Here is a 71,808-nt window from a genome sequence, read left to right on the forward strand (position 1 = left end):
GGGGTTGGGGGACTACTATGGCTACAAAAATCCAAAATCACCCCAAGGCCCGGTTCGCGAGGGGCGAGCGGAGCCCGGGCCTCAGGGAAGGGGGGAGGGCGGCGGCGCTGAGGGGAGGGAGGCGGCGGCCGCCTGGGCCGGGCCCTGGCGCGCGGGCGTGCCGGCTTCCCATCCTGATTGGCTAAACGTGGGGTGTAGCCGCCAATCGGAAGCGGCCCGGCCAATGGCCGGTGCCGCCGGGCGGGGGAGGGGGGCTGCCAATCTTCGGCGGTAGCCAATGGGCGGCGGCGGCGGCGGCGGGACGTCAGGCGGCAGGGGCGGGGCGTGCCGCGGGGCGAGGAGCGCTGACAGCTGCCGCGGGCCGCCCCCGCCTCTTCGCCGCGGGCTCCGGGCCGAGAAGCAGCAGCAGCGGCGGCGGGCGGCAGGTACAGCGCGGCGGGGGCGGCCCGGCCCGCGGGGGCGGCTCGGCCCGCGGGGGCGGCTCCTGCCTTCCGCGGCCTCGCCTCGCCCCGGGTTCCGGCCCGCGGCGGGGCAGCGGCTGCGCGGGTGACCGCGGCAGGCCCCGTCGCCAAGGCAACGGGAGGGGTCGGGGGCCAGAGCCGCTGCGGCCCGGGCCGCGCCTGCCCGCCCCAGCCGCTCTCGCTCTGCGGGGAGCCGGGGATGTGACAGCCTCTCCCCGAGGGCTGGGCAGGCCCGGCCGCCTTTGCCCGCTGTGCCCAGCCCCGCTCCCCTCCGAGGTGGTGCCCCCACCTTTGCCTGGGCCCAGGGGTGGAGATTGGGGGCTGGCGTTTCACCGCTGCCTTTCTTGCTCTTTCTTCTCTGCCAGTCTAGGTCCTGAGCTGTTTGTGATGGTGGTGCTAGTCCCAAAAGGTGGTTCGGCGTGTGCAGACTGATATCCCTCCTGCTATAGCTTGTCCTCTTGAGCGTTCACCCCCTTTGTATTCAGCTGGTAAAGGCCGCAGCGTGGCACGGATTCTTCTGTGCTGTGTCACCATGCATCTGGCTGATTTTCATGTATTTGATAGTACGTGCTATTTGCCTTGGGGTGTATTTCAGTGTATGTCAGGGATTGGGTGCATACAGCCATTGGATTTACCTGTGACGTCCGCAGGTGCTGTGCATTTGTCTGAATATCCTTGCTCAACAGTGGAGCAAAGTTTTTCAAGTATGTTTTACAGCTGTGCTTTGAGTAGCTTTTCTGTGCTGATGCAAGACCTTTTCCACTTGGTGAAATGCTTTGGCTTCTGATCCTGGTACTGCGTGCTGCAGGGCATAATCATATTTCTCACTTCCTCACAGCTGGTAATCAGTTTAGAGTTTTTTCAGGGGTTTTCTTCCCCCTTACTGTGCCCCTCCTCTTCCCTGAAATTTCTGTTTATCTTGTCTTGCTGATCACCAGAACCAAATTTTTCTTTGCGTTTTAACTCCAGATGCATCCATAATTCTCAGCTTCACTCAGCCCTACTCCATGTAACCTCACGCACCTTGGCTAAAATGATGTGGCCTCAATAGCATAATTTGCAGGGCATTTCTCCTCGTGGAGGACAAAGCCATTTTAAAAATTTCTGACTAAGATTTTCCAACCTGAAGTGAAAGAAGAATCTCAAATTGGTGGTCTGTAATTCTTCATGCAGAAAGGTAGCTCTCTGATACAGGGCAGATGAAAGTTTCATTTCTTTACAGCTTTCATTTCAGGAATGGCTGCAAAATCTCCAAAAATGTAGAAGCTTGTTATAGAATTAGCTGCTCTGCCATGGAGGTGTGCCAGGGGCCAGGATGTCACTGACCAATTAAATTTTAGGAGTTAAGCAAGTTGTAATTTTAAGTGGCGCAGCTGAGCTGAGTTTCTGTCAAAGATTTTTCTTGCGCAGAGTAGTATTTTGTCTTTCTTTGCAAAATCTTTGAATAATGGTCTTGGAAAGTATTAACACAAATGGCTAATATTTAATGGCATTGATGATAGCTGGTAAAATGCCCAGAGCTGTGAAGCTGCCATCCATCTCTTGCTGGAATGGAGACTACTGACTCTTCCTAAAGGCTTGGATTTTAGTAGCTGATTTTGGTAGATGCAGAAAATAGTCTTCTGGCTTTGCTTACAAGTGAGGAGCAGCAATGTAATACCTGAGGAGTCTGCTGAAAGAAATGCCTCTCTGTTTAAGGTGACGCATCCAGTGCGCAGACGTTTTCAAAAATAAATTTAGAATAAATCCGTGACTTAATATTTCTGTCTCTGCAAGCAGCCTGAAATAACAACACCTGTGTGTAAACCATCCCTGCGTTCTCCTGTTGATACCTAATAAGTATATTTTGGTTAAGTTTTACAGTATGCTCCTTGTTGTTAGGTAGTGCAGCAGTGTCGAGGTTACTCAGCTCTTCAGTTTGCTGTGGAGTACGTTACGAAGGAGGCTGCGTTTGATACTCAGAGTACTTGTCACTGTAATCTGCGACCTTCCTTTTGGGCTAGTACCTTTTGCCAGTTTATAAGTGAGATGTTCTGCAAGACTAGAAACCTGAGCTTTGAGAACTCTTGGTCTTGCTAAAGTGATCCTTGTTTCCTTGATGGCTCACTGCCATTCCCAGTACTTGGTGCTGTGAGCGGAGCTTGCTTGAACAGCTTTTAAAATGCCAACTCAGTTTCCCTTCTCCGGGACATATCTTTACATTGACTGAGGTGAAAGCACAGGGAGGAAATGCAGGTGCGTTTGCCTCATGAAATTCTAACCTCAGATTATCCTTGGATGTTAACAGTACGAGGTTATGTATTCAGGGGAGATCACTTGAGTTTTACTAAGGAAATAGCAGGTGCTATAATGATTGTTAATGTCTGACATACTATTACTTTCCATCTGGTTTTTGATCGTCTTAAAATGCTAAGTAACTTAACTAACAGTGAGTGCTTTGTGTGTAGGTGGCAGCATTTTAAAATCACGAATGCTATTTTATATAAAAAGTCAAAAATTTTGCTTCTTAAAGGTGACCTTAGTTAAAATTAATCAATTGTTTATCAAATTTGATAATATTATCAGCTAAACATTATTTGGGTCAGGTGCTTCTTTCCAGTATTTCATTATTCACTTTTTGATTTCATGACAAGTTTTGTCTCATGGAAATCTTTGTTAGATGAAAGGCATTTCAATAGCACAAGAAGTTTGATAAACTTAGCTTTCTTATTGTAGTTTATATTAATAAATTTAGTCACAATTTAAGGCACAATGAAAAAGGAACACTGTTACAGGAAAAATCATGTGACTAGTTCATAGACTTGGTGAGTCACAAATTGTAGTTTTCTTTCCGTAGCTGTGAGTGTACGTTAAAATAGAAAACAATACTTATTTGAAGTTAGTACCGCATTCATTTATAATTCATATAAGCTTTCTTGACTGAATTGCAGAAGAGTGGAGAAACCTGTAATCCTGGCAGTAAAAACACTTCAATTGCATCATACATTTCTTCTGAAGTATTCTTAGTGCTAAGTATTCGCTTTTTTTTTTCACCCCCAGATCTGTGACAGCATACCTGAAGTGAATGATGTTTTCCAAGCTAACCCGCTCTCAGAGCGTTGCTGTTCTCTGTCGAGGTGTTCACGCTTCACTGAGTTCTGCTACCTCTGTTGCTACCAAAAAAACCATTCAAGGACCTCCATCCTCTGACTTCATATTTGAACGTGAGGCTAAATATGGTGCCCACAATTATCACCCACTACCTGTTGCTCTGGAAAAAGGAAAAGGTATTTTATTTAGGTTTCCCTGGGTGGCGTAGATGGGATGGGATCGTGGCATCGTGATTTTGACCTAATTGATTTCTGAACCTCTGGGGCTTTTTTGGGGGGTGGGATGGGTGGGATTGAGATAATTGATGAAATAAAGACAGCTAATTGTTGGTTAGAGAACTGGATCATTATGAACAAGGCCGCCTGATAAAATTGTAGTCTCTCTGATTTCAGAGAGATTTCAGAGAGAGATTTATCTCAACAGAGGTCTAAATTCTGATAATCTTCATAATTCAGAATAACTCCGCAAGCAAGTTTCAAGCAACTTTGTTTCTTCTGTTACCTCGTGTAGAGAGGTTGAATGTTAATGTGAACATGAAGAAGTGCATTGGAGCCCTGTTGAGTCCTTGGGTACTGTTCCTGTATTATTGCTTAATTTAAATTTTCTCTGGTCTTGAATTATGTTTAAGGGGCTTTTGTGCTCTGTGGGTTAAATTCTGTGAGTTTATATTGAAATGCTATCAGCACAGTGACCCAGTAGTTTTTATTTGTCAGTAAAAGTTTTGACAGCTCAGAGCTGTCAGTCTCTTAGGTTTTGAGATTATTTGGGTTCTGTTGGTTTTGTTCTTTCTTTTATGACCTCCAATTCTTAGTAATTCTCTTACAAAAATATCTTCTCTATCTACTTTTTAGGACCCAAAACAGGGACTTGGAGGGGAGTAATATTCTAATACTCCTTACTTAGTGAAATGGCAGCTTTACATTGGAAATGCTTCTTTTCTTGATTCCTCACTGGGCATTTATTTGCACTGTCCTAGTTTGTTGCTCATGCTCTCCTTGTCAACTGATTTCTGTCTAGTTAGAGGGCCTTTCAGGTATGCCCTAAAGGAATAGCAAGAATGCCATTTATACTGGACCAGGTTGTGTTGTACCTCTTAGCTTATATCATTTAGTATTCTCTCATGTTTTCTTTTATTTTGTGTATTGACCATACCTTTGTTTTCCTAGGTGTTTACGTGTGGGATGTTGAAGGTAGAAAGTATTTTGACTTTCTGAGTGCTTACAGTGCTGTTAATCAAGGCCATTGTCACCCAAAGATTGTGAATGCTCTGAAAGCTCAGTCTGAAAAACTGACCCTTACATCCAGAGCATTCTACAATGATGTACTTGGTGAATATGAGGAGTTTATTACCAAAATGTTCAATTATAACAAGGTTCTTCCAATGAACACAGGTAAAAACATAATCTTATTTCCATTTTATTTCTTGTCTGTGAGATTCAACGGTTTTGTAACATTAGGTACTACATCGATAGCCCCTCTCAGGTACAAGCGTGACAATGGTATTGCTTTTATGTTTTAGGGGTGGAAGCTGGAGAAACTGCCTGTAAATTGGCTCGGAAGTGGGCATACGCTGTGAAAGGAATTCCAAAATACAAAGCAAAAATTATTTTTGCGGGTATGTAAAGTGTGTGTTACGAGTTGAGGTACCGAGGAGGAAGAGAGCTCTAGGCTCTGGATGTAGCGCTCTCTTTTTTCCTATAGCTTTAGCAATTACTTTGCAGTGTTATTAATGTTTCATTTTTTTCACTGAAGCAAGTCTGTTGAAGGTCTCTGTAACCTCTGACATTTTAACAATGTAAGCTAGATCTCAGCCTATTAACAGGTTATGTTGTCCTCGCATATCTGCAGTTGGTGATTCTGATAAAAAACTACTGTTGTGGCTACAACAGTCTTTGCGGGACCTTAAGGTTCTCTAAGTGCCTCCTTCTAAATTGTCAAGTTCAGTCTTAACTCTATTCTGTTGACAAAATATTGTGTGTATGCTTCTGGCTATTTGATTTTTAACCTTAAATAGTTACAATGAATGATAAACATTTCTTTAAATGTAATGTCCTTTAAGAAATGGATGTGATCTTAACAGAAGTGACTGTAAAAGCAAGAGGTATGAATATAATTCCTATGAGAAATCAATTTCAGATCCTCTGCCTTGTGGAGGTGTGTGTGTGCATCAAGAGGCAATGAGGGGAGTTGTGCTTTGTCAGGAGCTGCTGGTAATGTCTGGTTTTGCAACAGTGAACTTAAATCCAGGAAGGAAACCATAGTTAATCAGGCGGTTTATAAAGCTTTATAAACAGCAATTGAATATATAAAGTGGACCTTATTTGTACTACTTAACCTTTTTAGTTGTCAAAAATTGATGAGTGACTGCCTGTCATTCAGTCCTCCGTGCTCTTTTAACTGCTGCTTGGGGGTTAAAGTGCAGTATCTTTTTACTCCTAATTGGTTGATTTTTATATACCTTTCTCTTGAATTCATTCCTCAAATTGCTGCCACCCTTCTCATAGATTCCACATTTGGGTTAAGCCTGCTTCCCTCTTAGGCTTTCCCTACCAGTAGTTTTCTTCTGCATTCTTAAGGTCTTCCAGAAGTTGGCATTAACACGGTAAAGCTATATTGTAGTCTTGATCATAAAATGAAAGTAAAACAATATCGCTAAAGTAAACACGGGGCCCTGGAAACTCCTGATTCTGTACGTGTTATACTTCCTCCCTTTGCCTGCCTGCTCTGCTTGGCTCTATAACAGGGAGAAGTTACCTGCCCCTCAAGAGCCTATTGTGCTTTGCTAAAAAAAAAAAAAAAAAAAAGAGAGAAAAAATATGTCTAATTCAAATAACTTATATTTGGTGTTCTTTGGTTATAGGTGAAGTATTTTTGTCAATTCTAATGTTGTGTAATGGTTCTGTATTTTATAAAACCTTCCAGATTAAAGCTTACTACTTAAATATTGACCTTTTTTTTTTTTTAATTGCTACAGCTGCAAATACTATTTTTGACTTTTGGTACATATAGTAGCTGAACCATAAACTGTCATTAGACAGCATTTATAAATTGAAATTCATAGTTGAATATTGCATTATGGTTTCTAGGACCATCTTTCTTCTTCTGGGAATTCTTTGAACAAATATATTTCTCCCTCCTTCTCTTCCATATATATTTATTTATATTTTCAGTCAATTAAGTTTTAGTAAGTGCTTTTTCATCTTGATAAACTGGATATGCTCTCCATTATTATGATCCCATCTCCTTAACCACAATATTTAATTCCATGCCAATTAGTCGGAACAAAATAATAATCCTTCTCTTTTTAGAAGCCAGCATTTTGGGAGAAAAAAAGTTCTCTTGGGTAGCTAGGGTCAGAACAAAGAATGGCTTTAAACATCAGCGCAGAGAACTTGACGTCGATTTTGTGCTTGATAGCGAGGCGATGCGGAGACGGGGGTGCTAAGGTGGAGATAGCCTGCCATCAGCCATCGGCAGACGGGCTGCTCTGCTTCGCGTGCTTCAGTCTTCAGGGCTTTTGGCTCAGGATACAGTGGCTTGCACTGATCTGACCTTGAGGTGATAAGCATGTGACTTGGCAAAGCGTGGCAGGGATTGTTCTGCTAGGAGACATTGCTATTTACACTGGCCATTAGAAGGAAGGGGTGCCTGGAGCTGGCTCCGTCAGGAATAATTGACTTCAGGATTTTTTGCAGACTGAGAATGTCCTCTGCCCCTAGGATCGCAGTTACACAGCGAAACTGGTGGGGGAAAGAAAAGGCTTGTAACTTGGAAATGCACAGAAATACATTTTTTGATTTAGGCTTACTGGCAGCTTTATTTTTAGGACCTAAATTCTGGATGGTGTTTAGGCTTATTTTTTCCCCTACATTTAATGAGTAATATTTATGTAAAAGCTGTACATCTTCTTTAAAAAGATGTTACCTTCCTGAGTTATTTTCAATTTTTCAGACTACTAACAAAGCTTATGGAAATTATTTGGTATACTTGCCAGGTCTTATAGTATAATTTTCTTTCATTTTTGATATGCGCTTTTGATACAGCAACACAATGTATTTATAGCATCAATGTAAAATGCTAACAATTAGTGGAACGATGCTGATATGCTAATGTTAGACAACTCTTAAAAGGCATTACCAAATGGAAAGTGTGAAGTCCTGTGAACTGTTCTGGCTTTTAGTTTTGTAATCCCCCTCTTGTCTTTTTTTTGTTTTGTTTTGTTTTGTTTTTTTGTTTTTAGCTGGCAACTTCTGGGGCAGAACCATGTCTGCTATCTCTAGTTCTACCGACCCGTCCAGCTATGATGGATTTGGACCCTTTATGCCAGGTTTCGAAGTTATCCCATACAATGACCTACCAGCTCTTGAGGTATTTGACAACTTTTGCTCTCTTGTACGAAATAACTTTGCAGTGTCTCTTTGGTAAATAGCAAGGCAGGAAAATCAGAAGTTTATCCTTTGAAACATGTGCTTTGACATGAAGATATATGTATTGAGACATATATAAGCAATATGTATGTTATAATTTTGTATAGGAAATGTGTGTAACTTCTGCTTTGTTTTTGATTTTCAGTTTTGCTTTAGGATGTAAAAGGAAAACAACATGATCCATTTCATTTCCCATGTCACTAAGATGTTCAAGATACGAAAGAAGAATAGCAGATAAGCTGTAAGGGAATTCAGATCAGTAGCATACATTCCAAAGTCAGGACTTGGAGTCTGAAACTAATATCTTTATTTACTTTTCTCAGAAATGCTGTGCATTCTTCAATGACCAGATGACTAGAATTCACTGCAGTCGCAAACAAGTCTTTCCAGTTTCACAGCATCCTTAAAACCAGGCTAGGCTGGTGTTTCACTTAAGCTACTGAAATGCGGGTGATTCTGCATTTCCCTGGGTTTTCTGAGATGAGAAACCTCTCATATTTTAGGATGAGAGGAAACGGCTTCAGGTTGTGTCAGGGGAGGTTTAGATTGGATATTAGGAAAAATTTCTTCGCTGAAGGAACAGCTGCCCAGGGAAGTGGTGGAGTAATCATCCCTGGAGGTATTTGAAACACGTGTAGATGTGGCACTTAGGGACATGGTTTAGTGGTGGACTTGGCAGTGTTAGGTTTACGGTTGGACTGGATGATCTTAAAGGTCTTTTCCAACCTAAATGATTCTATGAGATGCTGTCAAGCTGTTGGGGAGGGTTGAAGTTGATTAGTCTAAAATTTCCCACCCTCCTAATGTGGGCTTAGGTATTCAAAGGGAGATGGTGCTTGATGGCAGCCATAGTGCGCTGGACTTGGGACCTGGGAGGCAAGAGGGTTCCAGCCAAACACAGGTAGTCCTGAAGCGCTAGGAACGTTGGCGTGACCACTTTTCCATCAACTGGGTACATCGTCTCCGTGAGTGACAAGTTGGTTGGTCCTCTGTGCCTTTTGGGTCTGCTTAGGACAAGTGAATCGTCTGTGGAGGTTGGAAGGTTTATGGGACAGAGATGCTTGCTTCCTAGGAGTTTGGTTAGGGGAAACAAAGGTCTCTCGGTATATTATAGTTGCAGAGTGGAAAAGCTTATTCAGATTTGAACCTACGTAAGGCTGCCTCATGAAAGCCCTGTAAGTATTTAGTGGCTTTCAGCCAACTTTACTGAGGTTTTGAATGCGCTCTGGAGACCTGAAACTTAGATCTATGTCCGTCAGACTGATAACTGAATTCGTTCTGTTTATGGGATAATACTGAGAAAAGCTGTAGTAAATTCATGCTGGGAATCATTCTCTCTCTTGAGTGTTGTGGACTTCTAAACCTTTTAGAACTTGATGGTGCAAGAATGTAGCTGTGGACTTTGCTTTAAGGTGACAAAATTGTTCTGGAGTGGCTCCATTCTTTTTTGTTTGAGGAAGGAGTTGAGCAATTGTTTGTCTTGTATGGGGTAATGCAAAACTGAGTGTATTTCTGAGGTAATTTATGAACTGATCCGATAATCTGCTTGTCTGGGTTTGCAATTTTTAAGCTTTGTAATTTCCCAAGCAAGCACACCAGCTGATCTTTCGAGGCAAATAGTGACATAGGCTCCTGTGTTGGGACTGAAATGGCACTCGGGGATAACTGCCTGATGTGAATACTGTTATCATCATTTGAGGCAGAGCACCAGAGTTAGAGCTAGGTTCTGCTACATGTATTCATCTCTGTATTTTCTAAATTTGACCTGAGTAAAAGGTTTTTTTTTTTTTCTTTTTGTCTTTCCTAACCCTATGTCCTATGTCCATTTTTACAGCGGGCCCTTCAAGATCCCAATGTAGCAGCTTTCATGGTTGAACCGATTCAAGGTGAAGCAGGTGTGGTTGTTCCTGCCAAAGGTTATCTCACAGGAGTGCGGGACCTCTGCACAAAACACAATGTAAGGAATTCGCTATAACAAGGTGGCTTAAACATTACGCGCTGGGTTTACTGGCGTATCTTGTAAGGTCATCCTCGTATGCAGGGTACAGGACTTCATATACTATCTAATAATTTCCTTTTCTTTCAGTGGAATAAGGTAGGGATACTTCTTGTATTTCCTGGCAATACCTTACCAGGAAGTACTTCTTAGCAGTGCGCATTTTTCACTGTTTCTTACTGCTGTCACTGATTTAAGCTTCTAATGAATGTTCTTGAAACTGCATTTATTTTAAATTAATTTAACACTTAATTTCTTTTTCACATTATAAGTTTCTTGGGCCAGAAGCTAGTTAGTACCATGGCTATCAAGGGACCTTGTTGTTGGAATGCAACAATGCTACCAAGAGTTAGTAACAGTAACGGGGCACAGAAGGAAACACTGAAGAAAATGGTCATATGCTTATGAGTGTTCTTTTTAAGATCTCTGAAGAGCAGAGGTCTTAGTTTTGTTCTTTTCTTCAGCATTTTCTCACATTGCCTTTCGTACCACATTCCTGACTCCTATTCTGAATATTACGTCCTGTCTGAATTCTATTAAGAAATGCTTAGTTTTGAAAATTCCATAATTTCTGTTTTCTGCTAGTGAAGACACACTGAATTAGACTTGCATTCAGTGTCTCTGGAAGGGTGGGAAGATGTGTTTGTATATATTGCCACGTCCTTCAGTTGTCTTTGGGTACTGCTACTTCTAACAAGCAGGCTGCCATGCTTTCTTATTTCAGCACCAATTTGGTCAGCCTCTCCCACAGGCCCAGGCTGTGTCCTTTGTAAGTGTAAGGAAAACAACAAAAAAAGGTCTGCTGATTTACAGCTTTTTATTCCCTTGGTGTTGCCTATCTGATTTAAAAAGCAGTGGTCTCTGTTCCAATAGAATTCTGCTTCTTAATTTGCAAATGTTACTCATAAATCCTTCTATACCTTCAGCAGAAGGTATTGACATATAATTAATAAAGTTGTCTTCATTATTGCTGTGATACTTGCCTCTCGGCAAAAAATAAGACATACTTTACAAATAATAGTATGTGACAATAGTGCAGCTTAGGGAAACAAGGTCAAAAACTTGGATTTACACTCTCAGAATTATTTAGACATATAGACATCAGACTACAAGACCTGCAGAGTTGCTAAAATGGCATTTTTCAGAAGCTTCCAAAGGTCAGTGTACGAATGATGTAGTGGGAGTAAAGATAGATGAATCCTAACTTTTTGGAAATTCCCACTCGTATCACAAATGGATTTTGGCTGGACAGTGTCCAACCCTATGTGGACTGTGCCTTACGTAGAAAAGAATATGCTAAAGATGTTGGAGAGAGAGGACAGTATGGTCAGTTGTTAGTGGTTTCTCATTTTATAGGATATGTAAGTCGCCAGGAGGTTTAGAGGAGGTAAAGGAAGTGCCTTCGTGTACTTCGTGTAACGCAGCTGGAAGGTCTTTCACTTACTGTGTGCAATTATGCTGTATTGTTTCAATTGAGTTAGGAATGGGAGTGAAAGTCATTCTCTGTTATGTGTGGGTTTTTCTTCTTTTTGTCTCTATAAAGGTTCTATTCATTGCTGATGAAGTACAGACTGGTTTAGCCAGAACAGGGAAAATGCTAGCTGTTGACCATGAAAATGTGAGACCTGATCTAATTCTTCTTGGAAAGGCCCTTTCTGGTGGCTTATATCCTGTGAGTAACAAAGAAATATCCATTTGTTGAATAATGATTTTTAAGTAATTAACACTGGAAGGCTACTAGTTGGAAGAACAATAGATCTGATGTTTGTTGTACTTGGAAACTTGGGGAAAAAAAAAAGTTGTTTACAAGGTTAACTATGACTTACAACCCAGATAGTTCAACCTGTGAGAGATGAGTAAGAAAATAATGGAATACATAATACTGCTGAACTGGCTATATAGTATCCTGAGCTTTCTCTGTTGATGCTTGACTTGTTAGAGTGGCAAGTTATTAGATGCCATCTTCTTAGGCTGGTGATTTTTAGGTGTTTTGGCCCTTGTCAATTACTTGAATAGATTTGGTATATCTGTTTTCTTCAGGTTGATATTGTCCTGTCAGGAAAATAAGGGTCCAGTGGTCAGCTTTTGATTCTGGAATTACTGGTTAGTCTTTTGTACTCTCTCTGGAGAGTAGTTTATCACAGTCTCGCTGTGATTAATTTCTAGATGAATTCTGTAAAGGAAAAAAAAAATAACAATGTGTGTTAAAACATATATTATAAAGCAATTTCTGAACAACTGGCATTATCTCACTTGTTTGGCATGCCTGCATGACTGATTTTATCCTCTTGGAGTGACTTAAATTCCTGCTGATTAGGCTGGAAATTACACCCTGCCATGGACTATTTTGGCCGATTGAAGGTATTTCTGAGTTGTTAAACAGAGTATTGAAGCTTAAACTCTTGAAATAATACTCAGTTTGGAGAAATGCCCCTCAACTGTAGTTAGATGTTATATGTTACCACTGTAGCCAAGTGTATTTAAGGGATTAAGCTGTTATGTGATTGTCAGATATGCTCTCCTCTATACAGAGCTGGGAATGTAAATGTAATCTATCACCATAGGCTGAAAATGATCCTTTCCTGAGCCCTGAGGAAAAGTTTGCTTCAGCAATATTTAAGTTTACTGTTCTAAATATACATGTAAATGAATTGGCTGGCCTTCCCATTTTAGGTCTCAGCAGTACTATGCGATGATGAAATTATGCTGACCATTAAGCCTGGTGAACACGGATCTACATATGGAGGAAATCCATTAGCTTGCCGTGTTGCAATGGCAGCACTGGAGGTTTGTGTGTTGTAAGAGAGATGTGGATTCCAAAGAAAAAAGGGTGTCGCACTGACACGATCTTATTGTCTGTTATGCTACAAGTAGAAATCTAGCTTTAAGTAAGAATGGAAAATTGGTAGTGGTTAACTGTTTGCACAGATCACAAGACAAATTCTAAAGTCTTTACTGGAAATGTGTCCTAATGTCTGTGTTCTTATGGTCTTAATGTCTTAAATGACAAAATAAAATTTATGTAGGGGAAGTTTCAAGGCACTTATGGAAATTCAGTGGAATAGTTTCACTAATTTCACAAAGACATTTTTAAATTGGCTTATTTTACTATACCATATTGCAGAGGCTGCTGCTCGGTGAGCTTGATAACGCATATATGCTACTGGAGCTCAAAGAGAAGCTAGTAAAATGTCCTGTCCAGAGTCCATATTTTAATTATTCTGTGACTGCATAATTGACTGCATTTATTGCAAGTCACTCAGAAAGCCTCATCATTACCCAGTATGTGGACATGGACAGATTAAGGGTCTTCAGAGGTTTACCATTGGCTTGTAAATAATGGCAAATGCAAAGCAGTTAATTTAGAATAAAATTTCAAAGAGATTATTGTTTCTTGTAAACATGAATGAAGGCAGGCTTAATATTAATCTGCTTGCATATGCAGCCTTTGCAGCGTTGCAACACTTTGGTTGCAACAGCTTTTCTATCTCAGCATTTGTCATGTCATTAGTCAAGTGTTCCAGCATGGTACATAGAACAAATGCAGTGCCCTTCAGCTGACTGTATATCTGACTTCCCTTTAGGTAATTGAAGAGGAAGACTTGGCTAAAAATGCAGAAATAATGGGTAACATACTAAGAAATGAGCTCATGAAGGCACCGTCCGATATTGTAACTTCTGTAAGAGGAAAAGGACTCTTAAATGCAATTGTAATTCGGGAAACCAAAGGTAAGGAAATGTAATCAACTGCACAATCATAGCATGAAAAAATATTTTTCAACTTAAATTGAAAGTATCTTAATGGGGTAGGGGGATGGCTTATAGGCATCATGTTTGGGTTCAGATCTCGGCTATAATACTCTAGGACCTACTGAAAATTTATTCAAGTGGCTGTGTGCTATTAGAAATAGGGTTTTTTTACTAAGTAAGTCTGAATTTTTTTTTTTAAATTATTTGAATTCTTTTATGATTTGATAATGTTCAAACCTGATGGTGAGTCTAGCTCCCAAAAAACACCCTTTTGTATCCTCATCGGAAGAAAACTGGCCACATCTGGAATGCTAGTTTCTGCCAGATTATGGAAGGATTGGCTGAGGTTGGTTCTTTCCAGGGTAGTTAGAAGAGCACAGTGAATACAGGAGGATACAGAGAAGGAAAAAGCTAATGACTGAGAACAAGTTTCTAGGGATTAACACCTTGAATTATATCAGAAAAGTGCTTAGAAGCCAGAGCAGATGATTTTTTTGTCATGAATATACTAAGTGACATAGTGCTGCAGGGAGGTGGTGTAATTTCCTAAGACGTGCACATGATGCACTGAAATCCAGGCATAAACGTAACCTTGTCTGAAGTCCTGTCCAGATGTTCTCTTACCTCCCCTTTGCATGGTTCACTTTTTTTAAATGTATTGCTACATCTAGACAAGCACTCAGCTGTGAAGGATCAAAAATTGGTGCGCTGGAGGCAAACTTGTGAGTCCCTTCAGACAAATTGCAGTTTTGCTGCAGTCTTGCATGTTCACTGCAAATTCTGGGGAGTTGCTCCGATGCTCAGAAGTGACCACGTTATTTGTGAACACACTTCATCTTTTCACTTGCCAGATAGCAAAGAGTTTACAATCTGGCCCCACATACCATGCGCTGCAATTGTGCCACTTTTTCCGCTGTACTGTAAGTGTCGTCTTTTCTTTTTCTTTTAATTGTAGACTGTGATGCTTGGAAGGTGTGTTTGCGGCTTCGCGATAACGGACTTCTTGCCAAACCTACGCATGGTGATATCATTCGGCTGGCACCACCGCTTGTGATTAAGGAGGATGAAATCAGAGAATGCATCGAAATAATTCATAAGACCATTCTGTCTTTCTGAACACATGGCTTTTAAAGCTTATCTGCTGACTGACCCAATGTGGTGTGTTGAAATATGTGCGATGAAGGCCTGTTCTTGAAGCAAGCACCTCTCATTCCTTTTATCTAAGAGGACTTGACTCTTAAAACATAGCTATGTCTTCAAATTATAAAGGTTCTGAAGAAAATAAAGAACGATTTTAAAGAGTTTCCAATCTTGGAATACTTGGAAATAAAGCGGTGAGGTTCCGTTCATCTAGTTGTGTATGTACTGACTAGTTAAGTCAGAATGTTTGAGGGGAGATATATGTAGAAATCTCTAATTGTTGAAAGTCTTGGCCAAAGTTTACAGTATAATTTACACACATTTTAGTAAGGGTGGTCTTGCGCTCTCATACCACTCTCCAAAACATCACATTTGGCATTTTTGCCCCTTGGTGAGATGTCTGTAGGATGGAAGCCTTTGCCATTATGGATGAATTTCTGGTTCTCATTTGTAGCTGGAAAAAACTTCTAATGCTGAATGTTTCACAAACTGGGTGTTACGCTGGCGAACTTGACTCGAGCTGTGTTCTGTATGTACAATATTTTGACTGTGTGACAAGAGATGCTGTTTTCAAGCCTGGTCTCAGCATTTGGCTTTGCAATCTTGTAAAATAGATCTGAGCATAGAGATCTGCTTTTACTGCTATAAAACTTTCTATAATATGTGTTTATATTAAAACATGCCTGGCATTAAAAAAAAAAAGAGTTAATGTGCAACTAAAACACATGGTGTATTCCAAAAGAGCAAGCCCCACAGAAACTTGCAGTCGCATCTTTCCAGAGCCCCAGCAAGTGCTGCCTTTGTAGTCTACGTATTCCTATCAATCTCTATACGGAAGCTTCTGCTGTGCTTTTTTACAGTGTGAGTGCTTCTGCACTTTGATGCCTTAGCACGCTGCCAATACAGTATTTTGTATGCAGTTGCGGAGTTGGCTGCTATTCTTTCATATTTCTTAACTGAGCTGGTTTTAGCTGAGGCTAAACCCTGATTAACCACTGTTAATGCGAAATGTTCCCTTTGCTAAGCATAGGGGTTAAATGCAGTCACATGTTTGTAAGTGGAAGTGGTAAGCAATCCCGTGGCATTTTAAAGGCAACTTAGTTACAGAAATGAACTGCTCTGCTGGTTAGGTACACAGAACCGTTTACCCTCCCCTCTTTTGGGTGAGACAAAATGAGTAGTCGTCTGCTGTGGATGAAGTAAGACTGATTTCAGTTGGGAAAGGCCTCACTGTTGCAAGGGGTAATGTGTCGCTGTGACTGTTAGTCTTGGGAGTAAAAAAAATGCAGAAAGGTGTTGCCTAGGAAGTTTGGCATTTCTGAAAGCTGTGCTTATGTCATCTGATTGGAAAGGAGTGAAATAACTGAAAGAAGCTGTAATGTAAACAGCATTTGCTGGAGTCCTTTCAGAGACCAAAAGGTAAACCCCCAAAAATCCTTAGCAGCCGAAATGTTTACTTTTGTAGAGTAATAGGGCTGGCAAGGACGAAGGACGTGATCAGGTCTGTTCCCCTGCCCCAGTTACAGCTCTCTCATTGCTTGCCTAGTTGCCTGAAAGGGTGGTAGGGCAGAAGACTCCGGTCCTTGTTTCAGTGCTTCCCTGTCCTTACTGTTAGCAAGTCTCCTACCGTGTTCTCCGTCTGTCTCTTGCTGCCTATTTAGACACATAGAACCAGCCGTTTTCCTCCTCTGCAACAGCCTTTTCCATACCTGAAGTTTGTTATCCTTCACATTTCAGTCATTGCTCCTTCTCTAGTGAAAATTCTGTTTCTTCCCTGAGAGGTAACATTTTCTAGAGCCTTTTATCGTTCTTGCTGTTCTCCTGTGATTCACCACTCTGGCCGTGCCCTCGCTAATGCTGAGCAGAGCCAGACTCGTTCAGGTGGCTTGTATGCTGTGCTGTAGCTTATGCCCCAGGGCTGTGGTTTGGGTTTTCCTGCAGTAGCATGATCTTTTTATCTCTCATCCTGTCCTCCCAGACTCCCTTTTGTGCAAACCGTTTTGAAGAGCAGCTTTGAAGCTGTTTTCCCCCATTTCTTTATTTGTGTAATAAGCATGAATTACATGCACGTAAAATGTTTGGTCTAGTCTACTGACTTTCATCCTCTATTACTGAGAATTTTTCTCAGGCTTTTGGTGATCGATTTGAGCTCTAAGCTTGTCCAACCCACTTTCTGGTTGCAGGTTTACTAGGCCAAGGATGCTCAGAACTTCTACAGCAGACCATTGCTGACTGATTTCTGGGCTTTTTATTCATCTTACGGTTGCTTATGAATCCAATTTCTTTGCAAGTTTATGAAAACCAAGGTACGTATAGCCTTTCTGAAGACAAGTCAAAAACTGTCATCCTAAATTGCCTTCATTTAATGACTGGGTAATTGAGGAGTTTCTGTTTTAACCTGAAAGTTCTCTGACTTGCTCTCAACCCAGCATTGTTCCCATAGCCACAGCTACCCCTGTGAGGAAGGTAGGTGCACAGTACCTGCCTAAGCAGCTCAGAAATTCAGGAACAGGATTGAGGATGACAAAGTCCCCAGAGCTCATAGGCACGTTCAGAGCCTAAATTTGCGTTTCGGGTGGCCGGGGCCCTTGCAAGGTACAGTGCCAGCTGGTTCTCGCCTTTCGCGTTGGTAGGGTGGCGGGTAGGATGTGCCTCCGGGAGGTGGCTCTGAGTGAGCGAGTCCCATGTCCTACCCGGGTGCATTTGGCACTGTCTGTCCTTCTGGGGCTGGGACAAATTGTGCTCATGCTTGTGAAACAGCACTGCTGTGTGCAAACTGGTGAAAACCTAACGGGGTGGGAAGCAGAGCAAGGATGCGGGTGTGTGACTGCAGCCTAGGAGCTAAAGCTAAAACCCAAGGGGGTTTTTTGTTTTGAATGTTTGGTTTAATTACAGTTCAATGCCGGAACAAGTACAGAATTACATACGTTATTTTGGGAGTGAAGACAGGAACCCAGGACTTCTCTACCCAGACATTGAGCCCGTCACCAGTTAACCTCTGCTTCAACAACAAAAAACGTCTTGGCAGCTGTCAGTGAGATAGCAGGAGAGCTGGAATGGCCGAAGGAGATGTCAAAGCTCCTCCTCTTCTAGTGTGCAAAGTGCTGAAATTATAGGCTAGCAGAAAGATCACCTGCCTTTGACACGTCCTGTCTGTTTTGAGAAAGAGGAGGCAAAAGAAGGGTTCGCTTGATGGTGGAACGTGCTTTTTGTCTTTCTGCAAGCGTAAACTGGGATTTGGCCGGTTTTCAGTGACACCGCTTAAACCTCTCAAACTCAAACATAGCTGCTTGTATAACTAATGTGCTTGTAAATCAGCCTCTGGTTTTGTTGTCTGGGATTTTAATTAGCCTTAGGGATTTTCTTCAGGGCTTTTAGTAGCAAAAAAAGGTAGACAACTAAAGCGTCCTTACCTGCTTAGTGCCAGAAATTCAGTGCTTTCGGGTTTGTACTTGTTCCACTTATTGCTCAAGTGTCTATAGCTCTGCCAAATGCTGGTCCTGAGCAAAGTTTAATTTGAAGGAGGCCAAACTGAAAATCATTTACAAATTAGTGTAGTATATACACTGAAATGTGCAAAGAAAATATGTAAGACATTTTATAAAATAGTATGAGTTTGGTTTTTGCACCATAACTTTATAGGAGGTGAGAAAAAGAAGCTCAGAGAATGGCTTTTTTGTACCTTCCCTGTATTTCCCAAGTGCTTTTCTTACTTTGTGTTAGTTAGGAGAGTGTGGAAATGGCTTTTCTTTGGTGATGCTGTTAGCTGGTGTAATTGAAATTTATTTTAGAAATGGTACTTGAAAGAGTTCTGTATTGCCTATCTAGAGGGTTGAGGTTTCTTTAACAAGAGCTGTACAGCAATAAAATTTTCTGAAGGTATACGTATTTATCTACAAAATGTTGCTTTAAGCATTTGGCTGCAGAGACTTAATCCATCTCCATTATATTGCCCGCGCAGGTTTTTGTGAAGTAGCTTCTGATGTTTCTTTGCATCAGGTATATGAAATGCTTTTCTAAATGAATAGTGACTCTGCTTTCAGTGCTGGGCAAACACGGGGAGGTTATCTAAGCACCCAAGAGCCAAACCAGCATTCCTCGGGCACCCGGGACAGCCCTGGCCTTCGCTGGAAGCTTTGCAGAAATAACGCCCCGTTGTGCTGGGTGCACGTGCGCTTCGGCAAGAGAAGCGTGCGTGGCTTTTGGCATGAAATCGTGGAAAATATATACTGGCATAAAAAAAGATATTACTCTGGTTATGGATAAATGTAAACCAAGATTTAAAGGCAGCATGTGAAACCCTGAAAGGCAAGAGCAACATAGTGAACAGCGGGGAGACAGGAAAACATCGAATGCAGGTTTTCCTTTTTTGTTTTCCTTTCCTGCTGGCAATCTTGGGAACCATGCTTAGGACATTGTCCTTTATCTGGGCTTCTTTTCAGCTGCAAAAACATGAATTTATGTCATCAAATGGTATTTTCTAAAGTTAAAAAATTACCAAAATAGATGGCTTGCTTAATAGGACCCAAATGCCTATCGGTCATGACCTGGTGGAGAGCTGCACATCTTGAACCTGTTAGGAGTTTCCATGATGAAGCAATCTCTGGTTGGTTGGGGTTTTTTTGTTTTGTTTTGTTTTTTTTTTTCTTTTCACAGCAATGCTAGTGGATTAGCCAAGTAGAAAAACAGGTCTTATTTGTGTCTTGTTTTTTGTTTGTGGGGTTTTTTGGGGGTTTTTTTTGTTTGTTTGTTTTTTGTTTTTTTTTTTTTTTGGCTGTAGCTGCTTCTTGTTCCCTTCTCATCTTTTCCATCTTTCTGGCAGCAGGTGGAGCCAGAAGCTCAGCTTTAAGCCAAGAGCGTCCTGCTGGGTGTAGAGATTTTGGCGTTTGGGACTCCCGGCGACTTGCTTTTGGTCTTTACTAATACAAAAACGTGACAAGCTTCAGTCTCATCTCTGGGTGCTATCTCAACGCATAACTTGCGCTGTGCGCTCTTGTGGCTAATCTTGTATGAAGGGGATTGTAAAAAGAATTCCTGTATCTCTGGTGTGGCAAATGCCCAGTAATTCCTAGCTGTCAGCATCTGACTGATAGGGATGTAGGGACAGCTGAGAAGAGGGGGAAAAAAGAGGATTTCCTTCTAACAGCACTGAGGTAGAGCAAATCAGAAGGTGGAGGTTTGAGACAAAATTTTAAATATTTCTTTAAACTGAGAAACAGCGTTTCCTGGACCTCTCTGTGATGCTTCCATCCAGAACGAGAGGCTTAACCAGTTGGGGTTGCTGTATTTGTGCAGTAAAAAGAGGTGTTTTGCTGAACGTTCACTCAGCCCTCGGCAGGAGAAGCAGACAAGAAAAAAAATGGTACCGACAGTACTAAGCGATTAAAAAGCCCTAGTACTACCCTGGTAGAAACCTCACAAAACTACCGTGTTGACCACCACATGGGAAGGGTCTTGGCATCTGCACCAGCCACTTGAGAGTGGTAGCTTTCGTACTGCTTCGTCTGTAAAACACCGGGAGAGCTGGAGGGAGTTCCCCGAGCCCCACGCAGCCAGGTTGCTCACAGGGTCAAGGAAGAGCTGCTGACTTGGGCCACTGGTTAAAATGCTCCTTCGTTTTTTTCTTTCCAACGCAAGTTAATGTGCTTTTATTTTCACCCTTCAGACAGGCTGTTTTCACCCTGCAGCCCAGCGTGCCGAATGCGAACGCGGCGCAGATAAGAGGTGACTATAAGGAATCCTGTTCGGTTGTTGTTCCCCTCCTCGACGCATTCTGTTTGTCTGCTCAGGCTCGTTTGGAGAAATCTGAGCAGAGACTGTGCTTTCTGGAAAATCCCCGGGCTGTTACTGGTGCTAGTCCAAATAAATAAGGGTAGAAAGCAACTCCTACTCATTCCTTTATAAAATCCTATTAATCTGCTATGTTAGACTGCGTAGAAAGCCCCTCAAGAGTATTGACCCTTTGCAACAACGCGTAAACCAAACGAAGGCCTGGACCTTGGATGAACTCCCAGCCCTTCCCCGGGGTCTGACACATGGGAGACCTAATCCTCAAGCTAATAATGTCGTTTGGAAGAGCTATGAAATGAGAAAGGGGAAAAGCTGGCCCAGTTACACACCTCCACTTGAAATAGCAGAAGGAACCATGTGTAAAAGGGGGTAACTTACCCTCTAAACACTCAGTTCCCTGTCTGGCATAGTTATTTCCAGCAAGCACTGAGGCTGCTCTGCCTTAGGTGAGTTGTGCCAGGGCATAGTTTTATGTAAGAAACAAAACGGTGGCCCACAGGGACTGTCCAGGTAGGACTGGCAGCAGCGTATCATTCCCTCCGGCTCTCCTCGTTTGCTGGCAATACAGCCAATGCCCGGTCAATATGTATTAAGGTATTGGGCGGTTAGGGCTGGGCTGAAGGAGCTATCAGCCTCACAAGGATGCTGTGGGAGTTTCCTTGACATTCAGAAATCATCTTGAGAACATCAGGAGGCCCAGGAGTGCTTCCCTTACCCCTGCTACCGACTGCACCTATAGGTCTCTGTTGTGGCAAGAGATATTTTCCAGTATTCCTCTATAATTTTTCATCTTTCACCCTTAACAACAATCAGACATCATTAAAAATTAATTACTTGGTATTTTGGAAGCGTTTTTGAATAATGTGTGAATAGCACAGCTTCTCCAAAAAGGACCTTCGTGCATTTCCACCCCGATGGAGGCAGAACAGCTGAGGAAATCACAAAGCCTATGAAAGCTTGGGCTGTTCTCCTGCGCTCCAGCAAACCAGTTATGGTTTATAACTTTATAACTTCTGCCACCAGTTATGTGGCAGCTCCTACCTACTCTGAAGGGAAATGCTCATCTTTTTGAATAACAAGGGTAGGGTGAGTCCCACAGGGACCGGCCAGCTCTGTCATCACAGGTGGGAGCAGGAGGAGACGTGGATGCAAGAAAAAAAAACCCAACCCACTTTTACACACTGTGTTTCAGTAGTTTAATGCACAGACCTTGGTCAGGCCTAAACATCGAGCAGAAAATTACTGGTTGTATTGTGTTATAGGTACATAACTGCATGCAGCCTGTCCTCGTGGGGGGTGAAGCCTCGTTGGAGCGGATGGGTGTGAGAAGCATCCTTTATCTGAGGTTACATTGCTCATGTGGACAGGAAACCATTAGAGGAGTACCCAGCTCTGTTCCCATTTTCTCTTCAGAAACCCGCCCCCCAAAGACTCTGAATTTTGGCTGCCCACTCTGGCCTAAGGAGTGGGACAGCGTTAACCAGCCGAGGGTCAGTTCCTCTTGGGGAGGCCATAGCAGTTAATGCTTCATTAGCTGCTCCCCCAGGTCACTGCTGGGCAGCTGGTGCCCGCGGAACTGAAGTGACCTGCAGATGGTCACCCAGCTCCATGCAGGATAGGTCCCACAGCCCCGCTGCTGAGCACAGCACCTTCCCCCTCTACGGGACAAGGATAATGTACGCGCTTTCCTTCTGCCACCACCTTTGACTGACTAGAAGCTCTTGAGACATCAGCGAGTGTCTCTTACTCTGAAGGTGCCCTGGTGCCTGGCATGACAGGACTGTGATTTCTCCTCTGGCATCTAAGCAATGAATAATCGCGTGAATAATCCCTGTGTAAATGATGCCGATACACATGCAGGGTTGCAAACTTGCATTGCACAAAGCAGGATATTATAAACTGAAAAGAAAAAAGGAGAGGTGAAATGATGCTGTTGTATGACAAGCATTGCACCGCTTCGTGTCCCCGCACCGGGCTGACTCTGTCCTTGGGGGAGGCTGTGTGTGTGCACGGACCGGAGCCACCTAATCAGGACGTTTCGTATTGTCTAGACTGCAATAAATGTCAGGCAGTTGGAGTACAAACACAGAGCCGCGGCCTTGCTGATATACTCCTTGATCTCTCCCTTTCTCATCTGCAGGAACAGTTCCTTCACATCAAGGTTAAAGGCAGCGTGAGAAAGGGACTGTTATTTGCATGCGGTACAGGCTCTGAGCAAAAGAGCTTGGGCCTGAGCTCCCAGCTCTGAAGTTAACCTTCAAGAACACAAAAATGAAAACAAGATTAGAGCCAAATCGGGCAGGCGTTCCTCTGCAGCCACTGCATTTGCAGCGGACGATACCTGCATCATTAAAGACATTAGGTGGGTGCAGAGTGGCCTCTCCAAGCGGAGCTGCATCGTGCTAGCAAAGGAGCTAATGAAAGAATATAATTTTGAAAGGCCCTGCTCTTTGTGGCACTGTGGAGATGAACTGGGATCATGTAACTGGGCTTTCTAAGCTCTGATACCCCTACTTACGTCCACAGGCGTGAGCCACAGGGATGCACAGCTCATCGTTGGGCACCCTGGGCGAGCTTCGTGCCCTTTGTGCATCCGTGGGTGCTTTCAGCTTTGTGGGTGTTTTTATTTTGCGGGTGAGGAATCCAGTCGTCAGATTTTTCCGAGAGAGTCTCAAGGTATTCCTGATAGTCCTCCAAATGGATGCTCGTGGCGGCCCGGACCTCTCACGGCGAGGGGGAGGCACCGTGGTGGGGGTCCAGGGAGCGCAGGGTGCTCAGAAACGGATGGGGATGGCTTTTTCCAAGCTGAAAGTCAACAGTTTGTAATTCACACGACATGAGTTTGAGCAGGAACATTTTGGTTTAATCTAGTCCTCTGCCCGCACTATTCTTCTGCAGGCTAGTGGGTGGTCACATGCTAAACCAATAACAAGTAAATTAAAACCAAAAAGAAGGGCAGACATGGCAGACAGCCATGGTGGTGTCTGGGACCTGCTTCCCCATGCGGCACAACTTTCCTTGTCTCGTTACGGCTGGGCCAACTGTGCTCGTGCAACCATGCCGGCGTTTCTTTGTGACTAGAGCAACTGAGATCTCAATTCAGAAATGAAGGTAAAATTGGCAATTACTGAACAGAGGGAGAACAAGGTCTGGGGTGAAAACCAGCACATTCAGAGAAGTACTGGTGCCTGCCTTGCCTCGTGAGAGAGTGCTGAGAGTCTCCCTTCTCTTGGCAGAGCTAAAAATTGGGGGCTTGGAGAATGTGCTTTCAAAACTTAGGAGAAACATGGAACATGATCAATATTTATCTAACAAACAAAAAAGTAATGAGGATGTGAAAATGTGAAACAGCTCGGTGGGAGGAAGCACAGCTAGCTGAGGTTGCGCAAGAGTGATGAAGAAGCTTCACGGGAACAGAAACAAAGTGCTGGCAGTGGCAGCAGGTCACGGAGCTCCTTTCAGCCATGCTTTCCAGGCTAGTGATCTCTCCCCAAACTTGGGAAGCCTCAAAAAATGCTCCTCCTCTGCCCAAGGGGGTCTGGGCCATCATCTCCCACTTCATCCTTTTCATGCCTCGACTCCTTGCTCTTATCACCCAGGCCTTGGAGAACACTTTATTCTCCTCTTAAATATTTAGCATATGCCTCCTCACTCTTCACTTAAGGCTAAACACTCCAGATGTTGAACGGTTTCTGCCAATGTTGTGTCTTCAAGACTCCTCAGCGCTTTTGTTGCTCTCTGCCGTGCTCTCTCCCCTTGCTGTGCTCCCAAAACTAGCTGCAGCCTTCAAATGAAGCTTTTCCAGGGCTTACAGAGAGCAGCACACCTTCAAGAAGGCTATTCTCCTTATTTAGACATTTAAGCAGGATATTTGCTTTCTTTTTTTTTAACTTTTTTTTACAACAGCATGACTCGCTTCTCACTGGTAACTACGATAACAGCCCATGGCTGCTTTGCCATCATCTGTCAATGCAATTGATTATTCCTGCCCAAGTGTCACACTTGGCACTTGCCCCTGCTGCCACATCCTTCTCCAGGTTCTCAAGATCTTGCAGGTCTTCTACCTGCTGCCCATCCCGACTCTGTCAAGTGTAGCCTGCTCTGGGGGGCCATGACAGCGCTGGCCTGAACCAGGTCCAGGACAGACCCTTGCTAAATGCCTTGTCCCATTTTGCCAGGCAGCTGTTGGTAGCTGCCAACAGATTTATTTGCACCCGATCCTACCACAGTTTCATGCAGACCTCATTTCCAGAGCTCAGTTTTGAGAGCAGCAGCATGAGCCTTCCCCAATGTGAGGGTATACAACGACTGCTACTTTTCCCTTAGTAATAAAAACTGTCAATCTGTTACGGAAGAGACTAAAATTCATTTACATTATATTTTCCTGATAAATCCATCATGCCTGCTAATCATAACCTCATGTGAGCGGGTGAGTTTTGTTAGAGTATCTCATGCAGACGTGGGGGGTGAAGTGTCATGGTAGATTTGAAAAAACAATTTCAAAAAAATAGTAAAGCAGCCGGAAACTTGGCAATTAAGTTCAGTCCGTCTTGTGGATGGGAAGCTTTGAAATTAAGGAGGGAGATTAGTCACTGAGAAAGAATGAAGACTATTAATAGAATATGATCCCTGCTCATTACCAAGCTCCGAGCAGACGATTAACATTAAGAACACATCACACCAACGCGGGTAACCACTGGCCCATGGTCTCCCAGCATCCATCTCACAGCTATCTCTGCAACACAGTAGCTCAAACAGCTGGTTGCAAAGGCGTATCTCAGAAAACTAAAGCATGCTTTAATATTAAGCAGTGGCAGAAGGGGTTGCAGGTGGAGTGGGCTGCTAGATCCCTGCTAGATCCCTGCAGCGGCTGGGGCTCTTTAGCCTGCCCAGGCTGCATTACAATACGGGTTGTTTTTGCTGGCCGAGCTTACCAACATCACCACACTACTGCCCCTGCAACGTGTCCTCCTCCTCCTCAGCTCCCTAATCTCTGTGTCATCTGCAAGCTTGATTAGGGACAAGCTTCCCGCTTTCTTCCTGCTCATCGATAACAGTTTAAAGCTGTACAAGACTGAGTTAAAGCTGATTGGAAGGGACCTGCTGCTCACAGGTTTCTACAATAAAGCCGCTTGTTTGCTTACCTGACCATTCCCAAACCTAATTTCCATGCTGTATCACACATCGCATCGCGCTGTTCCGCAGGAGGCTGCAGTCATCCTGCTTTTACGTGAAGCTCTGGCTCATCAGAGTGAAGCTCTGGCTCTTCTCGGGGGCCAGGATGTCCTGTCCCTCCTCCACTCTTTGTGTCCCCTGGCACAGAATAAGCAGAGAATGGGAAGCACCACTCTGTCCATGGGGCAACCCGGCGGAACACAAGTTAAGGTGTATTTATCAAGGCTTAACATAAAGGCTCAAAAGAAAATGTAATTAATTATTACTCTACCCTTAATTGGTTTAGTGGTGGACTTGGTAGTGTTAGGTTAATGGTTGGACTGGATGTTCTTAAAGGTCTTTTCCAACCTAAACAATTCTATGATTAATATTCAAATGCAACATAAAACGTAGTCTAGGCTAGATTTACCTAGAAGACACTTTCCTACATGTTCCTTGAGGCTGAGTATGTGATGTCCAATTTTTTTGTATGATAACTTAACCCTCTGTTAGCCATCCTAGCTCTCTGAATGAGTCTCTTGCCCTCACAGACCGGAGACCTGGGCCTGTCCTCCATCCGAAACGCCCGTGTCGTCGGTGGAGCACACTCAGCAGCTGGCCATAGCTGCTATTTGCAGCCCTCCCTGGTGCCTGGCTGCCTCTCCCCACTTCACACCTTCTTAGCAGGGAGCTATTTTAGGGTCCACCGCTTTGTCTCTGCTCACACTACGAGCGTTTAATCTCTGGTTGGGGTTTGTAGCCCTGTTCACGGAAAGCTGTCTGCCTGTCTGACTAAGCCAACCCCACCCTGGGCTGCATCCCCACAGCGTGGGCAGCGGGGCCAGGGAGGGGATTCTGCCCCTCTGCCCCGCTCTGGGCAGACCCCCCCTGCAGCCCTGCGCCCAGCTCTGGGCCCTCGGCACAAGGACACGGAGCTGTTGGGGCGGGTCCGGAGGAGGCCACAGAAATGCCCCGAGGGCCGGAGCCCCTCTGCTGCGGGGCCAGGCTGGGGGGGCTGGGGGTGCTCAGCCTGGAGAGGAGGGGGCTGCGGGGAGGCCTGAGTGCGGCCTGGCAGTGCTGACAGGGGCTGCAGGAAGGGGGGGGCAAGCTTTTTAGCAAGGCCTGCTGGGACAGGACAGGGAGTGATGGGTTTAAACTACAGAAGAACAGATTTAGACTGGCCATAAGGAAGAAATGTTTTACAGTGAGGGCGGTGAGGCACTGGAAGGGGTTGCCCAGAGAGGCGGTGGAGGCCCCATCCCCAGAACCATCCCAGGCCAGGCTGGACGGGGCTCTGAGCACCCTGGGCTGGTTAAAGCTGTCCCTGCTCGCTGCAGGGGTTGGGCTGGATGATCTCTAAAGATCCCTTCCAACCCAAAGCATTCCATGATTCTATGACTACTCCAGCCTCCCCAAGCCTCCTCTGGACAGACATCACTCGAGGTCTTTTTGGATGTATTATTAGAAAGATTCCTAATGCATGAAATCAGTGTTGTCCTGAATGGTTTGAGGTCAACCCCATCCCCTGAACACAGCATGTTCCTGCGGCTCCGCGCCCCGAGCCAAGAGGTCCCCACCACCACCTCCAGCAGGATGGAGGTCGCTCGTTAGCTGCTGCTCTAATAACCATGTGCGGCTGCCACCGGCCCCTCTTCCCAGGAGGATTTCTGGCTTGTGGGAGGAGACGGCGTATTCACACATTAAATGTTTCCGGATCCATCTTTGATCATCCACATACTGAAGGTGGCAGCTGTGTTCCCTCGTTGGGGAGCCGGGATGTGCCGGGGGAGCCGCACCCATGTCCCCGGATGGCACCCATGTCCCTGGATGGCACCCACGTCCCTGGATGGCACCCACTCCCTGGTCAAAGTTTTTATTCTGAGTAAGAAACGAGATTTAGTCACTTGGAAGGGTAACACCATCATACGCACCTCTGACGCGAGAGAAATACACATGGAAACCCACAAACAGCTTCTATTTCTCACTCCCCACCCCACTGTGAGAGTGCCCTTTCGTGTAGAGCTAGGAAGATCCAAACCTTGTGTTTCTTGCAATGCCCATACCATGGTGATAAGCTTCCTTTCTTTCCTGTATAATCTCATTTTTTTCCTCAAAGCCTGAATTCCTGACCTGTTTACTGGTGCTGACCTGTTTACTGGCCTGCTGAAAGAAAGGGTTATCCATGCGGAGAAGTTGATTTATGTGCCACCTTGAGACCATGCCTTCACAACCAGGTTTGGGTGTGACTAGCATTTTTCTAGCACAAACTTATAAACATGTGTTTTGAGTACCTCTGACACAGTTCCACGTCTGGAAAAAAGAAATACTGGGGGCTAACAAGCAGTTGGCAGGAATTGTTTCAAAATCTACATTCCTTAGAGAGCCCATCATCAGAACAGACGATGTAATGGGCATGATTAAATAGTTAAGTCATATGTAAAAGCAGTGGGAACAGCGATCTTTCGTGTTATGTCCAATTACATCATTCTTCCCAAAGAGATTCAGTGCAATTCCCAATATTTTCCTTTAGGAAATAGAGATCATAAATGAATGCGATGTACATTATGCTGTGTAGCAAACAGCAATAGCAAATTTTGTAAGGAGATTTGAAAATTTGGAGTAGACGTTCTGCTCTTCACTTGTATTTATTTTTTCTCCAGGACAAGCGGACTTTCCCAGGATGTTTTTTCTTCCCATGACTCTTCCTGCACCTTATTCCTTATATTCTATATTATATATAAGCCTCACTTAAAGGAAAATTTCATTCATTATAACTTCGTCACCTCTGATTTCTAAAAGGCCTGTCTAATTACACCCATAAATACCTCAGGAGAGGAATTGTAATCAAACATCATTCATTTAGCATTCACATATATTGAAAGCCACTCTCTGAAACAATGACTCATCTCATTCTGCATGCCAAAACGCATGCCTTGCGTTTTTAATACCTGAAGTATTTTTTTACTTATAAAAGCTTGGCTTATAAAACTTCATCAGATAACGTTCATGTAAACAACTGTGCTTAGATTACATAAATCAGCGCACACACTGCCTTGGTTTGGGAACAAGGGGTCTGCAGGGCTTCCAGCTCCCCATCTTTATCTCACTCACCATTTCTGCATCGGAATAAAAGCCATCCTCGCCGACGGCCCACTCCATCATCCATTTTCACCAATCTCCTTATTTACTATTTTATCTGCAGGGCATCTCAGACATCCTTGAGGACATCTGGGAGGTTTTGGGTGTGTTTCCCATGCCTAGGTGGCTTCCAGGGGATTGCTTTTAAAATTCAAGGCAGTTTTTGGTCTGGATGCAGCAGGGTTGGTGCAGTTCTGCCTGGGAAATCCCAAAATACCAAGTGAATGTGCCTGGTGGTGTATTTCCTACCTTCAGACCCAGCAATGCTGGGTTTTCTCAGCAGGTGAGGGGAACACTCCTCTGTATGTTTTCCGTTCCACCCAGCACACTTTTCTTCCAAACTCGTGGAAGGCACGGGGTGAAGGAATATTCCAGGCTTGTTCGTTAGCTTAGGAACTTAATCTCTTTGCTGCCACCTGATGACATTTCATTAAGCAATAAACTGCTGGACCTCATTTTGCCGAGCCAAATAGAGGAAATAAGAAGAGGTATGTTAGACTGACTCTTATCCTTATTGCCTGATACTCTCCCCAACTCAAAGTCCTCTTCTTTTAAATCAAATTTATTCCAAATATCATTAAAATGATTGGCCTTATACAAAGTTTAACCCAGCACAATGCTAAAGGTTTTGAAACAAACCTTTTTCTTAAGTGTAGGAAAAATGTGCCCTTTACTGTAGACTGATAAAAACCAACGGACCGTTATTTCTGAGCTGGGGTGCGTGTAAATCACAGCGGTGGGGCAGGACTGCAAGGAGGGTTTTATGGTTTCTTGGGGCTGTATAGAAAGGTCTGCTTTTTGCCCAGATTCATCTGACCCCAGCTGGTTTGCATCACCTCCAGTGATTTGCAAGGACTATTTATTTCCACTACTTGTAAACCATTTTTCCCCATGCATATCCTCCTTCAAAATGACCTTTTCCTGGATATATACAGATTACTCAGCCCAGCATCCTCTCAGGCTGGGGATGAGCTGTGGCTGCACCCTCTGTTGTTGTTTCCCTGGTGTCCCAGCTCTCTTGTGTGTTGGTTTCCTTCGCTGGGGGGTCCTTCTGGTACAAATAAATTATCTTGAGTGACGATGTTATAAATGTGTGTGCTAAAAGATGACTGAACAAGCAGCAAAACCCATGGCTGCGTGGCACTGAATACTGCTCTTCCTAGATATCATGACATATTTTTCCATGCATTTCGCTTCCCCTGAATGCTTGGCAATTTCCCATTCCCCGCTGAGAGCATTTTGCTGCCCAGCTGGTCCCCCCATCCCCATCTTGCAGGGGACCACCAAGGCATGGGTGGCATCTGCGGGGTCCCCGCAGCCATGGGACCACTGCCACCCTCAGCCCCCAAGTAGCCCAAGACTTTGCGGTGACAGCAATGGTGAGGGGCCTCACTGCTGGCTTGTTCATGGTGTAAAAAGGGACAACTCGTTGTGTCACAGCTGAGCTAACCCCCCATCGCTGTGTCTGGTGTGCTCGTCTCACCGGCAGTGCTGGCACGTAATGGGTTGCTGTCAGCACAGCAAGAGCGGGACTCAATTAAAACTGGTTATTTGAACTTCAGTCTTTAAAATGTCTCACCAGTTGTAGTATTGCTCCTCATCCCTCTGCAGTGAACACCTGGAGGAGGTATTGGTGGTGATGAGCGTCACGCCTGCTTCAACAAATCCTAGAGGAAGCCGGGAAAACCACCAATGACCAGTTCAGCAAGCTGGCACAAGCCATCCTCTTACAAATGGCTGGCACCCTGGTATTGTCAGGGTTTGGTACGTCCTGTTGTCCCTGCTACACCTCTATATTCTGGGACGATGCTTTTGTAAAAGGGCCTGTTATGGATATTGACCCACTGTGCCCCATGGGCTGCTCGGCACTCTCCTACGGACTGGTCTAACCCGGGAGTTTCTCTGCAGAAATGTCCCCGCTGCAGTTACCTTGGCCAAAGGCTTGCTTCATCCTCCTTCCCAGGGAGACCAGCTGGACTATCCCAGCAGCCTCAGTCCCAGCTAACCAGCTGTGCCCCACCCCCCCCTTAAATTAGCATACGTAACTCAATAAATGGCACACATTAATAACATTCCTGATGAATGCCCGGGCTTGCAGGTTTTGACTCAACACCGCTTCGCGGCTGTGCAACTGCTTTCTCACGAGGTGCCTGGGAGCAGTTGGTATTTACAGACCTACGGGGCAAATAAGAAGAGATTGATGTGTTCACGTCAAACCTGTCTCCAGCGAAGACAGGCAGCAAATTATATTGAAGCAACAGTGAAGCAATCTGAAGATAATGTGTCTAGTGATAAATTAATCGCAATTTAAAGTTAGTTGGCTTTCCTTTACAAATCCCAAAGAAAGCAAGAGGCACTGTATAAAGCAGACAGTATCTTGTCAGTCAAGGAAACAGAATGATCAAAGGTTGCAGGGATTCGAACCTGTGTGAAGGAAAACCTCTGCTACAGAGTGGAGGTGAATGATGGATACTGAGACAATCATTAAAAACTTACCATCTTTTTATTGCCTGTTACATCTGTATCTTTGCATCCAGGGACCTGTGCTTCTCCCCAGTGGTTATGTGGAAACCATGCAGCGTTTTGTTTCTTTGGCGATGAGCACGAGTTTTCAGTGGATAAATGCACTTTTACACTCACTTCCAATTTATCACCCAGTCTGCATATTACGCTGTAGCGTCTTAGAGTCAGCCCGGTTTCGCTTTTGCTAAAATACGTCCAAGGTACCCAAACAACGCAGCCCACGCGTCGGTGCTTGTGTGCAGCGGTGCACAACCCGCTCCCTAGCTGTGGGGTTTCTCACCGTGATCGTCATCTCCCCGCCGAGAAAGAGGAAAGGCTTGTCCTGGCAGGCTCCTCATGCGGCTCTTCGAATTGCGCTGCAAGGAGTCAGCTTTCCTTCGAAGCTCAAAGCCATGAATCATGGTGAGCCCGTGATCCAGCAGAAGCTCACATACACATAATTAAGGCACTCTAAATATCAGGGGGGCAGGTTCTCCCTCTCGTATAACGTTACAGCAGTGCTTAATGTTGCAGGGATAAAGCATACCCTGTTGCTTCTGCCCTCACTTAAAATAGCTGACCCGTGGGGCATCTTTCTAAGAGTAAAATTTCATTTCCCATTAGGTGTTTTCAATCTGTTAAACCAGAACTTAAATTTATTACATTCAGGGACTTCTGGATGGTCCTATTTTGCTTTCTGCAGAAAGTTAAAAAAAGGGAGAAAAATGTGGGTGTTTTTTTTCCAAGATCCCTGTTGTTTTCTGCCATATCAAATGAAATGCCCTTGTAAAAATTGATTTTAAGGTACTTTCAGATAATACCCAGCATTTTAAGAGTCATGTGTAACTCAAGCTAGGCGCAGTTTTCAGACTGTGTATGGATCTTGGCCTGGGAAAGTCCACTATGAAATAACAGCAGATGTTGATGGGGTTGTCACTGCTAGACTGCAGAGCTGCCACCTTTCTGCTATGAAAAGGGTCAAATGAATGAGGAAAAACATCTCCAAGAAAGTTTTGCAGTGAAGATTTGAATATCATCTGTACCAGCAGTTTTGCAGTTACTTTCCATTTTGCAGCTGCAGGGCACGAGGGGCGCGGGGAGTGAGATTGCCAATGTCAGGAAGGTTTTGGGGCTGTATCTTCACCCTGAAGATGTCTGTCCCTTGAACCACTACTCTGATGCAGCAGCCCATCAGGGGAGTCCCACCATAAAAGAAATGGCACCAGGGTGGCCTCACAAAAAACTTTTAAGATGTGGGGACACAGACTGAAAAACACACAGTCACAGCAAGAATCAATTCATCCTTTCCCTTCCCTGTTAAAGTCCCCATTTGTTGACAATGACCTCGACAGCTGGCAGGAAGATGGAGATAAATGTGCCAAGTTTTCATCCTGAGACCACCCCTGGAAAACCCAGACCCTCGCACCTCCAGCGAAGGGGTCGGTTGGTGCTGCTCGGTCTCCTGTGCCTATTGAGAAGCTCAGACACCCCTTGCAAAGACGCTGGATTCAGGAAAAACTCCTTTTGATCCATTGTACAATTTGATGTGTGCCCTTTTAAAAAATAAGGCTAGCTGAAAGGAGTCTGAAAACCAAGGGTATGAATCCTGTCTTTTACTCCTTCCTGCTCTTTTTTTCCCCTCTTGTCTCCATCTCTCTGTTTGGGGCTTGCTGCTCTATTTCCCCCCTCCTAAGCCTTTATTACCTTTATTCATTTTAATTAAGTTCTCCCTCAGATTCAGAAGCTTAATAAGGTTTAAAGAAAGGAAGTGAGCTTGCCCAGCAGGCTGGCTTTCCCCAGCTTAGCATTTCATGGTCACAGTTTCCCTTCGGCGTCTCCTGGTCTGAGTCCCTGGAGCTCCTTCTGCTCTCGGGGTGTGGAGGTGGACAGGAGCTGGAGGGCTGCAGCAGGCCAGCAAGGGGATGCTTTGCTTTCAGAGTCATTGGTTCTGACTAGCTATGGGGTACAACCAATCTGGGGTGACCACCCCACCTTTTTTGAAAGGTAAAACTGCCCTGCTCCCATCCCCTCTGGATGCCACAATCCTGACAAAGCTGGCTGCAGGGGCTCCTGCCAGGCGTGCCCCAGGGACACCCACTCACCAGTCCCACCAAATGAACAACACTGCTGGCTCTGAGTCCCCACGGTGACACTGGGACATGGGGAATGGGCTGGGGGTGGATGATGCCGTGGCCACCTTCACTTCCAGGGCTGGCTTCCCCATGACAGCCTCCCTACTCGCTGCACGTGGCTTCTGCCTCAGACACCAAAGAACTAACCCCCATCGGAACTGGTACAGGGAGCAGATTCCTGCAGCATGGAGGTAGACCTTGAGGCTACTCTTTGACAGAGGTGAACACTTGTTAACTCTTGGATGGTGGTGATTCACCACGCAGCTCTCCGGTGCTGTCATTAAACATCCTTCGCTAAGTGCTCTGCAAATGCAGCTCCTTGTTTATCCTGCGATCACACACCGTTACTACCCAAACAGCCCTCGGTCATGTACGTCATCTCTGCATCTTATTACACAGTTAACATCTTCAGTGAGATATAAACATGCTATTCCAGAGCTTGCTACTATTCAACCAACAAATGAATACATTTACAAAGTCAAATACTCGGCAATCTGGTATTGCTGGCAATACTTTTCCACGCTCCTATAATTAAACAGGTCTTAACCAAACTATGTGTAGGAGTCTGGCTAGGTCTGGAAATAATAGATTTATTCTCTAGATACCCTTCTGCTGGACTGGTCTAAATGGGCACTGAGTATTTTTGTTGTTTACGGCAATTATTTATTCTTACTGCATGCCTAGATTTCATCCACACCAGCCTACCTCCTGCTCAGTGTTTCCCCTCTGCATTACCTTTATTAGTAACCTGACTTCAGAATAAGTTTCTGGAGAAGCTGTGGAAGTTTAAGTGTAACCAGCTCAAAGTTGCCTAATGGGACATCTCACTCTGAATATTTGGTGTTTGGGTGGTGCTGTGCTCTGAGTCTCCCAGCAGAAAGATGCTGCTGCTTCTTTTTTCTACCACCCTCGTGGCTTGTGATCCTCAGCTGATGGAAACTGCCTAAAGATACATTTAGGAACAAAGCTGGTAGATATTTGGATCCCAGAGCCTGTCCAAAAATCAGGAGATGGACTGCAGAGTTGGGAAAGGGGAAGAGAGCTGGCCCAAGGTAACCAGAACCACTGATGCATGCAGGCAGTGTTAACGTACGTGATATACCCAGAGGACCAAAAACGCTTTCTGTGATCTTGGCAGTTATCCACAAGTCATATTTGCCACGCTTAGGAATCATCTTTGAAATGTCACTTGTGTCCTGGACACAGTCTCCACTCTTGCCTTTCATGTATTTTTCTTCCTATGTATTTATCTTGGCCGCTGCAAGGAAAAATCCCTTCCCCGATGCAGCTTCGTTTCCCCCGCGCTCCCCCTCTCAGCCCGGGTGAGCACAAAACCCGGCGGTACTGGCACAGCCCTCGCCACGGCTGTACGACGCGCCTGCACGGCACTGACCACGCTGTGTAGGCTCACCGTGGGGGTCACACCCCTACCTTAACGATCCTTTTCCACTTGAATTCAGGAGCAAGACTCATTAGGGGTCTTAAGCTGATTTTGCCATGTGTTAACCTGGAGTATTTTCCTGACAATGACGAAAGGAAAATTTCTGCTTGAGCGCAGGGGGAATAAAAATCACAAGGGCCTTTGCAGAGCCTTAGACCGTGCATTTCAGTCGGGAAATAACACCTTGCTAGTTCCTTTGTGCACCTCCAAAGGACTGCGCATGCTGCCAGCACAAGTGTGCACAGTCTGTCACATCCAAGCTGGGCTGGACACAAAGATGCCAAAGTATTGGGCACTTTTTAATACGCTGGAGGTATGGACCAGCATATGAAATCGGTATTCCCAGGGAAGAAGGAGAAAACAGGAGGCCACGTCAGGAATATAAATGCTTGGTCCTTGATAGGGAGGCTGATGCAGGGGGGTCTCCGCAAACGCCCAAGGATTCAGCTTCAGACTAGACCTAGAGGCTGGATATTAATGGCAGTTAGATAAATGTAACCAAGTTTGAGTGCAAGGTGGAAAATTATGAACAGCCAGCAAACCAGCTTGAAAAAAAAAAAATCAAGCTATCGGAATAAAATATTTCAACTTAAGCGACTTTCCTCCCCCTGCTGCAGACAAAGAAGAAATAGAAAAAAAGACCAAGTCTTCATCCCTGCTCCCTGCATACTTCACAGCGGCTTTCCAGAGCATCGCGTGGTGCCTGTGGGTTGACGCATTGGTGATGAGCTGCCCTGGCGTCACCCATGGGTGCTGCCAGGCACCGGGGACCCCTTGCTGCCCCGCCGAAGCGAGCCCTGATCTGTGGCTCATCAGGCAGCAGCGGCTCAGGAGGTTGCGCTTTAATGAACCTTTGTGGGGCATTGGGGGGAAAAAAAAATTTGCCTCCTGGTTTTCTGCCTTGGGTTCCCCTCTCCGAGACGGCTCCCGTCGCTGATTGCTCCGTTCCTGCAGCAAGGCTTTGCCCTCTGCCATAAAGAGGACAAACCCAGCTTAAAGGATTTGTGGTGCATCTGATAAAAAGACTCATCTGCTCATTTTTTGTTACTGACCGCAGCAAGCAGTTGGATTATTGCACATTACAGCCTCCCAGTAGCTGGAACTCAACAAGTTTTATAGCTGGCGTTTCACTCTTGATGGTTCAGCTTACGATGTAGAATTGGATTTGAACATCAGCCCTGGTTTTATGAGCGTGCATTGGGTTAAATGCAGTGAAGTTACCCGGCGCACCTGACAGCGAGGCAGGAGCATGCATTTATAAGCGGTGATGTTATCAGGAAGAGCAAAGTTGGCTGCAGAAACACAGTCGACCTTGCAAGTGCTGAGTTTTAGTACTGGAAACCATAAACATTACGGCTTCGATTAGGAAACGCAACTGCACCGAATGGCCATTCCATCCAGTCCTAGGGGCTTGGGACTTATGGCTGGATGGTGATAAAAGACTGTAAATATTATTTTTCTTTTAAATGCTTATATGACTTTCCTTACATAGTACATTACAGTTCTTAACGCCCTCCGCCTATCCCTAAGAGGACGGGGAGTGCTACTCCCATTTTACAAATAGGTAACGAAGGCACAGAGGAGCTGAACCGCTTTGCTTCATGTCAGACGTAAAGTCTGCTCCCGAGTAAGGAGGCTTGGCATTGATTTGCAAACCCCAGCCCTCTGCACTAACCAGGGCACAGTATTTCCTTGTTCTTCTAGCTTCTGAAAGGGCCACTGAGGGTTTGGATAAGAGCCCTTTTTAATAAATGGGAAAAAAAGAGAAAAAAGAATGAACACTTTGGCCTATCAAGTGTTATTTGCTGAAACTGAGCACTGGATTGTGAATCTTCCAGAGCAGAGGTTGGCTCTGTTGCGTGTTTGTATGTTGTCTAACACAGTGGGTAATTAGTCCCAGTTGGGATACTTTGGATGTACAAATTATGCAAATATATTTACTACAAATAATAAAAAAGGTTAAAAAAATGGGCAAAGCCCTCCTGCCGTCTAAAACAGTTTTTCATTTGAGCCTCAGCATTTTCAGTTAAAATTCAAACAATTCATTCAATATAACAGCCTTCGCTTTCAGGTTCCCTAACCATCTCCTCTGGGGAAGTGATAAAAACCATTTTTCCAATCTTTTTCATTTTAGTTTCTCTAGATAAAAGAGGGCTTATTCCCAGCCTTGATCTATCAATTGTTGCTTGATCTTTTCAAAAACCACCCTCATTCTGCTCAGGGCTGGTGCATAATCAGGTTGTGAACAGAAGCGCTGCTCATGGGCGACGAGGCCAGTTAAAAACAAGCAGTCGTACAGGGGTTAAAAAAGGCTCGGTTTGGTCTTTGCTCCCAGTGACCTTAGAGATGCTGGGAACACTTTTCGACCAGTGACACATCATTTTTGAAATCCCAAATGAAAATAGCTATGAAAATACTTGGATTAGAAAAGCGTTGACCGGTCAGATGTTGGAAGATAAGCGACTGGGATTCACAGTCTGAGATGTGCGGTCACCACAGCTCTAGGGGCTCAGCAGCTCAGTGTCACGCAGCTTCTCAACTCCTTTTCATTCTTCTAATTATTAGGGGTTTTGACCCAAACTAATGGAAATAGCAACTCTTACTTGTGTGGCTCCTATAACTCTCCAAGTCTTGAAATGAAAATCAATGATAAATTGATTCTCTGAGATTTCTTCCTATCAGAAGTAGAATTTTATTACTGTATAACGCATTTTCTAGAGAAAAATAGAGAAGAGAACTGCAATTTGCAATTTCAGTCGTTAACAAAAGCAGATACACCTGTGCTGCAGGGTCAGGTTGCTTGGTGGCCTTGCAGATCTTGGCACTGTGGTGAGCGCTAAGCATGTTTCATAGCGCAAGGGAAGAGATGTTACCAGGAAATCATGATTTTTCTGAAAAAAACCCACTTTTTCCCACAGGTTTTATCATCCTGACTTATCAATACACTTCAAAAGACTGGCCAAAATGCATTTTTTTCCTGTCAACTCCAGGCATGAGACAACAGGTTCATGGATAAGATGAACAGAGGCTTCAACTGCTGATGCACAACAATTCATAATACCCTTTCTTTGTGCGTGATCCTTCCCAAACTCGCCTACGGAGGCATTCAGTCATTCAGCTGATTATTTTAATAAGAAAACTCTTTTAAACACTGATGTGTTTGACTTCAATTCTAAAGAGTCAAGATGACACTTAATGCTTTATGGCGGGGTTGAGGGGATGATGCTGAGCACTGCTGAATTAATGAGCACTCTTCCTACCTTGACCTCTGCTTTTGGGAATCACTTTTGGCCTCACTGGTTTTCCCAAACCGTTGGGAATAAACAACAAATTTAATACATCATGGAACTAATTTCTTTAAGACTTCTAGGAAACATGCAGCCAGCTAAAAAGCAGGTGAGACTGGCAGAGCTGTCCTATACTTGGAGCTGTATTTTTCTAGTTTGACTGGAAAAGAAATTTCCAGTACAACAGTCGTGAGACCGACAACTAACATTTTATCAGGAATAATGTTTTTGTTATTACAGGACATTGTGATTTACACAATGTGGTTTACTCAATGAAATTGGGTAATTACTGACACTCCACTGTCCTCAGTAATATTGGTGTGGCTTCACAGAACTCTTCCTTTAGCTGAATGTGTGAAGCTCATTTTCATGAAAGCTTTAGTGAACGGGTATTTTATTAGGAACTGTTGAAGAATATCTATAGTAAACCAGTACCAAATTTCTAATGGAAAATATTCCCATCAGAAGCCAGGCCACTTAGAAAAGATGCAGTAAATGACTTGCTGGATAAAAAAGAACTATAAAGTAATACGAAGTAAGAAACAACAACAAAGGACAGCTTGTTTTTGAAAAACTACTGAAGAATTAGTCACAGAAATTTCTTGATGAATAAATTCAGTCAGTTCCCAGATCATTCCAGAACAACGTGACATATTTCACACTGCAATCTTCTCACAAGTTTATTTATAATTTACCATCTACATTTTCTCCAGGGCCTCGTATTTTCCATTTTGTCAGGCTAGCTGATAGCAACCACTTCCAAACCTTTAACATCAAAATGACACAGATGCAAATAAGACACATAAATCTCACGACCCTTCACATCAGGGGACAAAAATGCTGCATAGCTGTTCTTTAAAAACAGGAGAGCTATGACTGACCTGCACAGTCCTTGGGACCCCTTGTATCGCTTACTCAATGTGAGATGGAGCTCTCCTAACCCACCCTGGTGAGAGGGGAAGGTACGTGTGCATGGGATGGCAAAGCCAAGGTCTCCTCCCCCAGCTGAAAGTGGCTGGGGGTGGCACACGTACCCCATGTGTCCACGTGCCCCGTCCCCAAGGCAGCGTGTTTGGTCCTGGCGTACACACAAAAGACAGTGAAGTCTTCACCCGCCACCCACTCTCCCTGGAAGCTTCCCAGCAAAACCTCCTGGACTTCAAGGCCAGGTTGGACCGGGCTTTGAGCAACCTGGTCTAGTGGAAGGTGACCCTGCCCATGGCAGGGGCGGTGGAACTAGATGATCTTTAAGGTCCCTTCCAACCCAAACCATTCTATGATTCTATGATTCTATGATTCTATGATTCTATGACTTTCCCAACTTGCCCCTGGTGCCCTACAAAATATCACTGCCAAAACCAAGGGGGTTTGTCCTTGCTCTTCGGGCAGCAAGACTACATTTACCAACGTTGCTGAGAAGCCTTGAGCCTCTACCCGTAAGAGAAACCTGAAGCCATTAGATCCTCTCACCAAAAACTTAATCTGGAGCCATGAAGCTCTCTGCTATCGGCGACCTCAGTTTCTGCTTCCTTTGAACTGTGATTGGCACAGAGCAAATGTAACTGCCGTGGAAATAGGACTCTTATTCTTAGTTCCTCATATACAGAGCTTATAAGGAGGCTATTGTTGTCACCTAAACAGAAAAGCACAGGTTACATTAAAGTCACTTTTGAAGCCAGCTCTACTTTCTCCACGCATGGCACAATGATGTAATTTTCAAGCTAAAAGACTTTTATTACCCTTCAGGGAAAAGAGTAATAAGAAAACCAGCAAAAGTCAAATCTTTTAGGGAAGATGAGCGTTAGGATTTGTGTCTGCTCTCTGACAGCCTCCATTGAAACGAATGCAAAGCGTCTGCCAGGCACGGCAGTGAATGAGGGGATGCCTTTGAGATTTAAGAGTGCAACGTATCAAAATAAAGACAACAGTTCCATAGTACATGCCCCTCAAATCTCTGTAAGTGTAATTACACAGCAAGCTGTAGGAGCCCATAAACATCCAGCTGCCACATGTTATTTATTAGCAAAATCTACACAACTGCAGAATAATTAAAGGATAAGTTACATGATATTTGTGCCCAGTGACTCCATAAAATCACTTTAACAGCTGTTTTGACATAATGTTCACTTTATTTACAAAGAAATTGTTATCCTGAAACAGCTGTGAAACTGCTTTTAATGTTGCCTGACTTTATACATCTATTCATAACTGGGACACTAATAGAAATCCTTATTTATCCAAATTTTCCTGTGTGTTGAATCAGCTACAGAGAATAACATTTTAGGAGCTCATTCACAGGACTCTGTGCGGTGAAAGCACTTGCTGCTTGAAATTCTGTATTTCTCCCTAACACTTCTCTATAGGAAAAAGAAAAGTTTGTAAAGGTCTTTTAAGCCAGAGAATATTCCCCATTATATAAACAGAAGCCACTTACCTAACACTTAAAGAAGCACAAACCTGTGCATGAGGAATGTATTTCATGTCGGATTTAGTTACCTCTGTATTAGACTGGAGAAATTATGCTGAAAGCAGTTGCCTTCTGCCAGAACAACACTGGCAACAGAACTGGGCTGGTGGATGCTGGTTGGCAGGAATTGTCCCGCAAGTTTCTGCTTGCTGCATCTTGCTGACATTTTCTTATTTTAACTGGAATTTTTCAGCTTTTCCCAAAGTGATTACACCTTTCAGTACATTTATGAGACATTTGTCTTTTTTCCTGGTGGTCTCCTGAACTTGTTCTGCACATCTCAAGGGAAGAGTCATTCCATCTTTAGCTAGGTGGGGTGAGTTGCCCTCTGGGTGCTCCCGGTTTTCTCCATCAACTCTTAGAGTAGGTAGGCAGCATTTAATTACCTAAAGCTGAGGGAGATGAATCCCATGCTATGCAGGATATGGAGTACACAGGCACGCATGCAATGCTTAAGGTTTTTTCTAATGTTTAGGTTGTCAGTACTCACTTTGTATGCCTAGCTAGCAGGAATGCAATCAATTAAAACCCATAGGCTGGCTGAGCTGATAGAAAGTACTAAGCATAAAGCTGGAAGAGCAGCAAGAGCTCCTTGAGAGCTGGGCTAATGCTACTCATCTCTCATTGGGCATTACAGCTCGGGGGAGAGCAAATATTCCTGCTCTGCTCTCTGCTGTCAATAGCCAACAGCCCCCAATCCCCTACATCATCCTTGAGCATCACCTTCCACAAACCCGGGGGATGAGAAGCCATGCGCACTCGAGCTTTAGCTGCTAATGCAACTGTCGTCGTAAAAATCCCCATAGCTGCAGGATATAGTTCAAAGTGAGATCCCCGTATCACCTTCAGTAAACCCAAGCCCTTTTCCTGTCTTTTCAGGGATGCTGGAGACACAGCCCTGCTTTGCTGATCCTTTTCCAGCCCCCTGCCTGCTCCAGCCATGCTCTCACATGCTCGCTTTGCATGCTTTCCTGACTGGGCCTTGCTGGGGTCTGGACATTGAGTTTTTGGGGACGCGAAGCAAAGCCAGGTTGGATGGGAAGTTTTGGGGCTGATGTGGTTCCAAGAGCGCACAGGATTAAGCCACGGCCTCGGTAATAATACTACTGCTGAAAAAGCTGTCCTGTAAGAAGAAGCACCAGGAAAAGAAGGTAGAAGTTGTCAAGAACTCGTATGAACAGAAGTTTAAAAATGGAATAAGGTGATACTTTGATTTTTCTTTCACGTATGAATGTACCATGTAACTCAGGGCTAGGTCCTCTCCCGGGATACCCTGGCACATCGCCACTGATTTCTACAGTCTCTAATTGCGCGATGACGTACCACATTTTCCACTCCATGTCCTTTCCTCTTTTTGCAGGACGGATGCTGCTTTCCCGTATGCCTAGTTGTTCAGTATTTGTGTTCAGCCCCACTCCGCTGCCCGACTCGCTGTACACCGACAAGCTCCGTGTTTAATAGGGCATTGCTCCAGAGAGCCCCCTCACCTCGTCACACGCGTGGAACGAGGGGAGAACAGAAACCCCACAACTGGGTAATTAAAGACTGTATTTAATGAGTACGCAGAGACACTCAGTGCTGTGGAGTGACGTTTGATTCTTTTGGACTCAAGATTATGCATTTCATTCAGCAGCTTTAATTCATTTTTAATAGTTTTCTGCACAGGGTTTCCTAATAAAAGTGAAGCAGAGCCAAAAAGTTCCTTTTCTGAAAACTACTCACTAGATATTGTCTGTTCTGCAAAGGTTTGCATTCAGGAAGACTGGGGATTCTGAATTTCCCAATGCCTTGCAATAAGGCATAACCCAGGCTCACTGTCATGTTTCCTTTTGAGAAGAGATCTGGCAAAGGAAAAGGGAAAGCAAGGCAAAGGGAAAGCAAGGCTTCAGGGCTGGCATGGCATTTTTAAGGGCCAGCCTCCAAAGTGATTTGTTGGATGTTGCACAGAGTATATATATGAATCCATTTAAATTTAGATTGCAAAGGGAGCCATTTAAAGAAAACTAGGGTGAACAATCTAGCCGTGTAGAAAGAGTTGTGGCACTCAGACTGCTCGGGATTTTGTGTCTGCATATTTATCAGAAGGCACGTTTGCCCAATCAGCAATGATCAATAAATCATTACCTTTTGAAAATGAGCAGAGGGCATGTAGCAGCCTTTGTGGTGATGCAGGAACATGATTTCTGTCTAAGAAAAATCAAATTCCGTTTCCTGGTTATAACAGTTAGTGATGGTCAACCTGGGCTTGAGGTGTTGTGAGGCACAGGAGCTACAAGAGTTTCAGTCATACAAATCATCACCGCTTCTGGTAGGTATGATTTATACAAAGTGATGTTTTAAGGGAGATTGTTACGCAGTGTTGCAGAACAATAAAGCAGAACACTCTGAAGGCAATCTAAGCAATATGCCTGTGCTGTACATCTCAGCTAAGGGCTTCAAGTACCTTGAGAAGTGATTTCAAGCTCATACATTATTCATCTGCAATAACTGTCTTTTAAAATACAACTGTTAGAGGTAACAACAATCAATGCTTATTCACCATTGCTATCACTACCCTTAACAAGGACTAGCCTGTAATTTCAGTGCACAAGAATATTCCTGAAATCTCTCCCCCTGCTTCTCAGGCTCTTACAAAAATGCAGCGAATTGTGACAAAATCGGGCTGGCCATGCGTATCCTTTCCCTGGAACTTCCTCAGCATCACGACTTGTTTCATTGCTGAAATCTGCTGAAAACTTTGTGAGTCGAAGTGCCTACAGTTAGAGAATTGTAAGTCAGAATTATAAAGGTATAAAACCCCTCCATTTGTGATGTAGCGTAGACATTTCTCCACTTTTGTTTCAGCTAGGTATGCTGTACAAGCTGGTTTCCAAGGATAAAGATAATTGTGTATGGGAATAATGGAAAATGTATTTAGGCCATGTGCTGTTTCTGTTGCTTAGTTTAATGATTTTTAAATATATGTCACATTGTGAAAAGCTGTGTTTCCTTTCTGGATTGTATTTCACCAGCTAGACCTGTTGCTTCTGGCACAGATACAAGTGTTACACAAAAATTGCCATGAAAGATCAGGAGGAATCACAGCCAGGGGCTTCTAGACATCCATTAACCAAATATCACACTGGCAATAAGTAAATTTCTTTTTCTTTCCTAACCAGAATAAAGAAAATCTAGTACAACACCAAAAGGAGGGATGATGAGCCTGGATGAGGTAAACTGGGGTGGCTGGACTCAGTATACTGGGGTGCTCATTCATTTGATTTTAACATGGAATTGGATGAGACACTTTGGTTTGCAGAGCCAGTTTCTTTATGTGGGAATAAGTGAGGTGCTGCTTAGATACAGTATTTTCCCCTTATGCTCTCAAATCCTTCATAAAGACTTAGGTATAAGTATTGTCCCTCAGTTATATGAGCAAGTGTCCCTCAGTTCATCAAGCACAGAGATATATTACCTGTGCCATTGCCCACATTAAGATGGATTGCAAGAGAAAGGTGTAAAATAAGATTTTGACTGCAAGGGAGACAATGAGGTAAAAAAGAAAGTCTGATTATCTCCAGAACATGTAGATTATTTTCTAAATCTTAAATTGTGGCTACTTCTGGGGAATGCAAATCAGATAGCACAAAGGAAGAAAAATAAATTAGATGTACAGACAGATAAGTTTGAAAAGCCAAGTTTTGGTGTGGAGATGCTTACTCTTGAACCAGCTGAGTACAAGTGCCACTTGTACTGATGCCCTGCTCCCTAGATGCTGCCTACCTCCATCCCTTTCCATGGACACCTCCAGTTAGAGGTGCGGGGCTGTAACTCAGCACTTGGGGCTGCTGGCATTTGCACCCGTAGCACCTTCAAAGTCATCACAGTACAGCTGTTTGATTATGGACATTGTGGCATTTTTCTTCATTCTTTTACCAGTAACGTCGACGTAAATCAGGAGCAATTTCCACTGAGTCACAGAGTAAAGAGGGTGATGCAAGGGACTGCAGACGTGCGGCTGGAGAGCTGGGTGTGGCCAGCGACGCTAAGTGAGTCTCAGCGGGGATACATCCCTGCATCCCCTTAGCGTTCAGTGGGTGTACTGTGAGTGGGAGAAATTAATGATCTGGCCAATTGTTTCTTATAGTCAGTCAAGCTGAAAGTCTGATATAAGCTCAACATGGACCTATTATCATTATTATTATTATTTTTCAGCTTGCTGAGCATGGGTGCATAAATCTGTAATGGTATTGTGTACATATAGAATCATAGAATTGTTTAGGTTGGAAAAGACCTTTAAGATCATCCAGTCCAACCATTAACCTAACATTACCAAGTCCACCACTAAACCAATTCAGGGTAGAGTAGCAATTTCATGTTTCCTGGCTTGGTGGCTGGATTATTTTTTAATGAAAGTAAAAACTAGGAATCATTAAGGTTGGAAAGGAATGATATTCAACAATTGCCTAAAAAAGGTTATTCTGAAGCGCCATCCTTTAGAGGATAGACTTGTACTTCCTACCATTCATTCATTCCTATCCAAGGTGATTAGATATGCAGTGGCTTAGCTGAGGGATGCATACATATACTGGTATGTACTAGTAGTGAAATACCAGAGGGGATTCCAGTGCAAGCCAGAAATAGCTGTCTCCCATCAGTGGGATGTGGGTTACATGCCGGTTGCAAAGGTAGCCCGTGACTGATGCACTCGATCACACCTGACCTTCACCATCAGCCCTGGCCATGGCACCGCTGTGGGCAGGCTAATTGGCTCCAGGAGAGTTTTGAGACAAGCTTTACACTGAAGAGTCCTCTAAATGCTGAAATTTCCTGAGATTGTGAGCAACAGGGTCATGCGTAATTCTGAACATCAGCTACCTCTTCAGGAGAGATTACATAAGCTTTTCATTCTGGTAAATATGAACTTCCTAGGAACCTAACCAAATGAAAGCCTGTTTTATTTTCAAAACAGTTACTTCAGTGGACAACTTGTTCCCATTGACAGCTGTATTTCAGCGATTACAGGAACTCCTTTGCATCCCACGAATGCAGGCACTGCTGGGTACTCCTGCAGCCGCAGCGTGCAACCAGAAGTAAGGCTGCAAATGTCTGTCCCTGGGACTGCTCACTTCTCTGTGTGCCAAGGCTTCTTCATGAAAACTTTGGCGATTCAGGAAGATCTCATCTTATCTTTGGCATGGTAAAGAACCAGTGCAATGTGCTCTGAAGTGCAGTTGTGTGGGCTGTAATGAGGAACAGAAGATGACTGTCTGTTCCTCCAGACAGGGATATGATAAAGCCCTCCCCAAGGCTGTACAGAAGGCAACATCTCAGAGTCCTGCTGGGACCACACACGGTCACAGCTCGTTATTTCAGCAAGGCGGGTAACTCACTCGCTGCTTTGAGGAGCACATTTTGAAGGACGTTAGGGACTAAAGCTTCTGAGCACTGAAGCAGGCTGAAGCCCTTCAAGGCTCCTAAGAACTGATATAGAAGCTGCAATTCTAAAATTATGAAAACTTGATTTTCCATCAGAGCTACTGTGCAAGAGCAGGGAAACCCACACTGTATGCTCTACTTCTGCTTGAACCTTACCACCCTGCATTATAGCAATGACTTCTCCAGAAAGTCTGTTGCTCTAAATGTGACAAATGGTGCTGGCACCACTCCTTTGGGCTGGTGTTTGTAAAGTACTGATGATAGTCATAGAATCATGGAATGCTTTGGGTTGGAAGGGATCTTTAGAGATCACCCAGCCCAGCCCCTGCAGTGCCAGGGACAGCTTTAACCAGCCCAGGGTGCTCAGAGCCCCGTCCAGCCTGGCCTGGGATGGTTCTGGGGATGGGGCCTCCACCGCCTCTCTGGGCAACCCCTTCCAGTGCCTCACCGCCCTCACTGTAAAACATTTCTTCCTTATGGCCAGTCTAAATCTGTTCTTCTGTAGTTTAAACCCATCACTCCCTGTCCTGTCCCAGCAGGCCTTGCTAAAAGCTTGCCCCCCCCTTCCTGCAGCCCCTGTCAGCACTGCCAGGCCGCACTCAGGCCTCCCCGCAGCCCCCTCCTCTCCAGGCTGAGCACCCCCAGCTCCCCCAGCCTGGCCCTGCAGCAGAGGGGCTCCAGCCCTCGGGGCATTTTTGTGGCCCTCCTCTTGCCCTCCTAGTCTATATTACTTTTTTGGTAGCCTTTACTATCTGTCTGCAGGTCTTTATGGCAGAGACTCCCAAAGAGTAGCGAGTAGGCAGTAGCTCTGAGTACACAGTGCCAGACTTTCGAAAGCCCAGTCTTATTTAGGTCCTTGATGGGAGAAGCATTCATTTGCAAAGACGCTTTTGAATTTCTTGCCCAGGTTTTTATGTGAGTAACCATGGTACAGGTTAGAAACAAGCAGGTGCACTCCTGACCCGAATGAGTCAATAGCAATAAACCCACCTACTTCGATGAGGTCGGTCTGTGCAGGATCATTTTTAGTAGGAAGGAAATATAGGCTATAGTCTGATTCTGTAACTTGGCAAAATGGAAATGCTTTCAGTTTTAGTAAAAAACCTTGATGTCAATACCACAAGGGGAAAAGGAAGTCACGGTTTCACTCACATTTTGGTGAAAAGCTCCTATCTTGCATTGCCAAGTGACATATTTCCTATCCTTTCGGATTCATGGCTTTGGAATCCTTTTAGGGTGCTGGCTGATGTGATGATATAGGTTCAGCTCATTCCTACATGCTCCCAGAATAAATGTCCAACAAAATGGAATTTAATAGATCAAGGGAAGATTAATGTAGCAGTAAATGGGCAGAGGCAGAGGAACGTCTTAGCAAGCTGCTATTCTCTGATCTTGACTCTCTCATCAATACTTTTCAATCTACTGTGCTGAGAGGGATATCACTTTTAATGCCCTGAGGTCACTGAAACCACGCATCAAATCTGTAATCCCTGAGCTGGCAGCACGGCAAATGATTTCTCTATTGGTCTTTATAACTGTAATTGCACTGAACAGGATCTTTATATATTTCTCACTCTAAGTTATGTGACTGATGACATGGATGGTCTCTGTACAAAGATGAAACCGATGGTTTCTGATGGTGTGAAGCTGATAAACAGTGCTATATGCTCGCTGTTATGTCTTTCAAAAACAATTTTTTGCCAGATGGTCTTCTGAGATTGTATTATCTTCTCCTCTATAGTTGAGGTAACATTGACATTGTAGCATAAACCTTAATTTCCAAGGTATTGTAACCCATAGCCACATAATGTAAAAGAAAAAAAAGTCATTTTCCCTCTCGTTGTAGTAATAGAACAGAAAAGATTGCAATGTTGAACAGTTGTGCAGGTTTGTAAAACTACTGATTCGTGGAGTATACATGGCTTAGGGTATAATTAGCAAGATAGTGAGTTTTTTATTAATTTAGGTCCTCAATTCACACATGCTCTGGCTTAAGCCTAGCTGCTGAAAACCTGTGATGTCTAACAGCTGCTCATTCATTTCTTTCAGGTCATGAAGACTCATGAGGGGGCAAGCAGGCACATTCCATCACCCAATGGCCATCAGAAAGGGGGTCAGCAGTCACCCCTACATGAGCAAGGGCCTTCCAGGCTGGTGTGGCACTTTGGGATGATAAAACTGGGGAGGAATATGAGCATCCAAGGCCTGTTCTCTGCCTGCTCTGGAGCTAATCAGACTTTCCTGGCCCAGCTTTGTCTGCTTTATTAGGATGTATTCTGCATGAGTTGCTGCATGAATCAGTGTTTTAGCTGCTATCAATAGAAACACCAGTTACACAGCTGTAGGGCTTTAAATTGGAGGTGGGAATGAGAGTATTTAGCAACACAACTCAAGACTGGTGCATATATTTTGGATGAGTCTACTTCCCCTTCTGAGGTTGTCTGAACATGGGTGTCCCCTCACTGCCCTCTTCCTTCTTGGGGAAGACATGATTTAATGCTCTCCTCCTAAAAAGTCTTAGGTCAAGTCACGATGAGCAAAGTTTGAGATGAATCAGGCAGCACTTATTTGGTGTATTACCTGTTCTCCTCCATCTGTTCACCCTCACAGTAAGGAGCAGGAGTTCCTCGGTCATTTTGTAACTCTCCGTCTTGCTGCAATGCTGACAGGACCATCAATGCATTACCTGTGAAATGGGTCTGTTGGCGTTTATGGAAATACCCAGCAAAGGGATTTTTTCCTTCTACAGACTGCGTATTTCAACTTGGCAGCCCTACACTGGACTCCCATGCTGCCGGTGTCATGAGTACAACCACCTTTTAGATGTTGGTAGCGCAGGAACATAAATGTCCATTTTAATCACGGCTGAGTGGGACATTACTTCTCCCGGGTGCACTCTGCAGTGCTGAGCTCAGCAGCAGCAGGACAGCTTTCCTTTACGGGTAAAAAATGCCAGCCTTTGAACTGCTTGGCAGGTAGCGGAACTTTAATGTTGTTGCAAGAATTTTTCTTCCTTTTCTTTCTTTCCAGCATTGTCTGCAACTCTTTCTCAAACACATATGAAAGCAAGGGGCTGGATTCTCAGCTGGTTGAGCTGTCACAGTTGACTCAATAAAGATATGTTGATTTATAGCAGCTGAGAATCTGGTTTTACACAAAATTTATTAAAAACATAAAACCCCCAAAATCACTGAGTCTGATCCTACTAATCCTTAATTGTTTCAGTGAACCAAGACAGTGGTTTTTTGCCAATAGCTTTATGCCATCTCTCCTGTCTAAGATGCGTTGCACAATTTTGTGAACAACTCTGCCTTTAAATTATCTGTCACCGAGGACCAGTCTATTGTATCTCCTGGTAATTAGAACAAGCCAAATTAATACATTTCCTATGAGGCAACACTCCAAAAGTTTTAGAGAAAAAGCGATTTGGGGTGGAAGGCACGTCTTTTTCCAAAGGAGACAGTCACCAGTACAGAGCAGCACCAAGCTAACAGAAACTATGGCTACTTTTAGAGCAAATACCATGTCGTAAAGCCATGGGGAAACACTCAGCTATGTCATAAATGTGGCCGTGGATGAACTTGGAGAATTTACCCAGAACTCTCCTAACATAAGGAAAAAAGTCATTCCAGGGGAATTTTGCATCTTGAACTCATGTGGAAATTACGCAAGGAAGTATTAATTCTTGGGAAAATGTTCAAAGCAGTTGAAAGGTGAGAAAGGAAAACAACATATGGGGACAGAGTGAATCCATGAATTTAAACATATAACAGGGACAGAGGTAGCTCCACAGTCAACAGCACAACTGAGAGAGCAACCAGCCAGGAAGCCAGATGCTGTGGCAGGAGAAAATATCTTCCACCACTTGGCATTTGACTCTTATAATTGCCAAGGACAATGGAAAAAATTCGCATGTGGGAAGTAGCACCACAGGATCCAGAAAGCAATTGCATACGAAGAGAGCTGGGCTTAAAAAAAGGCACGACCGCTCTTTTTTGGAAAGGAGCATGCCAAAGGAAAAAGGCAGAGGAGCTTTTGTGCGGGGGAAATTGCACTCAAACATTTGTTCATGTAATTCCTAGCCAGGGTGACGCGTTTGGGTGCTTAGGTAGCAACCCCAGTGCAAGGTTTGGCACGCAAAGGGTTGCAGTGATGTGTAACAGGTTGCCAGGACCGGTAGTCACCCATGTCCAGTGGCACCCAGGAGGCATGACATGGGGAACAAAGACCAGTTGAAGACAATTGTTATTTTTTTCGAGGAATGAAAACACAGTGTTTCCTAGAAGAGTCCCACTTTTCTGTTCTGTGCACATGCAGGCACTCAGGGCTTGCTTTTGAAGGGGGAGGCCGGGGATATCAGACGGGAAAGCTCTGCCATTAAAAGCTCAGCAGAGTTTAAACAGCGAATTGGGCTACACCTGTGTAAACTAACTCTTTATCTTAATCTGCGGAGAGATTCACATGTGTACTCTAGCTGCCATGAAAAGGTCAAGTATGAATCCCTTCTTTTCTGAGATAAGAAAAAAAGTATATTCCCAAAGAAATGGTGGTCTGAGGTTTGGAAGAGTCTATTTTCTGAAGATGCAGGAGAGCCTTTTTTATGGACTCACATATGCTCCTGCCTGCTTGCATTTTTTAAATAAAAGAGCAATCCAACCCAAAATTTTAATGGCTTTTCCTGCGCGAAAGGGAAACTTGTTTGAACGTGTGCTTTTCAAAAGTGAAAGACGGGGATTTGCAGTGATTCTGTTACCTCTGTGGGTAAGAGCCTAGGAGGCTCCTGGAGCACAGCTGAGCCCATGCTGTGTCCGTCTGTCCAGCAGCAGCACCTGAGTTCTGTGTGTGGATGGAGCCCAGACAGCCGGGTCCAGGACAAGGACCGAGAGACGACTCATCTAAAAAAAATCCTGCTAGCTCATTGCGTCTGAATTTAAAGACTTCCCTGGTTAAATCACAGCTTTGCAGTAGAATACATACTCCTGTGATTCAGTGGAGGTTTTTGCTGTCATAAATTATAAAACCTTAGCACTGTTCTCATTGCTTTTATAATCACAAATGGGTCACACATTTTTAATTACTAGTCTGCATTAATGCAAAAATGGCTAAATCTGTTCTTTCAGTCCCCAAAGGGACAAAAAGCCTGGCAAGGAGATTTTATACTGGCAAGTCCCCTGCTCCTACTGGGAAAAGTGTAGCAGGACAAGATGTGCCAAGCACCTGCCGCGGCCTGGGATCGAATCCAGTGCAGATTGCCTACTGTGTCCAGCTTTGCAACACACCAGCACCGTGGGGCTGGCTACCTAAAGACTATAAAAAGATCATATGCTTGTCTCCCATGAACAAATAAGAACCAAGAGCAGAAAAGAGAAGATGTGTCCAATGTAATCAAACAGCCTATGAATCTTCCCAGCCTGGGGCCTCGTCCCTGGATGACTTTCAGCCAGGTTTTGGTGATCAAAACACACTGGGTTTTTTTGTGACTAGAAGAGAGATGGATCCTTGGAGTTTCCTCCTCCAGCTGGAGAGTGGGAGAAGGAGGATGGGAACCACTGGGATGCGAAATGCTCCAGGACCATGGTGCCCACTGCAGCAGGGATCCTCTGAGCCCAGGGAAGGTTGATTCATTAATGGGGGTCCTGGGTTTATTCAGCTGTAAAACTCAACAGCGTTTGCTGGAAACCCAGAATTATGAAGGCACCCACAGGTAGGAAAAAGGAAGAAATGAGCGAGACAGTTCTCTTATTGACATAATTTTTCCACAGTTGATCTACGTCCACAAAAATGACCGGAAACCAGCTGGGGATGTAAATTGGAGATGTTTGGCCTCTTGTTTGCATTGGATATTTCCTGTCTTTTGCTGTGCTTTCCCACCCTGAAAGACTGTTTTTGGCACAGGCAAACTAAAACATGTTCTAAAAAATTAACATTAGGTACATGGCCTTTTAATCTCCCTCCCTTTTTTTTTTTTCCCCCATGTAAGGGGATCTGTATAAATGCATTTAGGAAAATAACATTCTTTCTCATTCATTTTATGAAATATTTACCCTGATTAACAGGGTTGCTGCTAGAAATGAAACTTGTATTCTGTGCTTCTCATTGGGTCCTGATGTCAGTCCCTGCAATCCCATTGAAACCATTCACCAGTAAGCTTCACGGCCTTTCATGGTGGTTTCCAGTGCAGTGGTTTCAATAGTTGCTCTAATCAATCTTCCACCTAATTTACTATTGGGTTGGGGCTGGAAAGGGAGGCTCCTACGAGGAGTGCGGAGGCAGTCAGCAGGTCTGCAAGCCCGGGGCTCCGCAGCTCCTCCCACGTGTCCATCCTGGGTCCCTGCCTAGGAGGTGCCTCCAACAAGGAGCAGCTCGCAGGCTCTGGACCTCAGTTCCTCTGCTCTGCAGTTCCCTGCCAGAAAGAGAGCCGAAAGGTGATATCAAGCAAGAAGAGCAGCAGTGCCGACACATCTCTGAAGTGTTTCTCTCCCATCTTCTAACAGGAAACATATATTAATCTGAGATGCAAAGCACTAACTGATGATTTTTGCATGAAGCTTCCTTTTTTTCTAAGAATAACATAATATTCTGTAAATTGCTAGTCATTGGAGACTTCTATGATCATTTCAAAACTGCCTAAGCCCACACTACCCGACACAGCTACTTAGATATCTTCCTTGTGACTAAGGTAGTGCCAAGACAAGCTGAAAGACTTATCCAGCGCAATTAAAACTCAAAATTTACAGTGACAGGCCCATTAAAAATTCTGTTCGCTCCTCACAATTTCAAACAAGCAGCAGCTTGACATATGTGTAGCCTGTTTTCCAAGCAGGTTTTCAAAGGAGAGAAAGATGACCTCTATAAATGTCAATGCAAATAGGACGTGCGTTTCCAGTGATGTCCTCCTGGAAACCCATTAGTCCGGCAGCAGCAAAATGCCTGGTGTGAGTAAGTAGCTCTCCTGCTGGGTGTAGGAGGAGGGCATAGAGCTGGATGTAAGGAGCCAGAAGGACCCCAGGTTTGTCACCAGATCCTTTCTGATGTGGAATTGCAGCAGGAGAATTGCAGGGGCCTGGAGGCGTGAAAGAGAAGGTGGTTGTGTCCTCGGTAATTACACACAGATTTACTCAGCCATAGGCTAGAAAAAAAAACCCAACTAATGCCTCTAGAAGGAAGAGTAAAAAAGACAAACTGGAGCTGAATAATAGGGTGGGTGGACCCGAAGGTTAGCGTCACCAGCACTTTGACAAATGTCACCCCTCCGTTCCTGTGCAGCTGCTTCCTCGCTCGCACGCGAGCTGTCATCCAGTGGACACAGGAGCGACGATCCAGCTGCAGACTCCGACCGGGTTTGCATTTCCTTTTTTTTATAACAGACTGAAAAGCACAGAGTGTTTCTGCTCCCTAATGCAGAACCTGTCAATGACTTCACTCGGTACATCAAGGAAGAAAAATGATGTTTATAGTCCCTAAGGACAGAAAAGTGAGGGTTTAAATCATTTTGCTTCTTTTAACTCTGATTTCTGCAGCGCAGATGAAAGAAAACAACACATCAAATATTAATAAGATAAAGATTTCGAATTGTGCTTGCACTCCGTGTGCTCCTGAAATTACGTGACACTTCCCTCTTGACCACCGCTGTCCTGATGCTTCCAGAACAGCTGTAGCCTATACAGATCATGTGGAAATTATTCCAACAGGAGTAGTCTCCCTGAAACCTGAACATCCTCCTTATTAGGATGCCGGGAAGCATGTTACAGCAGATAGAGCTACCTGTGTTGTATAAATATGTACTGCAACAGAGAAGTTAGCTATTTCCAAACAAACATTAAAATTTCTTCACCGAAAGGGTTGTCAAGCATTGGACCAGGCTGCCCAGGGAGGTGGTGGAGTCCCCATCCTTGGACGTATTTAAAAGATGTGTAGATGTGGTGCTTAGGGACATGGTTTAGTGGTGGACTTGGCAGTGTTAGGTTAATGGTTGGACTGGATCTTAAAGGCCTTTTGCAACCTAAATGATTCTATGATAATACTTGGTGCTTAGAAATGTTAAAGTGTACTGGGAATTAGGCAATCTCTCGAGACATGAAAAATAAGACTTTTGAAGCACATCTCAGCAATTCAAGGGTATGCCAAAATGAAGAAGGGCAGAAGCTTGTTTTGGAAAGTATAAGGTGCTGCTGAGGAGGAGAAGAATGGAAAGAGAAAGGAGTGAGAGGACAAAAGCTTGTTGCAAGAAAAAGGTGAGGTTTGCTGAGGAGGGCAATAGCTGCTGGACATGAGCTGCCTCATTTGTGCCCCGATTTGTGCCACTGCGTGAAGGCTGTGAGAAACCAGCCGCAGGTCACACCAGGACAACCTCTGCTTAGCCCCGGGGCTGCCCATGTGCCGATCTGCAAATACATCAGCACGACCTGATAGAAAATATATGCCCAGTTTCTCATACAAGAAGAAAACCTTTAAGTTCATGACTACGAGATCCTGGTAACAATGGATGCGTGCAGTATGTAATGAGTTCATGCTTTTAGGACTACTTTTAAGATTTATGGTGTGTACTGAATTCATTTCATCACTACAGAGATTACGTTAATGTGGTTTTCTACTACATTTAGCTCAGAAGCTGCGGTTGCAACTGATCGAGTATGCAGACTGTTAACCAGGAAACATGTTGTAAGAAAACACAGACACCCAGAAAAAATTTTTGCATTGAAAGGGGCAGAGCACTTTGTTAGGTATCTGAGGAGTCAGTAATTTTAGAGAAACACGATTGCCCTTTGAGAGGAATTTAGAAACCCTCATAGAAAGGAAAAGAAGAGGAAATAAAAGAAGGAAAAAGCAGTGTGTGCCCCTGCGCTGTGCAGGAAGCCCATCTTCTGTGCTTGTAAACAGCCTCAGATAAATCACCTGCATTTACTGCACAGACTCTGGCCAGCTGTGCAAGGGACATAAATAAGTTGTTCCCCACCAGCGTCCTTTGGAACAAATTAGTCATTTCCACTTGAAAGAACAAGAACAAAATGGGAAAACAAATGAAAACAAGGTTGTGGGGCCAGAGCTGGTTGTGTGTGTGACTGTGGGGTCTCTTCTGAGCCATGCGGAAGGGACACGCATGGCCCAGCTCCTACAGCTCCACGAGGTGGAGAAGACAGCCCTCCCGGTGTCCCCGTTACATCCCAGTGCTATCTGCAAGGAGCTCCTTCGTGCTGCCAAACCGCCTCAGCTCCTGCAGGACAGATGGACAGAAACAGCTATTTCTGACTGAGGTTCCCTCTATGCACACTAATCTATGTATCAGAGCATGCAGTTGAAGAGGAGCCATGGATCAGAGGACTTGTGTGGCTAATTACCCCTTGGGCACACAACCCTCCACTCAAAACCTCAACTGCTGCTGAATTGTCCTCAGCTCATCATGGTGCTGAGCTCCTCCAAAGTAAGGAAAATTGGAGGTTCATTGCTGCCTAGTTCTCTGTTTTCTGTCATCATCAGCTGGAAAGAAATTGTTCTGACAAACTGGGAAGTTTCACCCTCCTCAATATCTATTTGCTAAATTGAAAGAAGCGTAATATTTTATTCTTGGGATGATGCTCTTGACCCCAGTGCTTGGCCATTGTAAAGAGCACTTGGAATTTAAGAGAAAAAGCAAACAGCCTTGTAGTAGTAACATGTGTCACTGGTGGCAGTGGGAACTTCTGATGCTGAACTATACGTGTAGAATACAGACACAACTACTATTTAATATATAAAAACACATCCCTACGCTACTGAATTTGAAGCTGTGGACAGTGCAAAAATATATGATCCTCTATCAAGCTTGAAAATCTTTTCACCATCTACTTGTTTTTAACATGTTTACTGTAAGCAAGTCAGCAAAGCCTTCTGCTCCAACTTCAAAGCAGAGAGGGCAGGTAGTTTGGGGGCAAGATGGAGATAAAAATGCCGGTTGTCAAATATATAAATCAAGCAGCCTGCACGATTAGATGTCCAGCAGCACAGGAAGGAGGGATCAGCCCCAAGCCAAGTGGCCACAGGGTGAGCTTGAAAACTGAGCAGAATTTCAGGTTTTGGATCATTCATGCAAGCTTTCCCCGTCGGGAGGGTTGTCTGATCAAAATACAGTATGGTCACAAGAGAAAGCTTATTTGATTTTGCCATCTGATTTACATGCAATTTGGTTGACTTCAAAAGAATCAATGAAAGTGATTAGAAGAAAAATAGCATTTTGAGTTCAGGAACATGTATCTAGCTTTCCAGGGTGATGTTGGAATGGAGACTACCATGCCCTGGAAACACTGGAACTAGACCTAGTGCAATGGGTCACAAAGTAGGACTAATTAGAAGCAGAGAGACTGCAGATTTTTGATATATGCTTGCACAAATGATACTGACTACTTTGTCTTTGATTTTTGATTCCAGTCATGTTTGGAGGAGCTTTCACGTTGTGTTTGACAGAGGTCATGAGCTGTAACCTAAGCTGAACCACAACATATAACCAAACCACTGAATCACATATGCCCTTGTCAGATTATTTCCTCTATGAAGATGTTCTGCAAAATCAAGGACAAGCCTTAGTCGAAGCTACCCATTGAAGAGGAGTTTTTTTTTAGCAAAAGCAGGAGGTATGGTAATGACGAACACTAAACACTTCTGTTGCTCATATCAGTGAAAGTAATTCAGTTTATTAAATGGGTCACGGAGAATGTTGTTGGTCCAGGGGCTTTATACAGATATTGGAGTGGAAACTATTGCAGAAAGATCATACTAATAATTTTGGGCTTAGGAAGCAAATAACATAGCAATTAGAGAATCAAATTAATAAGGATCTTTACATAATTAAATTAATGTCCTGATTGTGGTAAAATGTCACATTAACATTTCATTAACATTCATATTTACTACTAAAACAAGTGTTAACTAGTGATGCGTTACATTTTCAGGATACTTTTAGAAGAAAGTAGTACACTGTATAGGAATCTGTTTTTTCATCATCACCTACCGCTCTCCCTGGGTAGGGCACACGATTACACATTTGAATACCCAGATCCTTTTCCTGAGAGTGATTTTGATTTGATCTTTGACATTAGACAAGTCATCAAGGTCTCTGCATACAGCTGAGCTATTCCACCATGTTACAATACCCAACCGTCTCTTGTGCAACAGTGCAATTTTTATATAGTCTTTTAGAAGCAGTTGGAGAAAAGGATAGTATATGGTTTATTAGAGTTGTATTTTGTTGCTGTAAAGTTACTTAAATGCCCTGTTACCTCTTTGGGGTTTTTATATCAGGAATTTCACTGGTGATGCGGGTGGAGGAGAAATATTTTCACCATTTCAGTAATTTCTAAGTAAAGTCCTCCTATTGTACGGTGAGATTAAACCCTACAGCGAATGAAAACTAAAGAAGCATTTCTAAATCCACCTGAAGAGAGTGGGAAAATGACTCTGAAGTTACAGTAAATGTAATCCCTGCTTTGATATTCATGTGTTTCATCACTGGGATCTTTCAGGATCAGATCCAACACCCAGAACAATTGTAACAGGCTTTGAAAAAAAGCCTTTGGCTTTTTCAGGGCCAATATGACACATCTTTATCACGCAACCCTGTCTCTGCACCTGTTTTTCTCTGGACAAGTTGAATGTTATTGATTTGGAAAGTGATGTTTTTCCTGCGCACCTATTTCAGCCTTCAAATAAGCAGCAGGGATGCTTGTAGGCATCTCTGCGGGCCTATCTTCTTTCTAGGACAGCAAAGCTTAACAACCTTCTTTCTTGTCTAATCCTATAGCACAATGCGTGATAAATACGAGGTCCCAGCCATAGTGCCAGAGGCTAAAGGTACAGTTGCACCTCTCTGGCCTCCCCCCTGATAGCAGCAAGAAGGGTAGGAGATTATGCAAAGAGTCTCACTGAGTCAAAATCTGATTTCAGCTTCATAGGAAAAAGGTCCCAATTCCGAACATTCATGATAGGGCTATGCCTAATCCAGGAACCTGGGCTTAGATTTAACATAGGACTTGTTTTATGCGGAATCAAATCTATTATCAATTTTATTTACCTAGTTTCTTAATATCCAGATTCTCTGACACAGCTTTAAGGGACAGATACTTAAGTACTTTAGTTTAAAAAGGAAACCGATTTATTATATCCATTTTAATGCACACAGTGACAATTTTTAAGGTCACCTGCTAGGTATGGAACAGGCTTTTGGGGAGGATCCAGCTCTCCTGTGTTTGGGGCTGGTGTGTGTGTGGGCACTGGGCCACGCTGGTGGCCACACTGATGGCGTGGTTTACAAATCTGATCTGCAAAGCACGAGACAAATGTAGAAACTTTTATTTTCCTGCTTTTTCTCCTACCTTGGGCTCCACTTAAAAGGGATTCTGACTAAGAATAGTAAAAGTCACTCATCTAGTTAAAACCATTCCCTTCTTTCTGTGCCTAGGCAACCCTTGAGAAAAATAATATCTAAACTGGCTGTGATTTTATTGCTGGGCCTATGCAAAAAAGATGGTTTCTGAGTAACATGGTAATTGCTAACTGGAGGCTAAAAATGCTGATAGAAATAAAATCTGTAAAGGAGTAACCCTATAGCCTAATTCAGGAACTTTTAGTAAACCCAATTTAGCAGAAACCTGACAGAGCATGGATAACGCAATTTAGTGAAAATCCCACAAGCGTCTGCACTTCTGTGACAAAAATTTGGTGGTCACGTTGCCCCTGGCTTGCTGGGGACATGCATCAAGGTAACATTACTGTTAATAAGCAATGGACTCAGGGTAGGTGGAGGAGGAGTGATTCTTCCTACCTCTGCCCAGCGGTGTAGTGTTGGCTGGTGTGCATTTCCCAGTGCCTTCTCCGCTTTATGCTTTTAGTGATAACTTTTCCATTGCTTCTCTTAAGAAACCACTAGGAAAGACCTAAAGCACTCAGTGTTGGGAAATTCCCCTTGATAACTGGCCTTGACATTTCTCTCTGAGATCTCATCACATTATTTTTAATTATAACCTCTTGAAACACCTTGAATAATTCTTTAGCGTCCTTTCTATTTTCAGACACATGCAGACAGATATTCACATTTCTCTCAGCCTTTGCCCAGCCAGGCTATTCAGACATTTCCTTTAGACTTCCTTGAAAAGCCTCTGCTTCTGCAAGTCCTGTGTCCTTCGGTCTTTAGCAGGGTTTCAGGGGAGGACGAAAGTCTGGGGGAGCAGCTGTGCAGTAAAAAGAGAGTGCAGACAGTGTGTCTATTTGGGGAAAGGGGGAGAGGCAGAGGAAGGCAACCACAGAATCATAGAATCGTTTAGGTTGGAAAAGACCTTTAAGATCATCCAGTCCAACCATTAACCTAACACTACAAAGTCCACCACTAAACCAGTTAAGGGTAGAGTAGTAATTGCATGTTTCCTGGCTTGGTGGCTGCAACAACTAACTGCAACCAGCAACAACTAATCTGTGCTATTTCTCTAATAAAAACTTCTGGTGTTGGAAAGGACTTTCTTGGTTCTGTAGTGCTCTCGTGACACCCTAGCACGGGCAGAACAGTTGCTGCAGGAACTTCATGCCCTCAGCTCCTACTTGCTCGTGGGGACATTTTTTGACCCGGCTAAGCCACAGTGTCTGCACCCAACTCCCAGCACGTACTTTATCCAGTAGGAGATGACATTTCCTTACTGGCAGCTGGTTTTATCTGCTTCTTACAAATGGACATTCCAAAAGCTCATTTAAGAAGACGCAGTGGAAAAGTGAAGGTTGCAGCCAAATGGTGGTTGGCTTTTGTGCCTGAACAAAGGAGTCGGCCAGGTTTTTGTTGTTTGAGTGTCCTTGTCTGAGTTCACAACTTGTAAACCCATTTCCCTTTTCCAGACTAATTCTTCCTGCAGGGGATCGCACTCAAAAGCTTTTGTTAGGACTGTTGGGGGGGGGGGGGGAGTGGGAAGGCTTAGATACCACAGAGGTATCTAAATGCCTAATTGTCACCAATTTCAATAGGAGCTGCCCTAAATGTACCTTGGAGAATACATATCAAAGACAGATACTTTAAAAGGGGATTGCTCTCTATCTGAGTTGATAATCTCTTTGGTTTCTGCCAGTGGTTTTTTGCAAAAGATTTAATTCTTTCATTTTTCTTGCCGGCTTGAGCAGCTGAGACACAAGGTGGGGGAGGACTGCAAGGTTGGCAAAAGACGGCTGCAATAACTTCTGAATCTGAGAAAGGAAAAAGTCTGTGCAAGGGGCATTTGCTACAGCAGTTACGTTATCCACTGATTTAGAAAGGCCCTGCATATCTAACTCGGTGTGCTCAGCTTCCTCGGAAAGAATTTGCTCTTGGCCTTTGCTCTCAGCCCATATTGTTTCAGCCTTCTCAACACATCAGCTAGATTTTCAAAGTGTCTTGAATCAGTTTCTCCTGTCATAGTGGTATGAAAATAGCAATGAATTCCAGTGATCTTTTTGCAGCATTTAGCAAGCAGTGTCACTACAGCTTGTTTCTTGAATTTCCCACATCGGATGCCAGACACTTTTTGAGCCCATATGGTACAACTATAAGGTAGAGAAGCTCATGACCTAGAGTTGTTCTCTTCTAGGTACAGCAAAACCGAAGAGTATGTGAGAGGAGCAGAACAAATATAGTGTTGGTTAATGTATATACATAAGTAGGACATGCCAATGTTAGCCAAACTGCTCTGATGGCACTGCGGATCCTTCAAGGCACCATGAGGAGATGTTTGCATGACAGCTCCTTTCTATAGTGCTGCGGGAGATGGCGCTCCAAGTGGCATGTTATTAAAAAAACCACTCTCAAATATGAATCAGTTATGGCAAGTACCTGACATTCAGGGCTTATATCTATAATTACCCCAGAGTGATGACGCTCATTGACTGCTAACATATCTTCCACCACTGATAATGCATCTGTACTTCAAATGGCCCAGAAGGCATCACCATGCTGAGAAACTGGGTTCCTGCTTTGTTTTCTGCTACTCCTACTTCAAATTCAAAGCTGAAACATCTATTTGGAAGCAAATGGAATAGTGGGGATATTTTAAAATATCTGGCTGACATCCACCTTCTGGTAAGAATGCTGAACAATTGAAAATGCAGTTACCTAATCTGACTTGGGCTAGCATGTAATCAGTTAGCTCAACAAATTCAGACAGTCTACATCCATTTCTAATATAGAGTAAACACCATCTACACAAAAATTGTTCCATATCCCACTTGCCCTCACTGAGCCTTGAACAATGTTAGAGTTGGCTGGATTTTCAAAATAAACTTCCAGCTTGTATTTTGGTAAACACTTGACAAAAATAACAATGTTCCACTTAAAAACAGTTTCCCTCCTCTTTCTATTTCAGTGAGTGCTCCAACATACTGAAGTGTCTCCTTATTCCTAATTTGCAGTGTCTGGGGGGAAAAGCATGGCCACAGAGGTAATCCTGAGTTAGGTTTTTTTATTTGCGAATTTACTTTTAAAGACCACATAAAAGAGGCTGGAGCTCTCCCATCTCCTGCAGATTTCTGTCCTTTACAATCCTTCTGCTCTGAACTGTCCTTAATCCACAAGACGGGATGGCCTCACCCACTGGTCCTCAGTAATGCCTGGTGGGATTTGCCACAGGATTTTGCAGCTGCCCTGCTTCAGAAAGGAGGGGTTTCTGCTTTTTCCCCCTGTTCACCCATCATGGAGCAGGTTCTGCCCTTTGCTGGCCCTTATGCCAAACTGCTTGAACCCAGGTGGCCCTGAGACTTTCATGACTTTGCATATTTTATTACAGCTGCCAGTGGAGTAGAAAAACTAAAATAAAATGCAGTAGAAGGAACAATGGAGGGCATGTTTGGGAGGCTCTTCTCCTGCCGGGCCACCTCTCATGGCTCCAGCTGCTCTCCGTGCCCGATGCCTGGCAAAGACCATGGCTGCTACAGAGAGGTGCAGCAGCACGTAAAGCTGCTGAAGGACATGGGCAGCCAAAACAGAGCAAAAAAAGGAGAAAACACATTTTTTGGAGCCACTTGTTTACATGGACTCCTGCCCAGTGATCAATATTTGAACCCTGTAGAGGCATTTGTTGTTTCAATTTGCTCCTTGCAACCCAATGTTCTTTGTGTCTCCCTCCCTGCGAAACAGCTGCCAGTGCCAGGGGCTGGTGGGTGCGAGGGGGCTGCACCCCTTCCTGCTGCACCTCACGCCGGGGCCATTTACCCCCACGCAAATCGTCAGCACTCGCTCTGCCGGAGTTTCTAAATACCCGATCCTTCAGGAGCTGAAATGCAAGTGAGTCCGGTTGACTTCACTGGGAGAAGGACCTGTCGTGAGCTAAGAGATAAACTCCGTGTGTGGGAAACAGCATGAGGGTAGGAACCAGCATATGTGGCATAGTCTGGGTAAAAAGAAATTTTAAAAAAGTCATTTTCAATCAGATGTCAAAGAGTCCCTTCCCATTTTGTATTTTTCCAGTAATTATGTGCAATTTCTTAGATGCCAGCCAAGGAAGGGTGGCAGGATCAGCTCCTCAAATAAATATGCCTACCTTGCCCACTGCTAAAATTTAGAAAAATATGTGGCGCTTAAATAAATGTGTTTGCTGAGCTAGCCTAACATTGTTTTCACTACAAGGTCCCGAGGCAGGTTCTGTTTTACCTGTTTTTTTGTTGCTGTAATTCAGTCAGGGTTCTTTTGGATTTGATGAAGATGTTTTTTACAAGTTGGCCTTTACTGAGCTGGTCCAAGAAAAAAATAATGAAAAAGCTGCCACCATTTACCAAATCCAAAATATTTTTCCCAGCTCTAGCTCCTAACATTTTTTGTCAGTCATGCCTAGAATAAAAAGTGCTCTTTTTTATGCAGAAGAATTTGAAACAATTTTCATAAGGAATTCTTGGAATCCTCCCACATAGCCTTTATTATTATGATTTTTTTTTTTTTTTACTTTTTCAGTTTGGTGCAATTGTCATAATGCGTTTGAATATATTGAATGCTTTCAGAAGAAGAACAAAAATAAATGGGCTGGGCTTGGCTGACTTAAGTGTGGTTAAATCCAGCGAGCTGCTTTTGAGATAGCTTGGACTTTTATGACTGGGAGTGGGATTACTTAAATGGGATAAAATATCATTAGTGCCTGGCTAAAATACCTGCTGAAGGATTTTTGTCTTAAGATGGTCAGTTTAGGGAAACAACAGCCCAAAGGATCGTATTTTACGACTGACTATGATCTGGCCCAGCCCTGTCTATGGGAGCCAGGCTACAAATACCTTTCATGAACAGGCAGTTTTGCAGATGATTATGTTCCGGCGGGACTCCTTGTGCTAATGAGTTTCCAAGATGAGTAAAGTATCATCACCTACCCCTATGAACTATAAATCAAAAAAAATCAGCCCTTCCAGTGGCTGGGGAACAAGAAGAGAGACTAAAATGTAAAATGATTTTTAAGGCACTGAAAACACACTGAAAATATATCCAGCTTTCAGTTAAGGAAATGCAGGGTTTTTATAAGAGCAAGAGAACGTAGCAGCCCCTGTTCGCATGGGGAGAACCCCCCCCCGTCCCCTTTTTAGAGAGTTTTCTGCTGGTCTTTTCAAATTGGTTGAGTTTCTCTGGGAGACGGGAATTCCTGGCAGGGAAAAAGCCCTTTGATTCTTCACCTCTCTGGAAACTGAGCTGATGTTTTTTTTTCCATGGTGCAGCCTGTCCCTGCTTTGTTGACCTGGATATTCCTCCTTGTTTTGAGAAGTTTTGTCTTAGGCTGGAAAAAGGAAAAATACAGGCTTTCACTCATCTATCATCAAGCTAAAATGAAAGAGAAAAACAAGAAGGCCTTTGGGTTTCCAGAGAATTACAGGCACTTCTGATATGTTAAAATTATTAAAAATTCCAAGTCTGGCAACCACAGTCAAGCAAATTCAGTTGATGTTTATTTCCTTTGGTCTTTTAAAAGGCTTTTCCTCCCTTGCATTTTTTTACGATGGTGAAAGAATAATCCAGAAAACTACAACAGAAAAGGACCCTTTTTCTCTCTCTATCCCAGTATTTTGACTTTGAAACTCCTCACCGCCTTTGAAGGGAGTGGTGCAGCATGCGATGATCTGCAGCGAAAGCACTCCCGTAGCAAAGCGCTCATCGCCCCTGTTACGAAAGATAGCGCAGGAATGGGAATAGCAGGAGGAGGTTCGGGTTTATGGCGTCCTCCTTGTCCTAAGGGAATTTCAAGTGTCATTTGTACCTCTACCACCAAGCCATGGGAAGGCAGTTAAACCTCCTCAGCCTGGGGTGTTTTCACGGTAGGAGCAGGGCCAGAGGAAGAGTTCTTCTCCCAAGTAGTTAGTGATAGGACGAGAGGAAATGGGCTCAAGCTGCGCCAGGGGAGGTTTAGGTCGGATATTAGGAAAAATTTCTTCACAGAAAGGGTAGTCAAGCATTGGAACAGGCTGCCCAGAGAGGTGGTGGAGTCACCATCTCTGGAAGTGTTCAAAAAACGGGTAGATGTGGCACTTTGGGACATGGTTTAGTCCAGTCTACCCTTGACTGGTTTAGTGTGGACTTGGCAGTGTAGGTTAATGGTTGGACTGGATGATCTTAAAGGTCTTTTCCAACCTAAACGATTCTATGGTTCTATGATTCTATGATTCTATAAAAGGGGAAACAAACAGCAGGGTGGCATAAAGCAGCCTCCAAGTATTTCGCTTGCTTTCCCTCTCCATTCCTGGCTGCAAGCACACCACTGCCTGTAAGAGCCTCGCCCCATCCCGAACCTCCTCAGCAGCCCTGCCATCGCAAGGGCGATTGCCCCAGCCAAGCCCCCGCCTCACTTGGGTGCCTGAAATTTAGATTATCCGCCCCTCCAGTTAATTTCGATTAATGCCGCTGACCTTCCTCTTCTGCAGCGTTGTGCAGCACCGGCGACCCGTCCTCCTGGCAAATGCGTGATCCCTGCAAGGTGACCGACCGGCATCCCAGCGCAGTGCCTTTTTGGCATGGTGAATTCATCAAAAACACCGAACTCAGCATTACAGCAAAATGTGGAAGGGGAAAAGGAGGACTTTGACAACTGGTCAGGAAATGAGTATTGTGTAAAGAAATCCTTCTTATAAATCACACACTGTGCGTATGTACTCTGAGGTAGTTTGGGGTAATATTTAGCAACACCCCATCTTTTTTGTTTGCCAGTGACAGCATGCGCTCAGCATTTTTTTAAAGAGCAGTCAAGGGAGGGTGGAAGTGGGTGGGCAAACGGCAGCTCTCCTTCCTGGAGCCCATGCTGGAGGGACAACGTGCTGCCATTCGGCATGGCAACACCTGAAATCCTGCTCAAAGATTTGTCAAAAGATAAAGATATAATACAGGAAACATGATCTTATCCTTAATTCTTACAGAGTGTGTGGAGTCAAGAAAACTGAGAAGAAATGTGATCCAGGACAGTTAGGTGCCTGCAGTCGGCATCTGTCTAGTGGTTGCATCACTTCCAATCCTGAGCATTAAAATATTAAATCAACTGACTGTTTCAATCAAAGTCTGAATTGATTCAGTTCCTGGTCAGGGACTAGTAAAGCCTTGATCATTACAGAAGAAGCTGAAACTGCAGCAAAGCAATAAACTGACATCCTTTCGGAATGCTGACATATGCCATGGCCAGAAGAAGCCTCAGCAGATGGACCAAACATGTCAAAACGTCAAAAGTGGATCTAGCGACGAGCTGAAATGGTAGTTGGGAGGGAGAGGCAGCGTGGGTTAAAGCAACCAAGAGCGAAGCAGGCCTTTGACAAGCTACTGAACTGGCAGAGAGGAGCTGCTGGATCCCAGATTGCAGGCACGGACTGGGGGGACGTTGAAGGGAGGTTCTGGGAGGGGGGGACGCAGAGGGGACCTGTGCTGAGCACCCTTCCCTGCCTGCAGGTTGGCAGCAGCACCCTCGGCGCTGGGCACTGTCAGCTGCTGCCGAAGCAGAGACTCAGAAATCAGCTCAGTCTCAGAAATGAGACTTGGGCACGGGTTTGCAGATCCACATGTGGAGGGCAGAAAACCAGTGCTGTACATTTGGGAAGACATTAAAAAAAAATAAGGGAAACGCCAGCTACTGTGACAAATGGACAAGAGCGATGTTAATAGTAAAAGGTGAAGTGCTGCAGAAGTGTTAATTACATGCATGGCGATGCATACATTAACCTTTGGCTACGTTGAAAAATATTTCAGCAACAGGCATACGTTCCTACACAGACTATAGAAGGTCTGCACCGTGCTCTTATTACTCTGGCCTTGGATTCACATGGGAGAAATGCGAATGCCTGACAGTTGCCTCTTGTTTGACGGGACGGTCTGCGTCATCGCTTTGAAAACACAGCTGTCACAAAATGATGGCACAACAGACTGCGTCCTGCACTGCAAGGAGGCTGGTCGGTGCTCCCGACAAAGCCAGCCCTGAGCAGAATACGCTGTCACAAGTATTGCGATACGATGCATTAATTGTTAATACCATGTGTTAATTACTGTTAATAATGCATTTGCCACATTAACTTACCTCTGCTGCATCTCTAATACATATCGCAACAAATTAGGCAAATCCCCACCTGCTTACACAGGGCGGGAGCCCACTGCTGAAACAAAGTGATTTCCTGGAGTGAGAACTTGAGGATTAACTCCTGATTGCCTTATGCCTGGCATTAACAACATTGCTAACTTGATACAGGTTTCAGATCCAACAACCTTTTTTTTATTAGGAGAGCAGGGTTGGAAATAATAGATCACTGGGGCAGTGAGGTCCATTCAGGCAGAGGCATGCTCCATATGCGGGTGAAGATCTTTTAAAAGGTGAGCATCGTACCAGCCCTCAATTCCCACCAAACAGGAACGACATGCTATACACTGCCTGCATTACAATTTCACTCACTACTGCCTGCCTGGATTTTTGTTTTAATCCTGACAAAGTGCATGGTGTTGCAACTGAACTCCCCAACAGCACAGGGATAAAAAAAATCCTGGTTTTGACACTTCCAGAAGGAAGGTGTTTAACATCCAGGAGACCCATCACACACCGCTCGTTAGGTGAGCCACCCTATGCTTGTAGCAACCTGATGATGTGGCATGCCTTAAATGAAATTAAGACGTTATTAATGGCTTCAAAATATCCAGCTCTCTACCAGGCTTCTTGTAAAGCATCCTGCCACTTTCTGCTCATCTTTTTAAAAGCGCACCGGTCCTATGACAGGGTACAAATGGATTTAACTTCTGCTGCGGTTGTTTGGTTCAAAACTAGCAAACTCACCATTAATTATTGATGTGGCTTGTCAAGCTATAGCATCAATTATTGCAGCCCTGGCACACGGGGCTTTGGAATTAAAAGCATCCGTAACCTTTGCGTGGAAAGGGCTTACTCTTTTTGGCTTAAGAATACCATTTTTCTTCCACGACAGGTTCATGACTTCTATACATACGGTCTCCACTCACACGTGGCTGTTTCCCAGCACAGGTAAGCCTCTGAGCTGATTAAATAACAGCAGCAAATGGTACCCAGCCGGACCCCTGATAAGCATAAGGTTGGTTGTTTCTGGAGCTGATGCTCTGTTCCCTGGGGAGAGTGGAAACCACACTGTCACTATTTTTTCTCCTCAGTATGAATGTCTTTCAGTTTTAGGCTTGTAAGAATATCTTTGCTTTTCATCCATTCCAGCTGTGACATATATTTGATAGGTAGAAATGGAAGTTATGGCCATCAGGGGTGGAAGATGAATCAGTTGGCATTTCCCTGGTGTAACAGGAGTCAGATTTACTTCTGGAGGGTGGGAAAATGACTCTGACAGGGAATCCTGAAATCCTGGGCTGGGGAAATATGTTTTTGTAATTGCATTTGTTGATGAAGAAAGGATAAGCAAAGGACAGAGCAGTATTTCTTTTCTGACTGACTCAAGAAATATTAGCTTGCCAATTCTAGAAATCTATGAAAAATCACCTTGTAGTTATTAGGGCTGGGAGTTACAATGAATGACAGAATCCTTAGAGCAATATGTCTGAGAGCTTTTATATAGACACATTTCTTAGCACTGAAAAACAGGGAAATAATACTTCACATGGGATTTGTGGGTTTGCAAATAAAAGCAACACTTGCTCTTAGCAACATGAGTGCATAAAAGAGCTAAGTCTTCACTCTAACCTCAGTGGATGTTGTAATCCACTAATTAATGCTCACATTCTACCTGTTTGTGGGCTGCTGCTCCAGAATGTGCATTTCAGAGGGCCCTTATCCTCCAGAAGTGTTGCTGGGTCTTCAGGCTTGGGCAGGCAGTTGCCAGGCTATTCTGTTCCCATTTCATCTTGTGTTTTACGGTTGGATTGGAAATTCTGCCTCCATGTGTTTTACAGCACCTATTTCAAGACAACCTTCATCCTGCAGTGGCACCATATACTAAAATGAATGTGTTTATGAAGTATTAAGATTAAGAAGAGATTGTAAGGTATGAGACTGGAGAGAAACTACTGAGTGTAAGCCACAGTATCAATTTTTTCCCTTCAGGATCTCCTAGCTAAAGTAAATCAGCAAAGTCCTACTGCTTAGAGCCTCACATGTAGCTGCTAGCCCTTGACAGAAAAGGAATCAAGCAGCCTAAGGATGTTGCACTTCTACACTTGACAGGGAGGTACAGCTGACAAAGTCTTTGTATCAAATGCATCCGAGTGAATGAGGCTAAAATAAAAAGCTCATCTATTTCAGAGAGAAAAAATATGGACATTTTCATAAAAGATTTTGAGGAAAATGTTTCCGTTTCATTTACCTGCTTTATTAGACAGGAAAAATTGGTCTCTGGACCTTACCAAAACACATGACTTAAACCAGCCCATGCAGCTAAGGACATTAAGCCAGTAAGCTCATCACACCCTTTCCTTTCATACCTGACCTAGAAGCTAAATTAATAAACAGTTTTCTGCCTTAGCTGGCCAGTCAGATGTGGGAGCAGCTGAGAAAGCATGCTGAAGGTTGCTCCTTGAGATCCGGTCAGTAGACTGTGACCAATCGAGGGATGCCTTCGGAGAGGGCAGAGCGGCAGCAGACCAGTGCCCCGATGTTGCTCCATGGCTTCATCTCGGTATCAGGCAAGAGGAATTGCTCAGATAAATAATGAGGTCACGGGAGCTGGGTTAACTGCAGTCCAGCGTGATGGAAATTCATAACTAATGACTTCACCATGACCTATGAATAAGCATCTGACCTTCCTGGTGGGGCAACTGAGTCAATGGTTAGCAGACTGGCCCTTGATATCTTACAAACACATAGCTGCTGAAATAGAGACCTCCCAGAAGCTGAAAGGCTATGCCTAGGATCCTGTACTTTGAACGAGAAGCAGTTTTCAGCTACTGATTCAATCCTCTGCCAAAAGCTACTCCTAGAGGCCATTGGGGCTGGAGATGCGTGGTGCTAAGGCAGTGCATGGCGAAGCCTTTGTGTGCTTGTGTGGTACCTTCTTCCTCCTGCCTCTTCACAGGAGCCAACGCTCCCTCAGCCAGTCCAGTTTCTGTGCTAAAAATTTCACCCGAATGGATCTCCCTTTGCTCTAGATAGCAAACAGGGGAAGCTGGAGAGGTCAATGGGCCACAATTGCCCTTCTCAAAGGGAAACAGAGAAGCTGCTACTTCCTATTATTTGATTCGGAATTTAGGGGAAATAAAATTAGCATCAGTCATTGCCCCTTTCTGGAACATTTCAAAACCCTGTACACTTAGCTGGCCTAACCTTAAACAAGCTAGCTACTGAGTTTGGCACGTCTCTTGGCAGTGAAATGGAAGGGATAGAAGGTTTCCATGGTTTGCCATTTCCCCCTCAAACAGACACACTCACTCCATGAAGGCTGAACAACATGGAAGAGTTTGGAGAACTTGGAGATAGGCAACACAGGTGACCCCGCTCATTTTTCTTGCACTTTCTGGCACCACAGATGTGTGGGTATGGAGAGTCTTCTACGAGGATATGCAGGAAAATGAAGTGCAAGTAAACATTTCCATGACTGATTTTGTCAGTCCACTCACCCTCAGCATCTCCATCTGGTCCCACACGACCCTAAACTGATTAGTGAATGTATGGGTCACTTGAACAAGCGAGGTGTCAGTCAGCCACGTGACTGTCGGGGAGCCCTGTCCCAGGCACTATCCAAGCATCCTTGCTCCCTTCAGAAGAAGGGCTGTGCTTGGAAAAGGAAGCATGCCAAAGATGGATTAGTGAAAACAATTATGGCCTTTCACAAGATGGATTAAAAATAATAAGTCTCATCAGGAGGCTCAGTCTAATTGCTGGGATTATGCCAGCAATGGAGATGGAAGTGGAGGAAAGCTAACAGGAGATGTGTCCAGAAGAAACCCGTTCCCTTGACTTCCCTCACAAACTAGAGGAGAAAACTGGCCAGTGATTCAGTTTTGCCTTTGATTCAACATAATGACTAAATCCTGCAAAGATAATTGGTGTTATGGCCATTTGTGCTGGCAGCTGTGCCCTAGTACTTTTTAAAATCATTATCTGTTAAGACATTTGCAAATATACAGTGAGCCTGGCAATGCCTCATTAAAGCACTGAAGAAGTCATAAATTTTATTGCCTCAGCATTACACGTTGAAGTCATAATGGTACAGATCTGTTCTGAATGTATAAATTCCCTTATCGCTTCGGCAAAATCTCATGTTTTTCTGGCCAAGCTCTTGAGAAGGGCATAAAAATGAAAAATGCCATCAGCATTCAAACAGAGAAGTCTGACCGGCTCCATTTTTTTTCATTTAAGGAAAATGCTTGCTCTAACCATGCAGAGAATGCATTTTAAAATGTAACCATACTGAAACATCAGACAAATCTATTCCTGCAGCAATTTTAGGCAATACTTACCTATGATGCTTCACTTCCAGCCCCCTATTTCTCCTGATGCACATTAACTTTTATTTCAGGGTCTCTATCCAAACTTATTGAGGTCGGTGGAAAGATTATCATAGGGTTCCTTCAGTTTTGCATCAAACCCTTGATCAGGACATGTTGATTTTTATTAGGAGAGAATAAACTTGCTAGTGGTTTAGAAAAACTATGTTGCCATTGGCTTAGAAAAATAGATTGTTATTAAATGGAGCTGAAACACAGAAATTCATATGATATCATTCTATATTCGAGGGACAGGCCTCTAGTCTGTCTCCAAGAATTTGCTTTTTACTGTTGTAAATTTGTGCATATAAAAAAGAAACATTAGTAAGAGTTTAATTCTGTGAACTTTCCAGAAGTTTAATAGCATCTGAGAGACAAAAAAATCCCACTGAGTGAGTCACCTGTGTCTTATTGCACATGAACCTGGAATTGGGCTCTAGATAAATGAACATAGATAAATATTATTTAGCCTAATGAAATCCCCACGGGCTGGGATCAGTTTCCCACTGTTACTCCTGCTGTTCCTCTCTGCAGGTCTTTGGATGTATGTTCTCCTTGATGTGCATGCAAGTCACCTCTTTGTGCAGCTGTGTATTTGCATGCGTATCCAGGGGAAAATAAATTGCCTTTGTATAGCTTTGCAGAGGGAGTTAATCTGTTTAGGATTGAGCCATCTATTCTATAAGACCGGAGACAGTTGCATTAAATGACACGGATGCTGGAACATTGGTGGCTGGAGTTTCACTACCA

General features: G+C 44.0%; 1 protein-coding gene across 4 annotated transcripts; it reads left to right on the forward strand.

Annotated features, from left to right (window-relative positions):
* Positions 1-392: 392 nt before the first annotated feature.
* Positions 393-15,390, forward strand: OAT (ornithine aminotransferase). 4 transcript variants are annotated; one of them, XM_075717441.1, is made up of 10 exons: positions 393-425; positions 3,501-3,727; positions 4,718-4,942; positions 5,071-5,166; positions 7,792-7,919; positions 9,813-9,935; positions 11,518-11,646; positions 12,648-12,761; positions 13,559-13,703; positions 14,680-15,390. In XM_075717441.1, exons 2-10 carry the CDS (start codon positions 3,526-3,528, stop codon positions 14,838-14,840), a joined length of 1,323 nt encoding a protein of 440 aa, XP_075573556.1. In that variant the 5' UTR covers positions 393-425; positions 3,501-3,525; the 3' UTR covers positions 14,841-15,390. The 4 variants fall into 4 exon arrangements, with proteins under 4 accessions (XP_075573556.1, XP_075573559.1, XP_075573557.1 ...); XM_075717442.1 differs by lacking the exon at positions 393-425 and adding an exon at positions 853-870; XM_075717443.1 differs by lacking the exon at positions 393-425 and adding an exon at positions 999-1,024.
* The last annotated feature ends 56,418 nt before the right edge of the window (positions 15,391-71,808 follow it).

The sequence above is a fragment of the Pelecanus crispus genome, chromosome 10 (genome assembly GCF_030463565.1).
Source record: "Pelecanus crispus isolate bPelCri1 chromosome 10, bPelCri1.pri, whole genome shotgun sequence".
Taxonomy (NCBI): domain Eukaryota; kingdom Metazoa; phylum Chordata; class Aves; order Pelecaniformes; family Pelecanidae; genus Pelecanus; species Pelecanus crispus.

Bases quoted from the DNA above. Each gene is read 5' to 3' on its own strand.
- OAT (XM_075717441.1), top strand. From the start codon at position 3,526: ATGATGTTTTCCAAGCTAACCCGCTCTCAGAGCGTTGCTGTTCTCTGT. The intron at 11,647-12,647 runs GTGAGTAACAAA...TTCCCATTTTAG, and splicing joins TTTCTGGTGGCTTATATCCT to GTCTCAGCAGTACTATGCGA. The intron at 13,704-14,679 runs GTAAGGAAATGT...TTTTAATTGTAG, and splicing joins TGTAATTCGGGAAACCAAAG to ACTGTGATGCTTGGAAGGTG.